This window comes from Lissotriton vulgaris, chromosome 8 (assembly GCF_964263255.1).
Source record: "Lissotriton vulgaris chromosome 8, aLisVul1.2, whole genome shotgun sequence".
Lineage (NCBI taxonomy): Eukaryota > Metazoa > Chordata > Amphibia > Caudata > Salamandridae > Lissotriton > Lissotriton vulgaris.
In genome coordinates, this window is record NC_141696.1 from 165609251 (window position 1) to 165681339 (window position 72089).

Sequence of the window (72089 nt, forward strand, 5' to 3'; positions counted from 1 at the left end):
GAGAAACCGAAGGGACCGACTGTGGAGGAAAGCCAGGAGGCCAACGTTTTCACGCTCCGCCGTGTCATACTCCCGAGGGAGGAGTATGGCTTAGCCAGGTACGCCGGCGTTTGGCGGGCTGGTTGGGGAAGGGTCCCCCTGTTGCTAGCGTAAAAGATTCTTAAGTCTGTGCGCGTCCGACCACAACTTTTCCCCCCTTCTTTCCGCTACCCGTACCTGCTACCCTGTTTCCCGTACCCCTGTACCTCACACGTATCCTCCCTCCTCAGAGCACGTTAGTTAGTACGGGTGTCCCTGCACAAACACCGGGTTCCTTTTGGGCAAACGCGATAAGGACAGTAGTAGCTAACGGCGTCCCTCTCTCCTTCTTCTCTTTCCATGACCGGAGTCCTGAGACCTCACGGCGGTGAGAGACGATCCAGGAGGGAGACCAGTAACCCGGGACACTAGAAAGACCAAGAAGACCAACAACACGGATAACTCAGTGTTTGCGAGGGAGAGACTTACGTATAGAACACGTCGTACCATAAAAATAAAACCCAGTTTAAAGAAGTACACTGGTCAGCCTCTTACTGCTGTAACCCCTGTTCCGATACCGGAAACTGCTCCTAGTACCCCTCCCACGCTTACAGTGGTGTCAGAAGTGGGATCTTGCCCCTCAGTCACAGAGGCGGCCATGGAACAGGTGGTGCAGCAGCTTATAGAAGGACAACAGAAATTAGAATGGGCCATCGGTCAACAGATGTCGGCAGCCGATGCTGACCGAGACATGTTTAAAAACACCATAGCAGCCCAAATTGAGGGGCTCCAGAAAGTGGTACAGAACCCCGGAGTGCCTATTCCACTGGAAAGACGGAGTTTCGGTCCACATCCATCAGGAATGCAGCTACAAAAATACGTGACAGGAGAAGACCCTGACGCCTTTCTTCTCAATTTTGAGCGGGCAGCCAGAGCCTGTGGGTGGCCTGAGGAGAAGTGGCCTTTCTTTCTAGCACCCTTGTTGTCTGGTGAGGCGCAAGCAGCCTACCAAGTGGCCAACCATGCGGGGGTAACACCATATGTGACAATTAAGGCGGTGATCTTAGACCATTTAGGACTTGATGCCGAAGCCTACAGACTGAGGTTCAGAAAAGAGAAAGGGATTGCTGGCGAACACCCTAAGACTTTATATCTGCGGCTAAAGATGGCCGCCGATAAGTGGCTAAAGCCCGAGACTAGGAGTAAGGAGGAAGTGATGTCCAGCATATATCTGGAACAATTCATGGAGGCGCTGCCTTATGGTACACAGCGTTGGCTCAGACAACATTCAGGCCTAACTGCTGAACAAGCCATTGAGATGGCTTCAAACTATAACAGAGCTATGCCCCGTACTTTTCCATGGGAAACGGATAAAGGTCTCAAAGGTGTCCCAGGAACAGCAAAACAAGAAAAAAAAACGAAACCCGGATCAGAGACATTGAAGGTCCGCCCTATGAGATTCGAGACCCCACCCACAAGAGGACCTCAGTGTTTTGAGTGTGGGGAATGGGGGCATATAGCCAGAATGTGTCCACGGAAAAGGTCAACAGAAGAACCGATGGAGGTCGGGTACATCCCGAAGGCCGTGATGTACACTGCGGAGATGGGACCGTCGTTTTATGTAAGGGTACAACTGAACAGCAAATGTGTAAAAGCCCTTTTAGATTCTGGCTGTAAACAATCAGTTGTCAAGAAGCAGTTAGTGCGACCTTCCCAGATAGGTCCCAACATGGTAGTACATATTAGATGTGTACACGGCGACGTGAAACCCTACCCTGTAGCACAACTGTCCATAAAACCCCTGGGAGGGAACCCCTGTACTGTAAAGGTGGGAGTAGTGGATACGTTACCTGAAGACCTCATCTTAGGGGTAGATAATCCGGATTTTTTGAGTCTCTTCAAAAAGAAGATAGAACAGACCAGAGGGATATACCTAACTACAGAACCTTGGGAATTAGATCGGGGTTTCAAATTTGCTCAAAGCAATGACCCCACCCTTCTGAATGCATGGGAGGCAGCACACATAGGGGAGACTACCCAGAGACAAGGATACCCCAGGTTCAGAATTATTAACGATCTGTTATACAGAGAAGGAAAAGCAGACGAACCACCTCAACTGGTTGTTCCAAAAGACTTTAGAGAACAGATACTGTTCTATGCCCACACGCATTTAACTGCAGGACATAGTGGAGCTGAGAAAACCCTTCAGAATATCACCAGACTTTTCTTTTGGCCCGGTATTTACAAAGCAGCAGAGGTATATTGCCGACAATGCGAAGTATGCCAAAAGAAAAATATGTACCGACCACCAGCAGTCCCCCTTCAACCCCTTCCCATCATTGGTCACCCTTTTGAGAGGGTAGGGATGGATCTCATAGGCCCCCTCCCTCGTACAACTAGGGGACATACCTATGCTTTGGTTGTTGTGGACTACAATACCAGGTTCCCTGAAGCTTTTGCACTCAGTGCTCCTACAACCAGAAATGTGGCAGATAAATTAATCGAACTGTTTTCAAGAGTAGGATTCCCCAGGGAAATTCTTACAGATCAAGGTACCCCCTTCGTTTCTAAAATGATGGCTGAGGTATGCAAGACCCTAGAGCTCAGACATATACGTACTTCAGCTTACCATCCCCAGACAGATGGGTTAGTTGAAAGGTACAATCGTACACTTAAGACAACCCTCAAAAAAATGTTAACAGCAGAGAATAGGGATTGGGACAAGTTATTGCCTCTGGCTCTCTATGTCCTAAGAGCTCAAGTACAGAGCAGTCTAGGGTATTCCCCATTTGAGTTGTTATACGGGCGTCAGCCAAGATCCCTCCTGGAAATAACAAAGGAAGCCTGGGAGAAGGAGGAGATGGCAGAACAAAGATCTCTGCTGGAGTACACGAACCAGTTGAAATCCAGACTAGGAAAGCTTAGGGACCTAGCTTACTCCAACCTGGAGAAATCCCAAGAGAGTCAGAGGTACCAATATGACAAAGGCAAGAAATGGAGAGTCCTGAACAAGGGTGATTGGGCATTGGTACTTCTTCCATCGTCCACTCAAAAATTCAGGAGTGAGTGGAAAGGGCCATATGAAGTGGTAGAGACTATAGGAAAAACAACATACCGCCTACAGGTTTCACCAGGAAGACAACAAACTTTTCATATCAATATCCTGAAGAAATGGATAGGGTCTCCCCCCAAATCAGCAAACCTAACGTTGCCAATAGCAGATAAAAGCAGTACTCTGGAGATGCTCCCCATTAATCCCGAATTATCATCAGGTGAAAAAAAAGAGCTATTACTTAAACTACAAAAGTTCTCCCCCATGTTTTCGGATGTACCAGGCCGAACACATCTCGCAGAACACTGCATAGACACTGAACCAGGCAAGATAGTCAAACAGAGGGCCTACCGTATACCGGCGGCACGTAGAATTGATGTGAAAAAAGAAGTCAGGGATATGCTTCAACTAGGAGTCATTAGACCTTCAAGAAGTCACTGGAGCTCCCCCATAGTGATGGTACCAAAACCGGATGGGTCCACCCGGTTTTGTATGGACTTCCGCGCGCTAAACGCTATATCCTCTTTTGATGCGTTTCCTATTCCCAGGGTGGATGAGTTGATAGAGAGGATAGGAGAAGCAAAGTACATCACTACGCTAGATTTAACCAAGGGTTATTGGCAGGTTCCACTAAGAGAAAAGGATAGACACAAAACTGCCTTTGCCACCGACGATGGGTTATTCGAGTTCACAGTACTACCCTTTGGACTCCATGGAGCCCCAGCAACTTTTCAGAGACTAATGAACAAGGTGTTGGCTCCACACACTGAGTACAGTTCGGTGTATCTAGATGATATTGTCATCTTCAGCAAGACCTGGGAGGATCACCTAAAACACTTAGAACGCATACTACTGGACTTACAAACCGCCGGGTTACATGTTAACTCAAAGAAATCTAGGGCGGCTTTCCCCAAGGTCAAATACCTGGGGTTTATGTTGGGAGAAGGGGTCATCGCACCTCAGGAGGAAAAAATAAGAGCTATCACGAGTACACCTTTTCCATCCTCGAAGAAGGAACTTCGGGCTTTTCTTGGGCTGATCGGATACTACCGGCGGTTCATCATGAATTTTGCTGTGATCGCTGCCCCCTTGACCGATCTCCTAAAAAACAATGCCAAGAACAGCATAGGGAAGTGTCCATCCCAGGAAGCCAAAGCAGCCTTTGAAGTGTTAAAGAAGGCCATTACCTCAAGCCCTGTGCTGATTCCACCAAACTTTGAGAACACTTTCTCCCTATCTACAGACGCCTCCGATGTAGGCATAGGGGCAGTTCTATCCCAGAAGGGCGAGGATGGATTGGAACATCCCATCCTCTTCATAAGCCGGAAACTCCACCCCAGGGAATGCAAGTACCCAACAGTCGAGAAAGAGTGTCTGGCTATCCGCTGGGCGGTGGACAAGTTGAGATATTACTTGGAGGGTAGACCATTCACTCTATTCTCAGATCACGCGCCCTTGCAGTGGATGCAGAGAAACATGACTCAGAATTCCAGGGTGTTAAGATGGTTTTTGTTCCTCCAACCCTTTTCATTCAGGATTGTGCACAGAAAAGGAGTTGACAATGGAAACGCTGACTATTTGTCAAGGACACCCATTCTCCCCGATCGGGAGAATCCAGGGGGGGAGGAGTGTAACAAGGTCGGGAAGGGTGGCCGGGAGGACTGGTGGACACCTGATGGTATTTCCCCTTCTACTCTACAGACTGGAAGAACGAGGGATGCGTGGGAGCTTCAGGAGGAGGAGAGCGAAGAAGCGTCCTCGGGCTCCTTTAAGTGGGCGTATTGCAACGAAGAGGAATCCCCGCCTCCTGATGACGTCTCCTCTCCCGGATGGATGAATTCGGGGGAAGTCCTCTACACGGCGTGTGACGACACCGGGACAGGAAGGACCGGCGCAGGCGAGGCGAGGAGAACGTAGACGCGAGCTGAGGACAGAGAAACCGAAGGGACCGACTGTGGAGGAAAGCCAGGAGGCCAACGTTTTCACGCTCCGCCGTGCCATACTCCCGAGGGAGGAGTATGGCTTAGCCAGGTACGCCGGCGTTTGGCGGGCTGGTTGGGGAAGGGTCCCCCTGTTGCTAGCGTAAAAGATTCTTAAGTCTGTGCGCGTCCGACCACAACTTTTCCCCCCTTCTTTCCGCTACCCGTACCTGCTACCCTGTTTCCCGTACCCCTGTACCTCACACGTATCCTCCCTCCTCAGAGCACGTTAGTTAGTACGGGTGTCCCTGCACAAACACCGGGTTCCTTTTGGGCAAACGCGATAAGGACAGTAGTAGCTAACGGCGTCCCTCTCTCCTTCTTCTCTTTCCATGACCGGAGTCCTGAGACCTCACGGCGGTGAGAGACGATCCAGGAGGGAGACCAGTAACCCGGGACACTAGAAAGACCAAGAAGACCAACAACACGGATAACTCAGTGTTTGCGAGGGAGAGACTTACGTATAGAACACGTCGTACCATAAAAATAAAACCCAGTTTAAAGAAGTACACTGGTCAGCCTCTTACTGCTGTAACCCCTGTTCCGATACCGGAAACTGCTCCTAGTACCCCTCCCACGCTTACACTTTTCTACAGATGCTAGTACATCTATGCCACCGGACGCTACTCATTTGTCTCTAATGGACAGTATTGATCAGACCATAGAGTCGGTCCTACAGCAGTTGAGGACTCCCTTAGCACAGAGGGATAGGAACTCTTCCCGGCCATCTGGGTTTTCTGAACACTCTGCCACTCCGGACAATATGGGAGCTGACATGCAGGAAACGGGACAGGCTGTCCTGCTTACAGAGCCTGCAGGCAGTGGAATGGTACAACCCCCAAAAAGGAAAAAGGCCCAGGAAACTCAAGAAGGCAAAAAGGGCCAAAGTTGATATTATAGAGCATAACCAGGATGTCAGTACAGACATTTCGGCCTCCCCTGACCTTATCTTGTCAGGGTCTAGGTCAGATCACCTGGCCTCTCCAGCACCTGAGGCCCCATCTTTAACCTCGGGCCCATTTATCTTTGGTGGGGTAACTCCAAATAGTACTGATATAATAATCAACTCACTTATAGTAACTATTAAGGAATTGCTAACCCCTATTTCAGCCAAATTGGACGCCATAGAGAGTAGACTTAAGTCCTTGGAAAACCTCCAAACAAGGAAGAGCCCTGGGTCAGCTACTAATGTACCTGTGGCTGTCCAGGTCTGTTCTGGGAATAGACCGCTGCCCTCTGTATTGTCCGAGATCCCTAAGACGGTACTGCAGAACACAAATGGTGCATCTGGTTCTCAGATGCACACAGTGCCACCTCCAGTGCCTAGGCCCCCTGTCCCGGCCCCTAGGAGATCTAAGCAACCTCCCGCGCCACTACCAGGGGTGGCAGTGAATTCCGTTAATGGCCCCATTGATGGTACCACTCCCCTCCCTGATAGGCGCAGGGTGGTCAATTTGCCCCCAGAAGCAGTCCCATACACAGCAATCATGGTGGGAGTACCTGAGTTAACTGGAGATACTAGGGAGCCTCAAGACTCCTTACGAAATAAAGTCATAAGCTGGCTTAGTATTAATAGGCCGCTCCCACCAAACCTGAAAGGTGAGGTCTTGATGGTTAGGAGGATCCCTTGGATTGGCCTTACCCCAAAGAACAGGGCAGGGGATTGCATTATCGTGAGTTTCAAAAGCCCACATGTTGCCAACTACATCTGCAATTGGCTTGTAAGGCCTGACAAGTCCAATATTGAGTTAGTACCCCTATCACACTTTTACCCTAATGTTGGTAGCACTGAGGGAGGGTGTGAGAAGGGGTGGACTAGAGTAGGCTTTGCTATAGATGGCTCACGTTACAGACCAAGGCATCACTTACCACCTGGACAGGCCAATTTTATTCATCATAACAGATTCTCTTGCCTAGATCAGGTCGACTGACCACAAACCGGGGAGATCTCCTGCAGCCCCGGGAAAATGGTGGACGAGGTGCAAAGTTGGCGGGGATCGAGAATAGCCCCAGGAACTGAATCTGACCCACAGGATATTGCTAAAGATCGAATGGCGAACATGGATGATAGTCTGGGTCAACAGGGGCCCCCATCAAACACCCGGTCTGGCCACATCTTGCAACCAGGGGTCGTGGAATTGGCTGGGCCATCGTCCTCTGAGGTGTGCAATATTGCTTCCCTAGACACCTACCCACCCCTAGCCGCTGTGCAAATTCCTACCATAGATCAAGGTACTATACCATCAGACCCGGGGCTGAGAATTCTCTCCTGGAATGTGGCAGGAATTGCAAACAAGGAGGGCTCACCGGAGTGGGATCTGCTAGTGGGTAGCAGTGATATCCTCCTTTTGCAGGAAACATGGGCGAGGGGTAGCCATATCAGGAGAGGGTTTGAAATATTCGAAATCCCTGCTAAATGGAGTGGGAAGGGGAGACCGTCAGGTGGCTTGGCAATCTGGATTGCGAGTCACACTGGATGTCAGGCAGAACAGGTCCCTACGTTCTCGCAGGACATCCAGTGTGTTCGGCTCACGTGGCCTGGCAAACCTCCGTGGGCTATTGTCAATGTCTACTCGCGACCAGTTGCCGCGCCTAATGAATCACCGACCCTACACGATCTATCCTCCTTTTTGGGTCAACTTCCGGGAGAATTCAAGGTGGTGCTTGGAGGAGACTTCAACTGCCACTTTGAACCCCTGGAGGGTCTTCTGGAGGGTGCCCTCACGACCGAGGACGATTACTGGGGGGTTCCACCCTCGTCCTCCCCTCACCCCAAAGCCTGGTCCCCCCTAGCAATACAACTCATGTCCCTTACCCTGAACTACGCACTGAGGGCTTGTAATGGTCGCACCCCTTCCGATACCCCCTCAGTGTGTACTTTTAACAGGAGGGGCCATGAGTCGAGGCTTGATTATATTATGCTAGATATTACGCTCTGGCCAAAAGTCCTCGACTTTAGGGTAATAAAGAGGTCTGATAGTGACCACAATGCCCTCTGTTTAAACATCCAGTGGCCCTTGCCCCCAGCGGGCATATCCGTAGATAGCGGAGGGGAAGATACGGGGGATTTGCTCCTTACAACAAACAGGCGTCGGGTTAAGTGGGGGAAGCTTGTGAGTTCAGAAGAGGCTATTAGCAAGCTATATGAGCTGGCACTCCCCAGGTTTATGGAGGTGGAAGCACTCCTAAATGAATCATGTACCCCGGAATATAATGAGAAACTGGGGAACATACATCTGGATTTAGTGAGGGACCTGGCCGAGTTATTTCATCCAGAGGTGCCAATCAGAAAGAAAAGGACCCACGCCCCCACTTGGTATACCTCCTCCTGTAGGGCAGCAAAATCTGAACTCATTGCTGCAATAAAAGAGGGGTCCAACAAGGACAAGGTACGTGACCTTAGGAAGCACTATAAATCTGTGATGGCGACTGCCAGGACCGAGTGGGACTGGAACCACTGGCAGGACCTTTACGATGCCCTAAAAGTCAGGGACTCTAGGAAATTTTGGGCCCTTGTAAATAATGGGATAGGGCAACTAAAAGAAGCAACTGAACCCAATATTGCCCCTGTGGTGTGGGAGGCCCACTTTGGGGCTCTTTACCAAGATACTAATTCCTGTCCTGTCACAGCTGTGTTGGCTCCCCTAGGCTCCCATGACTCTCGCATGGAATTTTCCCTGGGGGAAGTGAAGGTGGCCCTGGAGCATCTAACGCTGGGGAAGGCACCAGGTCTGGATAGGTTACCCGGGGATCTTTTTAGGCACCACCCGGACATCTGGGGCCCTTACCTCCTCATCCTTTTTAATGCCATTCTAGGAGGTATGGCAATCCCCGGGTCTTGGCTGGGGGCAGAGATTGTCCCGATCCACAAGAAAGGTTCCACTCTGCTCCCCGCCAACTACAGGCCTATTAGCCTAATAGATGTACCCCAAAAGCTTTTTGCGCGCCTCATCCTTAACCACCTCCTGGACTGGGCGGAGGACAATGACATCTTGAGCCCCCTTCAGGCTGGCTTCAGAAAGAACACGTCGACCATGGACCAGATCTTCCGACTCCTTCTCCTATATTGGAAGACGGTTACGCTAGAGGGAGGAAGGCTGTACATGGTCTTCGTGGATCTGAGGTCAGCCTTTGACCTAGTTCCAAGAGGGAAACTATGGGAGGTCTTGCAAAAGCTAGGAGTACCCCCCCCACCTCCTTAGTATTATCATCAGGTTGCACGAGAACAACTATGCACAAGTGAGGTGTGGGAGGGATGGCAAGCTCTCGGGTAAATTCCCGGTCCGTCGAGGAGTCAGACAGGGCTGTGTACTGGCGCCGACCCTGTTCTGTCTTTTCATTAACAGTGTCATCCAACATCTTGACACTGTTAAGGACAACGATGCTCCGCTCTTGGCAGGCAGGAGGGTTCCGGCAATAATGTTTGCTGACGATACCCTCCTGCTTTCCAAATCCCCCATGGGTATTCAGAGGATTGTGGATGGTTTTGGCCTTTTCTGTCACCAACATGGGCTGGAGGTGAATACGGAAAAAAATAAGTTTATGATTTTTAACCCTCCCGCCAAGGCCAGACCAAACCCTAAACTGGGGGATGTTACTCTTGAGAGGGTTTCAACTTTTATATATCTAGGGGTCACACTCCAAGAAAATTTGTCCTGGGACTGCCAAATAGCGAGATCCAGGCTGAAACTCTCCCAGCTATCGGGTGCACTTCTGAAGGTGGCTAATAAGTCCACCTTTAAGCCCGTAAGCCCGGCCTTGGAAACATACAGGTCACAGGCAAAGGCAGCAGCCACATCAGAAACATCGGAATCCAAGGAAAGGCACTGGAATGGATCACCTCGTTCCTCACCGGAAGAACCCAGAGAGTCCGCCTCCCACCATTCAAGTCCGAGGCCTCTGAAATCATCTGCGGCGTACCACAAGGATCCTCACTCAGTCCCACCCTCTTCAACGTATACATGAGCCCCCTCGCGGCCATCGCCCGCCAACACAACCTCAACATCATCTCTTACGCGGATGACACTCAACTGATCCTATCTCTCACCAAGGACCCCAGCACCGCTAAAACTAACCTACACGAAGGAATGAAAGAAGTCGCCGAATGGATGAAACAAAGCCGTCTGAAACTGAACTCAGACAAAACAGAAGTCCCCATCTTAGGCAAATCCCCCTCTGCATGGGACGACTCCTGGTGGCCGGAAGCCCTCGGAAATGCACCCATCCCGACAGACCACGCACGGAACCTTGGCGTCATCCTTGATTCTTCACTCTCAATGAACAGACAAGTCAGCGCCGTATCCTCATCCTGCTTCAACATTCTCCGCATGCTCAGAAAAACATTTCGCTGGATCCCCTCCGAAACAAGGAAAACAGTCACCCACGCTCTAGTCACGAGCCGACTGGACTACGGAAACACCCTCTACGCAGGTACCACCGCCAAACTCCAGAAGAAACTACAACGAATCCAAAACGCCTCAGCCAGGCTCATATTAGACATCCCACGCAACGAACACATCTCTGGTCACCTTAAAGACCTCCACTGGCTACCCGTCAATAAGAGGATCACTTTCCGACTGCTTACCCACGCACACAAATCACTCTATGACATCGGACCAGATTGCCTCAACTCTCGACTGTCCTTCTACACCCCCTCCCGCCAACTTCGCTCTTCCAGCCAAGCCTTCGCCACTGTTCCTCGCATCAACAAGACCACCATGGGAGGCAGATCCTTCTCATACCTGGCTGCCAAAACATGGAACTCACTCCCCGCTTACCTTCGCCTCACCCAGAACCACCTAGCGTTCAGAAAGCAGCTTAAAACGTGGATTTTTGACAAATAATCCACCTCCCCTTCCTAAGCGCCTTGAAACCCTCTGGGTATGTAGTGCGCTATATAAATGTTTTGACTTGACTTGACTTGACATGTATGGTAGTGAGTTGTGGGGTCACAAAGCAGGGAAGGCTCTGGCAGGGGTGGAAAATAGTTTTCTGAGACGCTTACTTGCTCTCCCGCAAGGAACACCACTCCTCCCCCTAAGACTTGACCTGGGCCTTCCCTCTATTGCCGAAGACCTCCTGTCAAAACCTGTGAAGTTTTGGCACCGGATATGGAGCACCAAGGAACTGCACCACTACAGACAAGATCTTATGCATGTAATGAGGCTGAATGCTAACAGCAAAATTCCCTGGCTGGCTTTTATTAAGGCGGAACTCTTTAGCCTGAATCTGTCAGATTATGGGATGACCCAGTCCAGGGCTGCCAAAGGATCACGCGTAAATCTCTTGTACAGCTGTATAAAAACAAAAACCTCGTGGACATGGACAATGCTCATAATAGCGGCACCTTGACGGGACGTTTTTTAGAATACAAAAATTCTTATGCTTTTGAACCCTTTATGGATTTTATTTTTCCTCTGTTGGCAAGGAAATTGTTCCTTCAGTGGAGGTTTGGTACACTCCCCACCAAAGTATTTACCAGCAAATGGTCCTCAGGGGGCGACAAACTTTGCCCATGCTGTAAAGCCCAGGATGAAGACGACCTACACATAATGTTTGTCTGCCACGCTTATCAGAGTCCTAGGAAGCGTTGGATAGCACCGTTGTGTCGGAACCTGGGCTTCAGGAAATACCTGCAGGCCTACAGGGTGATGAAAACTAACACTCTGGGCCACATTGTCTTTGCTGTGTCAAAATACCTAATGGCAGCATGGACAATAAGGAGGAAAATGTCCCCATGAATTGGAACTACCTTGCATTTAGTCCTTGTGGGTTCAGCAGAAAGCTTTTTTACATGTATATATTGTTTTTTAAATGTATGTATTGTATTTTATTGCATCTTTTATGGCCTATGTGGCCGAAATAAAGAATTTTTGGAATTGGAATTGGATTTCTCAAGACAGATATGTATATATCTGAAAGATAGCATTAACTACTGAATATGGTCCTTACAATTACGTCCCTTTTGGCGCGAGATAATTCAGCTCGGGAAATACGGATAAAAGCGCTGATACTAACACATGCACTTTTAACCCAGGAATTCACGGGAAAACTTTTTTTCTCTGGATAAGTGCACTTCTAATTTTAACTGTCCAATGTATTACATACACACTGGGTTCTGGAGTGACAGACCCCTATACTAAGGACGGCAGTATCCCAAGATTAAGACTTAAGTCTACACGGGGTTTGATTCAATAGATGGTCCAGCTTCTTTCATGTATTAATTTCTTCAAGCATGCACACTATGTCCTTGGGAGTATACTTTATTGCTCTTTGGGACTATCTCGGCCCCCTACATTAATGGAAACTCACCATGTTTCTTTACAGATACATTCTTCATATGTTTTTCTTGCGGAATAATATCAAAACACCCAGCCACATTTAGGCTGGGACGGATTTATAACCAGCCAGAAGGTACGTTCTAGACTCTTTGACGACCACAGTTAGGATTAGAAAACCTAATGGTATTTATGGTTAACTGAACGTTTTTTTATATTTTTTAATTCGCGCTTATAGTATCCGTTAAGATTTTGACAGGTAGGCCTGGGGATTGCCCCAGTATTTGCAAGTTATTAATGTGTGCATGGACTGCCACATGATTTGAGATATAATAAATTTGCACGTCCTTTTCTCCTTTTCCCCAAAACGTAACACTGCCCACCACCTCCCGGATTGTAGGGTGATAGTCAGTACTGATTGGCACACTCACTCACCCTCACCCTCTCTCCCCCTCTACCCTCACTCACCCTCAATACCTCACCCTCACCCTCACTCACCCTCACCCTCACTCACCCTCACTCACCCTCACTCACCCTCACCCTCACTCACTCTCACCCTCACTCACCCTCACTCTCACCCTCACTCACCCTCACTCTCACTCACCCTCAACCCTTCACCCTCACTCACCTTCAACCCCTCACTCACCCTCACTCACCCTCACCCACCCTCACCCTCACTCACCCTCACTCACCCTCAACCCCTCACCCTCACACAGTGCAATAGGTCTCGGAGCATTTGAGTTAGAGCTTTTAGAAATGTTTATGGCTTTTTTTTTAAATTCTTTAGCATTGGCTACAGGAAACAAAAATGCTAAATATTTACAAAAAACCCCATAAACAATTCTAAAAGCACTAACTCTAATGCTGCGAGACCTATTGCATTTCCAATGCTTGTTAAAGATATGGCTCTCTCCACCCCTTTCCCTTGCGCCAGTGCTGATTTCAGCTGCCGTGCACCATGCACACACCTTAGCGCCGCAGCCCTAGGGTGTGTGCATGAGTCCAGCATAGGTTTTGTACAGAAAGGCTACCCTTCCTGTCCAAACAGTATGCTAGGCACAATGCAACGCTTTTCCCACTTTGCATACGTGCTGCACAGTGCAGAACGCATGCAAAGTCGGAAAAGGAAGGAGAAATGAAAGCATTTCTCCTTCCTTGCGCCTAGTTGAAAAGGGCGCAGTTTTCTAAAGCTAAACTCAATCTACTGTTTTAGTAAATTGGGTTTAGCGCGAGAACCCCTGGGTGGTTGCATGGGAACACCCATGCACCACCCTTGGCACGCCCCCACGGTGCAAAGTAATGCGAAGCAGCGCAATGCTCTTCTTCGCATTGCTTTTACGATATTTCCAGAGCTAAGCAAGTTTAGCGCTGGAAAGTTAATTAGTGAAAAAGTATTTTGCGCCGGTTTGCGTCACTTTTGTGACACAAACACGACACAAAATCTTAGTAAATCTCCCCCTTTGTGTTCATTTGGGTGGCTTAGTCGAGCTAGCTATACTCTGCTTTACATATTCCTCTTTTTACAAAACCTGGCTTGAATAAACCATTGGCTTTTGCCGGTCATAAGATGACATGAGTTAAACACAAGCCACCGATATTGGCTGTGATGAGCAACTCCCCCCTTTCTTCATCTCACAGTAACAACTTGCGATATTCTGCATTCTTGTGGCACATCGTTGTGCTACTTGATGTGAGCCATAACTCATCTGTGAATGCAAATCTACTGGCATACAACGTGTAATGAATGAATGGTAAGTGCATGTGTGCAAACATACAAATGCTGTACACTGATTGCACTTATGCATGTTCAGCCCTGCTTCGGGGGTTTGTTTCTATTTATAATTAAATATTACCTTGACAACCAACGCCGCGTTATTTGCCTATGAAAGGTGAGTGTCTATGCTGAGCTTAAATATTCCCGAAAGATCCGTGCATAAACATTGGAGGCAAAAAGTTTCACATTCTGCAGTAAACAGACTAGTAATTGGGCACCACAATATCGATAGCAATAGAAAATAACAAGAGAGATTGCAGGCGAAACCTAATCCGATAGGGGAGGAAACCATTGCACACCTACACACGGCCATCTGTAGGGGAGTGAGCACACGGCCATCGCAACACAAGCATTGGCAAACTGCCACCTGTGAATATGGCCAGGGCTCAACATCGGGGGATTCTCAGAAAATCACTTAGGGGCAGATTTACAAGCCGCCTACGCCTCCGTTGCGTCACTTTTGTGACGCAACGGCAGCACAAAACCAGCACCATGCTGCAGGGTGTTTACAACGTGACGCATCTGGGAAATGAGTCCCGTTGTAAAGCCCTGCGCCAGAAGTAGGAGCCTGCGCAGGGAGGCGTTCTGCGCCGGAACGCCTCCTAAAAGTGGCTGAGTGAAATCTACAAGATTTCACTCAGTCACTTTTGAGCCCATGCTGCGTCAAAAACCTGCGCCTGCTTGAAGCAGCCGTAAGGATTGGCGCAGCATTGTAAAGATAGGACACCCCAGAGCCTTGCTGGAGCTGCGTCACGCTTGCGACGCAACTCCAGCAATGCACCGCCTTTACGGCACAGATGCGTCACGCATCTGTCATTTTTTGCCCCATTGTAAATGCGGCGCATCCATGGTGGCGGAGCCGTGACCCACAATAACTGGCGCATCCCTGCTGATATGCAGGGATGCGTCAGTTATTGTAAAACTGCCCCTATATGCCCCCCCAAAAAAATAAAAAATCACCCTTCTTGTGTAATGTAACTAGAGCAAATGTAAAGCACTCAAATACCTTCGGGATGTTTTTGCACTATATAAACCTTTGGGGGAAAAGCGACAAGAAGAAGAAGAGTGGAAAACAAAAGCGGTGGGGAAGAGGATCAAAAACAGCACTGGAGGGCAGCTTACAAAAATGGAAGGAGGGAGTGGGTTTTTAAAAAAAAACACAGGGAGGGGGCCAGTGAGTTTCAAAAGAACAACAGCAAGTGGGGGAGGATGTACAAATAATGGAGATGGGGAGGGCGTTGACGCTGAAGCACAGGGTTTGAGTCTCGGCAGGAGGCTCAACATCCTGTGATTGGTGCAGGGGAGGAGGAAGAGAGCTGAACAGGCAATGAAGAGGATGAGAAAGGATATGGCATAATGGTAAGAGCAGCCAACTTTGAAGCTGGGGAACTGGGTTCGAGTGTCAACAAGGGGTCGCAAAATCCTGTGGTTCTGGGCAAATGACTAAATCTCTTCTCTTTGAGCCTCAAAATCAATGCATCCATGTGTAATGCAGCTCGCTCATGTGCAGCGCTCCATTACCTCTGGAGTGTGAGGACAAAAGTAAAAAAACATGCAGTCGCCAAACATGCTTGATCAAAAAGTAGTGCCATAAAAGGAGGAGGAAAGGTTCAAAGGGAGTACTTGGTTTTATCTCCACTGATCAGAAAACACATGCAGAGAAAACCAAACACAACAGGAAATAGCATGCTGCAACCAACGGCAAGCAAGGAAAACAGAGTGACAAGCATAAGAACAAATGTAAAGAAAGGGTAAGCACCTTTTAAGATTTTTTTTTAATTCAAAAGACTTCACGAGCTCAGCGCAAGCACTGCACACGCAAAATCTAAAAAAGGCTTAATATGAGTTGGTCTGCCAATGTATAACCTATCGTATTTTTGATGATTGAAACCCGTTTTGCATAAAATCCTTGTGTTATTTTAAAATACAGAAAAGTTGCATCATTTTACTCATTAATAAGCTAATAGTAAATATAATGTTCAGTAACCATTTGTGCTCATATGTATTCTGAAAAAACTGTTAAGAAATTTTGTTTATATGCGCTGTGAAATTTGTATGGATTTTTATGGATATTTTCAAACTTCTGAAATAAATTCTAATAACTGACTCACTCTCAGTATGTGAGCATTCCATGAGATCTAGAGCCTGATATGTGAAAGTATTTTGTGGCTACAAAAATATTTTTTTTCAGTTTAAGAAATTTTTATTTGGTTTTATGATAACACAATACAAAGCCTTACATCAGTACAAGTGAAAAAACATAACAATATAACTCATAAGGAAAATGTGTAAGGAGAAGCGAAATAAAGAGAGGGTAAAAGGAAAGAAAAGATAGGAAGAAGAAAAGAGGGAGGAAGGAAAAGAGAGAAGGAAGGGGCAAACAGGAGATAAAGATAAAAGGGGATCCATGTTAGAAATAAAAGAAAAGGAAAGAAGTGAGAGAAACGTTAATGAGGAAAGCAAGTGGGTGACGTAGAGGAAAGATAAGAAGTAAAGGGAAGCCAAAAAAGATCAGATTTGATTTTGAGGGATACAGAGGAAGAGAAAGCAATAGCAATCCTGTGTTCGTCACATATGAAGTTCCACCAGGAAATAACAGTGAGCTTTGAATTATCTTTCCAACAAGATAAAATAACTTTAAAAGCAAGAGCAATAAAAAGATCAAGCAATCGAGCATCAGGCAGTACAATATCAATATCAGTTGAAACAGAGCCTAGAAATATGTTCAAAAATGATAAAGGAGAAGAGTAATGAAAAATGTTCATGCAAATACTCCAAACAGAGTTCCAAAAGGAGAAAACAGAAGAACATTCATATAAAAGATGTTTAAGTGTACCTGTTTCTAAAGAACACGACCAGCATAGTGAGGAGGATGATGAGGAAAACCTAGAAATACTAACAGGCGTAATAACAGCTCTATGGTAGATAAAGAACAAAGATTGAGTGATGCGTGCAGAAACTGAGACCTTAAATAACTTGGACCATAAACGATCCCATACATCAACAGATAAAGAAACAGAGAAATCAGTTTCCCAGACATTCTCAACAGGTGATTTAGACCTAACAGAAGCATGTGATAACAACATTTTATAAGCAAGGGCAGCTTTAGGTTGTTGCAAGGAAAATAAAGGGTATAGGGGAGTAGAGGGAGTAAAGGACGGTAAAGTGTCAGGGGTAGAGAGAGTAGATAAGTAAGATAGTAAAGCGGCAGTGATATTTGTGTATTCTGAAAGACAAGTTAAGGGTAAATGATACAAAGCTTGCATATCATGAAAGGGGATAAGGGAGTTGTTGGAAAAAAATTGATGGACAAAGAAAACGTCCTTCTCTTTCTAATGTTTGTAATAGAAGGATTTACCCTTATATTTGAGGAATTTGTTATACCACACAATGGAGGACATGAAACATTGGAGGGGTGAAAGGTCTTGAGAGAAAGTGTTATGAAGCAAAGTTTGGGAGTACTTCAGTATTGGGTGCTTGGAGAGGAAGGAACAATTTGACATAAAAACAATGTGTTGGAATGAGAAATCCTTTAATAATGAGCGTTCAAATGCGACCCAGCGGGGTAATGGGGCATCTACAAAGTCATAAGCTAGGGAGAACGATTGTTTAATTAAGAAAGCAGAATGGTAGGTTTTAAAATTAGGAAAACGGACACCACCTTCGTTCTTAGGACGAACAAGTTTATGCAAAGCAATGCGAGGGTGTTTGTTATTCCACAGAAATTTAGAGCAGATCGAGTTAATGCGAGTGAAGTATAAGTTGGGTATTTTAATAGGGAGCATAGAGACAGTATAAAGAACATGAGGAGTAATCATCATTTTAATAGTATCAAGTCTACCCCACCACGAGAGGAATAATGGGGACCATAGAGTAAGGAGGGATTGAAGTTTCTGTGTAAGGGAGGCAAAGGTAAATTTAAGTGTATCAGACAGCGAGGAAGAAAACCAGATACCGAGGTATTTGAGTTTGGAGGGACACCACGTGAAATCTGTAGAATTGAACATGTTCTGATAGCAGACAGAATTTAATGGGAGGACTTCTGTTTTGGATAAATTGAGTTTGTAACCAGAAATGGAAGACTACAAACAAGCTTCATCTAAAAAGGGAGGGAGAGATGAGACAGGGTTAGCCATGTAAACCAAAATATCATCAGCATAAGCAGTGATTTTTGTTTCGGTTGAAGAAAGTGTAAAAACATGAATGTTAGGATTGGTTCGAATTCGTTCCAAAATGGTTCAAGACAAAGGATAAACAGCAATGGGGAAAGGGGACAACCTTGTCTAGTACCACGAGATAAGTGAAAAAATCTAGAAAATTGGTTATTAACAAAAATACTAGCCCTAGGGGAGGAGTATAGAAGTTTAACCAAAGAAATAAAAGTGGGGCCAAATCCAAACCAGGCAAGTGTACGGAACATAAATTGCCAAATAATACGGTCAGAGGCCTTCTCAGCATCTAGGGATAGGGCTGCTAAGGGGTCCTTGAAATTTTTACTGTGGGAGATTATATTACAAAACATGCGGGCATTATCAGCTGCAAGTCTACCCTTCACAAAACCAACCTGATCAGTTTTAATCAAAAGCGGAATGAGAGAATCTAGACGAGAGGCAAGTATTTTAGCAAAAATGTTACAATCATAATTAATCAGGGAGATAGGGCGATAGTTTTTACATTGAGAGTGGTCCTTGTCAGGTTTGGTAATAATAACAATGAGAGCATCCATGAAGGAGCCAGAGGCCTTAGCATCAGCAATAAAGGAATTAAAAAGCTGCAATAGTTTGGGAACAAATAGGGCATGAAATGAGGAGTAGAACTCAACGGGCAAGCCATCCGGACCTGGGGCTTTTGATTTTTTGAGAGAAGTAATTGCTTGAAGAATTTCTTGAGATGTTATATCTTTTTCCAACTGGGCAAATTCGTCAGGAAGGAATGGAGGTGAGGGTAAGCCATCATAAAATGAAGATAAATTAGGGGTAGAAGGACAAGTATCATCAGTATAAAGAGCTTGGTAATAGTTATGAAAAACTTCAGCAATGTCCTCGTCGGATGAAAATAGTTTGTTGGTAGAGTCATTAAGAATAGGGCCAACACTTTTGCGTTCAGATTTTATCTTCAAATAATTTGCTAACATTTTACCAGCTTTGTTTTGGCCTCCATGGTATTTAGACTTAATTTTAGGTAAAGTATTGCAAGCATCCACTGTAGCAATTTTATTCAAATCGGTCTTGGCTTTTATCAGGTTATGAAGGGCATTTGGAGATTTAGAGGAAAAGTAGATATGTTCAAGATGTTTGATATTCTTGAGTTGGTTTTCATATTTAGTGAAATTAAGTTTCTTCTTGTGGGATACATAGGATATAACAAATGCACGTAGTGCCGCTTTAAAAGCATCCCAAGTATTGTGGATAGAAGTGTCTGATGGGTTATTGATTCAGAAAAGGGGGTGGTGATGGTGGTGCTCACTGCACCATCAGGATTCAAGCAAGCCGGGCCGAAGACGGCTGTAATGCCGGAAACCGGTCCCCGGAAGCTTGTTTCCTTTCCAGTAAAAGAATTGGCTTGGTAGTTTGGTCTGCCCTGTTCCCATGATGCACTGGGCCAGGGACAGACTAATTTGCATGTAGCCAGGTTCTGAACTGGGATGGTGCAGTGAGCTAAAAAACGGTGATGGATCAAGCCCTGATCTGTTGACTGGGTAGGAGTGTTCTGCTTAATTCAGAGACTCTGTCCATCACCACCCCCTTTTCTGAATCGTTTTGTCCACCATAAGCGTGGAAGGGTATGCTCAGATGTGAGTCCCTTGCTCACTGCACCATCAGGATTCAAGCAAGCCAGGCCGAAGACGGCTGTAATGCCAGAAACCGGTCCCCGGAAGCTTGTTTCCTTTCCAGTAAAAGAATTGGCTTGGTAGTTTGGTCTGCCCTGTTCCCATGATGCACTGGGCCAGGGACAGACTAATTTGCATGTAGCCAGGTTCTGAACTGGGATGGTGCAGTGAGCTAAAAAACGGTGATGGATCAAGCCCTGATCTGTTGACTGGGTAGGAGTGTTCTGCTTAATTCAGAGACTCTGTCCATCACCACCTCCTTTTCTGAATCGTTTTGTCCACCATAAGCGTGGAAGGGTATGCTCAGATGTGAGTCCCTTGCTCAATGCACCATCAGGATTCAAGCAGGCTGGGCCGAAGACGGCTGAAATGCCAGAAACCGGTCCCCGGAAGCTTGTTTCCTTTCCAATAAAAGAATTGGCTTGGTAGTTTGGTCTGCCCTGTTCCCATGATGCACTGGGCCAGGGACAGACTAATTTGCATGTAGCCAGGTTCTGAACTGGGATGGTGCAGTGAGCTAAAAAACGGTGATGGATCAAGCCCTGATCTGTTGACTGGGTAGGAGTGTTCTGCTTAATTCAGAGACTCTGTCCATCACCACCCCCTTTTCTGAATCGTTTTGTCCACCATAAGCGTGGAAGGGTATGCTCAGATGTGAGTCCCTTGCTCACTGCACCATCAGGATTCCAGCAAGCCGGGCCGAAGACGGCTGTAATGCCAGAAACCGGTCCCCGGAAGCTTGTTTCCTTAACAGTAAAAGAATTGGCTTGGTAATTTGGTCTGCCCTGTTCCCATGATGCACTGGGCCAGGGACTGACTAATTTGCATGTAGCCAGGTTCTGAACTGGGATGGTGCAGTGAGCTAAAAAACGGTGATGGATCAAGCCCTGATCTGTTGACTGGGTAGGAGTGTTCTGCTTAATTCAGAGACTCTGTCCATCACCACCCCCTTTTCTGAATTGATGGGTTATTGAGCAGAAAAAATTCATTAATAAAGGCAGTAACTTTGGATACAAATATATAATCAGACAAAAGAAAAGTGTTGAATTTCCAACGACTAAATTTGGAGGAGGTGTGGGTAAGGTCAAGGACTGCATGGACAGGGGCGTGATCAGAAATGAAAATAGAACCGATTTCGGATGTCTGAATAGTAGGGAGTAAGGATTTGCTAACCATAAGATAATCAATTCTGGAACGGGTTTGATGAACATTCGCAAAAAATGTATATTCCAAGGAGTCAGGATTACATGTTTTCCATACATCATAGAGGGGACGAGAGGTAATGGCAGATTGAAAACATTTATGAATTTTGTCAGGATGGAATTTGGTGGAGGAGAGTCTGTCAGAAAAAGGGTCTAACCATTGATTAAAATCACCAGCAAGGACAATATTAGGGCAGTCTATTGAGGAAATAAGAATTTTGATATTATTCCAAAAATGGGGGTCAGGGCGAACAGGGCCATAAATGTTGAGCAAAACCAATGTCTTGTTTTGCATGATAATCTTAGCCATTACCCAACGACCCTCATCATCATGTTGAGAAGAGACAATTTGAACAGATAAACCTTTGTGAAATAAAATTGCAACACCCCCTTTTTGTTAACAGCAGGAGAAAACACAACTTGACCCACCCATTGTCGTTTTAGCTTAGCTGATTCCACATCAGAACAATGAGTCTCTTGAAGAAAAACAACCTGTGAGGAAAGTTTGGCTAAGTGAGACAATACCTTTTGACGCTTGACAGGGTGTCCAAGACCACAAACGTTCCACGTGACAAACTTACACATGACGGAAGGTAGGGAGGGGGGGCACACTCGAAGTGGATACACTGCAGGAGAATGTCTACAAAGAAAAGAGAAACAATAATCAATAACTTGAAATATGAAGAAAACACCCAACACATTCAGGAGGACTATATATGAAGCACCAAAATACGAAGTACGCAATAACAAGGGATATAAAGATAAGAGAAGAAAAGAGAGAGAATGTACGAGAAAGGGGTAGTAAGAAAGTAAATAGGTCAAGAGCAGAACATGGAAAGGAAAAAAGGAAGACCGGGAGAGAAGAGAAAGGAGGGAAATAAGAAGAAAGAGAGGAATAAACAGATCAAGGCCAAAGTGCCTGATCTGAGAAAAAAGTAGAAAACAAAACATCAGGAGCGAAGAGACACCAAAGGGGATACGGACACGAGCAAGCAACAGGCGAGCAAAAAAGGGAGGAAAAAAGAAGACGATTGATTGAGGAAAAGAAAGAACCTCAAAGAAATACAAACATATAAGGAGATATTAAAGCGGAGCAAGAACAGATGAAGTCCTCAGCCTAAGGAAACTTAGGAAGAGGAAAAGTATCAGACGTTGGTATCCATTGTAGACGTAGAAACACTTTGAAGATATGCATGGAGCTTCTGAGGATCATCAAAAGACCGCGTACGTCCATTATGGGTGATTTTGCAGAATCAGGGATGAAGGATGCCATATTGGATATTTAACTGTCACATCTGAGGACGGAGATTCAAAAATTCCTTATGTCGCGCATTGGTGGCATTAGAGAGGTCTTGTGAGATAAAAATGTTATGTCCAGAACATAGTAGACGTCGTTTGAGTCGAGCAGCTTTGAGAACTTGCATTAGTTCAGTGAATTCAAGAAAGAGAAGGATAATGCCACGAGGTTTCGATGCATTGGATGTAAGACGACCCAAACGGTGAGCCCTCTGGATGTTGAGAGGGTGTGACGCAGGTTGAAGATCTAGAAGTTCATGAAGGAATTTCCGTATGAGGGACACCATGTCGGACCCCTCCAAATTCTCTGGAACACCATAAATACGTAGGTTATTTCTACGATTTCTATTTTCAAGGTCCTCGGTGTGAAGCTTCAATTGGTGAATTTCTTTCTCCAATAAAGGTATTTTAGATGAGGCATCCTGAATGTCACTGACACGTTGCTCCAAATTTAAGACCTTGGTTTCCAAAACGACCCACTTTTCTTCAATTTGCTTGAGTTTTTCGTTAGTGGCAGACATAAAAGGTTGAAGGCCCTTCACTTCCTCCAAGATGGAGTCCAAGATTGGATTAGAGGAGGTATGAATAGGACTAGGTGGGTCATTTTTAAGACGTTTGGGTTTCGTGCCAGTGATAGAAGATTTGACGACATGGGCATCATGAGCCATCTTGGCACTGTCAGGATACGCCTATAATGATGAAAGAGCGATAGCACAAAAAGGTGCAAAAGCACTCACAGTCCAGAAAAGGCAGGTGCAGGCAAGGCTGAACAAGGCTAAAAAGTACGTCTAGAAAAGTGTCCACAAAGAGGTTCTCCAAAGAAGATACAGTAGAGGTTACAAAAAGTGCCAGCAGGAGATGAAGAGCATCGACCAATTCCTCAGAGGACAGTGTGGGCACTATAAAAGATAAGAATGCTTGCAGTTCAAATATAAACAATGAAGGAAAAAGAGGGCGAACAGGCAGGCCAGCAAGACATTGGTTGCGCCATCAGTGAAAGGGCAGAACACTGAGGAAAAACAATTGATGGCTGAGAGAATGTAGAGCTAAGCGCTAAAATGGCAGCTGGAGATTGAAAGGAAACATGCCGGGTTAAATTTGCAGATAACTCGCGAATTACACCATACCTGAGGAAAGAGTGGAAGGAGGCAGGCAACGGGAGTGAAAAAACCGCATTCCGGTGAAGTAATGCTCTGCGTTCGTGAGGTGAGAGACGCGGGCGCGGCGGCACAAAATGGCGGCCGCCCGCGTCCCGTAGCAGCCGAGAAACACCGGAGGTTAATTAACCCTGAAAAACAGCAGAAAACGGAGAGACGCTGCCATCAGCGTTTGCAGGGCATGTTCCGGTTGCTGAAAATGCGCATTGCAGGCTCCACAAGGCACAGGACGAGGTCCGTAGGTCAACGGGATTCCCTCAGCTCGCCGGAGCTCACGGGTGAGCCGCCATTCCCCTTCGGCGCGTAAGCCACGCCCCTCGTGGCTACAAAAATATGGGGGCATATTACCAAGCAATAGCGATAATTATCGCTATTGCTTGGTTAGAGACAAAAATTTACCGCTAAGCTGCGGCGATTTTTATCGCAAATAAACCTTGGTATTACCAAGGTTTAACGCAAATGCGATAAAAATCGGCCGCAATGCATGAATATCGCTGAAAAGTCAGCGATATTCATGCATTACCGAGCTAATTCACTTAGCCATGTTATCCACCTCCCATTGGATAACATGGCTAAGAACTGCTCAGGGCAGGTGTTAGCTTTTGGAGATATTCGCGCTTAGCGCGAATATCTCCAAAAGTTGGTAATAGGAGATAGCGATGTTACCGACTGTTTCCAGTCGCTAACATCTTGGCACGCCCACTTTGCATGTCATTAGTGATAAATATCACTGACATGCAAAGTGGGGCCCAAGATGGTCGCTATCTCCTACTAGCTGTCGGTAACTGGTGTTAGCAACAGCTAGGTAATAGGGAGATCATTTTATCTCCGCTTTCTTGGCTTTTAAAGCCAAAAAAGCGGAGATAAACCCCCTTGATAATATGCCCCATGATTCTCAAAATTTCAGCTTTGCAACTACAGAACAGTGTGGTGTAAGAAGTTATTAAAGACGCATTGTGAGGCTGAAAAGTGCTATTTGAGATGCTTGCTAACTTGCAAAGGAACGTGGGTGTGTATTTGGCCTACCCTCTCCTTTTCAAGTTGGTATGCAATGATTCAAAAGTTTGCTATCACACTTGCTGGGAAATGTCAATCTGTTGCGATCACACAGCGTGGACCGGGAAGAAAGGCAGGTAACGCACCTACTCACAGAGTTTCCTCCCCTGTGTGCATGATGCCTTGTTTATTTGGATTAGGCGCCCAGTGTATTACACATCCCGGAAACCCTTGGGACACATAGGAGGAACACGGATCAGGCGACTTCAAGGAATCCGCCCCTATAAAGCCCCTCCTCTTCCGGGAGGCGGTGCTTGACAATCTTGCCTGTTGCTGATTTTCAGAGGGAGCGGATGTGCATTCCCCGCTGGAGTTCCTGATTCCTTTGGTGTTGGTTCCGCTGCTATTGGACTGAACCTGAAGAGAGACTGCCTTGCCAGAGCACGGCGTTGCTCTTAGAAAACCACACTCAAGTCCATTTACTCCCGAATTCTGACGCTGGGAGTCTCCAGGTACCGTAGTCCCAGACGGGAGAGAAGCGCCGGAGTGCACCTCCCACAATCGCAACATTGTTTGTTTCACTGCGCTGGTTCAGACCGTGCCTACGTACTGCAAGCACTCACGATGTAATATTGAACAGCGGTCGGGTGAGCTTGCAGTTGAAAACCAACGTTTGCCTAGACACCTGCAAGTACTCTCGCTGTGATATTGAACAGCGGTGGGGTGCACTTGCACTTGAAAAACTACTGGTGCCATTACTCTCGAATGCACTCACGCTGTGAATGTCAACAGCGGTCCGGGGCACTGTGCTATTGGTGTTTATACTTGCCCACGAAGTTCTGGCACTGTGACGTGTCTACTTTTCAGTACCAGATGCAAGTGACGAGTAGTTCTTATTGCCTTTGATTTTGTTCACGGAGCACGTATGATCCTGGTTTTCTTTGATGACTCTCTGAAGTTATGGTCTCTCCAGGATTGGTGTTCGCTGCCTGCTAATGCTTATTGCTGTATGGTACATCGTGAGTGCATGAACGGTTACATATTCTGTTGCTTGAGTCTGAATTATACTTCCTGTGCTGCCTCTCATACCTCTCTCTCTTCTTTTGTTTGCAGCATTCTTATGTGGGGTGATCTTTGAAGACGTCCAGAGCCCTAGACCAGACATAGGGATAATAGAGCCATCCCAGCAGCAGTGCTTGTTATTTTATCCATTTCCCTTTTCCCCAGAGTGCTTCCTTGCAAAGCGGTGTTCATTACTTTGTGGGAGGTTGCACCCAGGGAAGTAGGGGGGCTCCTCAACAAGCTGTCGTCCCAACTGGCCGATATCAGAGGTTAGTGGCATTACTTATCTTGCGCTGCTGACACATCCTGACAGATTGTTAAACCCAAGACTGTAACCCAGCCTGGACGATGGATACCAATGCGGTGTTAACCTCACTCTTGGAGAGCCTTTCGTCTCTTCAGCAGGAGGTACAAACCTCTTGATTAGAAAGCCAAGAGTTAAGAAAGGAGATGGGTACGTTAAGGTGGGAAGTAGCTGGCCTATCCAGAAAAGGCAAACCCAATAGAATAGGGATTGGTTCCTACATTAGGGACTGGACTCTTCCCCACCAGTACATGCCATGCATACACCCTCTCCTGAAAAGACGCAGGGGACAGGGTTCTTTTGAGCTACACCGGCACCCCCTCATTCTACTGACTCCACTCCCACCGTCCATGCGATACAAAACACTGGGATCCCATTGCCACCCCCTGAACATTTCTTTGGGGATCCGAAGAAGTTCGAAACATTCTTGAATCAATGCAGACTACATTTCTTGTGTAACCTGCAGTCTTCCAAAATGAAGCGGCCAAAACAGCCTTTATGATGTCATACATGGACGGGAACGCAGCTAGTTGGACCATACCGTTGATGGAACGAAAGAACCCCATTTTGCACAAATTCACAGACTTTTGTTTGGAAATGAGGAAGCTGTTTGACCGGAAATCCCATATGTTGACTCTGGATCGAGAGTTGATAACCCTCAGACAAGGATCTCAGGATTTAATGCCATATATATAACCACGTTCAACCATAGTGGAAACCGACTGGCCCCAGGAGAAACGCACCACTCTGTTTTACCAGGGATTACGCAGAGAACTAAGGGATGTCCTGTCGCAGGTGGTGCAGCTACCACAGACCTGTGAAGAAATGACCAGTCGCACTGTACTACTGGACCACCGACTACAGGAAAGAAAAGGATACAGAAGCCGGGGGGGGGAAACCATTTTATGTTCCCCAGACCCAAACCTGTAACCAAAGATCATATTAAATCCACAGAAGGACCCGAACACATCCAGATTGGGGGTATCCGGGGTCCCCTTACCACGGAAGAAAGAGAAAAGAGATGAAAGCTGAAGCTATGTCTTTATTGCGTAAAAAGTGACCACTTCATCAGGGAGTGCTGCGCCCGGGCTAAACTCCCAGAAAGACCCAACACTCAACGGATGCAGGCAGCGTTATCTCAGCGAGAGGTCAGGATGGAGATGACAGAAAACTGAAGAGCCTGAGTCAGGACGAGATCACTGGTTCGGGTAGCAGACAAGAAAAGATCTCTTCAGCAATAGCCAACACCATACAAACAGCAGCGGCACATTTGAATGTATGTGTCACCCTTTGGATTACCAAGGACAACCCCCCAGAAATGCATGGGGAAAATGCATTTTGGGACCCCCCTTTTTTATCGGCCCCCGCTTGAAGAATCACCCCAAAACTTTCAAGACAGGTGCTGACCGGACGCCCCACTCGTTTTGAAAATTTCATGAAGATTCGTCAAACGGTGCCTAAGTTATTGGCAAATCAAAAAACGCTTTTCCTATGGAAACTAGGTCCTAACTATAACTACCTACTGACAATCGCCAGTAGGTAATAAATATAAATATATATATATATAACCAAAAATCCTCAGACTTCCACACAAGCGGCGCGGCGAAAGAAGAAGACAGACCCCACGGCTTCAGGCAAGATGTTGCTTTTATTAAAAACCTTTCTGGCGACGCGTTTCGAGTAACTGGTACTCTTGTTCACACACCATTCAATAAGTCAGCCTGTTATTTTTAAATGCTAGTTTCCCTTGACCCCTCCTATGGGCCACACCTCCTGAAGTGCATCACATGATTTGTTTGAACATAGGCATGGAAGAGTTGCATGTGTCATAACGGAAAAAACAGACTGCTATGAACTTTTCTTATTGAAAAAAAGTTAACATTTTGCCTGAAACACTGCTGTATAAACAATAAAATTCATTTATACATATTGTATTAATTTTTCATAAATTTATAATGCTAAAATATAGCAATATAAAAACATTAATGGCTTCCGTTAAACTATTGCACATATCCAATGTTTGTAAAACATTATTATCCTTACTGCATGAATGCATAAAAACGCCCCACGGCTGATAAAGTGACTAATGCTATATATATATATATACAGTCATAAGCGTGGGTCTCTGGAGCTTGTCTACTGTAATATGAATGAATTAATATACTTTCTTAAATAGCACCCACGTGAACTCAGTCTTTTCTAGGCACTTCCAAACTTTTCTCATACAAGTTAATTGGGAAATAGAAATATACAAAGATGTGCCCAGGATTACACAAGTTGAGCCAATGGAATTGAGAAGCCAGGATTAAAATCAAGGTCTCCTAGTTTCAAAGTTTACAACTAGAGCCCTTAAACCATCCCTGTAAATGGCCCAAAATTGTTGATGGGGCTGGTACCTCGAGTTATAGGCCTTTTACGGAATAGCAAGAAATTTAGTAAGAATTCATGATTTACGGGGAGGATCTTCGCGCACAACCAAGATGGCCGCATGAGCACAGGGCTCCCGAGACCCTCATAACCTCCCAAATATATCCTGTCATTTATCCTGTTTGATGTCGACATCTTCGTGCAGATGAACCACAGGAGAAGTGAAAACTGAAATCTGTATCCTGTTCGGACCCCGGAGGCCGGAGTTGTGGTGCTGGAAAGTTTGCGGCCTTCGTCTCTTGGATGCCCGGGGCTTGGGTTGGCATGGTGCCCCGGGTGTAATTGAACAACATCGGCCTAAGATCGTGGAGGCGGCCGGTCCAGCTTCACTTTCACTTTTGTTTTTGGCACTTGGTTTGGATCCCGGGCCTGGGGATGCCTCATTGAAGCGAAAGCTCGTACCCCTGTTGATGCTTGAGCATACTGAACAACACACGAGGTCTCGGACTTTGGCCTAGAGCGTGAGCCGTCTTTTTTGGCTAATTCTAGTGCTTTGCCTGAGGGCCATTTTGCACTTTCGCTTTTTGGACTCTGAGCGGATAAGTCACACTGGTCGACTTCCCTAGCAGTTAGGTCTTGTCTACTGCTTGCTGGACTGGACACTTGTTTCCCCCCCCCCCCCCGCTCTTGATTTGGACAGCAACTGGGGATTTTACTGAATGGCGAGCGACCCGGAGGGGGACAAGCAGAAGTCGAAAGCCACCAGACGGGGTGGATATACTCAAACCAATGTCATGGACCGATATGCCCAGGTTAAGGGGTCGCCCAGTGGACCGGGTAGGTCACTGGTGGAGGCGAAGGACTCGTCGGCTACGGTAACTGAACCAACTTTACAGGACGTGATGGCCATCATCGATGGTATCAGGTCTTCCCTCGGGAAGCAAATGGAGGCCCTTCCCCATAAATTGGATACAGTGGCGATCAATGTGAATTTGATTCGCACGGACCTTACAACGACTAATGAAAGGGTCAAATCGTTGGATATAAAGACATCGAGTTTAACGGATGACGTCGTTGATCTGCAGGCTGAGGTCCGTAACCTGAAGGCCTCGAATGACATTGTTGTCCGTCGCCTGGAGGATTTTGAAGGGAGGGCCCGGCGGAATAATGTTCGTTTAATTGGAGTTCCGTAAAAGGCGGAAGATCAAGCGGCTGACCTCTTTGTTGAGGACCTTATCGTCAACAAGCTAGCGCCCAAGGGACTGAGCAAGTTCTTTACTGTGGAGCGAGCACACAGGGTCCCAGGCGGCAGACCGAAAGTGGGTGCGTCGCCGAGGCCTATGATAGAGAGGATATTCAACTTTCGGGACAGGGACGCTATCCTCCAGGCCTCTCGAGCGGGTGGGCCCTTGAAATTCAAGAACTCATCAATCAGTTTCTATCCGTATTTCACACAGACGGTCCAAAAACAGAGGCTAAGTTTTCTGGGGGTGAAGAGGAGACTTTGTGATATGGGTCTCAAATACGCAATGCTTTTCCCGGCCAAGTTGAGGATCGAGTATGAAGAACGGGTCTACTTCTTTGATAAGCCCGAGGTGGTGGCCGACTGGTAGGACACTCTGCCGGCCCAACAAGAACCAGAGAGACAATCTGGCGGAGCGGAGGGAGGAACTATGGAGCAGGAATGAGCACCATCTGTCTGGTTTCTGGGGACACTAGGGGGTTTACTATTGTGGTGGTTTGAGTTTTGATGTATGGTTAATTACAGATGGAACTGGAGGTTGAGGTGCTATCGGAGGGTTTCTCTCCTCCTCAGCTTTACTTCTTGTAGCTTAGTTTAGATGTGGGGGCGAGTATGGGTGGCTCTATAGTCGTAAGCAGGGGTGCAGGGTGGGGGGTACTGCAACGGGTTGTTTGGGGTGGTGTTGGTTTTCAGGTTACTGTTTTCGCAAGGCGCTATATTGCAAGGCATTTTCATTGACGTGCTGGACTCAGATGGGGGTTGGGTCTTCTTTCTCTTTCATGATGGGGGTAGGGGGTTGAGGTTGATGAGCTGGAATGTTAACGGGTTGGGGGACAAGATTAAACGTGGGGTGGTATTGCAACTTTTAAAACGACATTCCCCTGATGTTGTTCTACTTCAGGAGACCCACTTGGTAGGAAATACATGTCATGCCATGAACAGGAAGGGATATCGTTTTGTGGCACACGCTGGGTTCTCTTCCGGGTCCCGGGGGGTTGGAATCCTTATTAAGAACTCTCTCCCGCTTGAGGTGGACTCTACGGTCCTTGATGAAAGGGGGCTCTATGTGGCTGTGTCGGGACGGTGGGCGGTCCGCACGCTTTCCCTGGTGTCTATTTATGTTCCTCCTGGCCTGCAGTCTACAACCTTCGCTGACCTGGGACGGGTTCTACTCGATCTCCCTGGGGGGTTTTTGATTTTAGGTAGTGATTTTAATGCGGTGTTTACGGTATGCTCGATAGACACCCACCTAGGGATCTCAGGGGGATCATGGCTGGCTGCCTGACTTCATTGACACAATAGGCCTGGTGGACTGCTGGAGACTGCTTCACTCTACTCAGCGGCAGTATTCATTTCATTCGGGCGCCCATGGTAGTCTCTCCAGAATTGATTATGTTTTGGTGCCGGCTGCACAAGCGTTCTATGTTGCGGAGGTCAGGCAAATGGCTCGGAGTATCTCTGATCACTCCCCACTGTGGCTTCGGTTTGAATTGGCGCCGGGCTCCGAGGGAAGGATAGCCCCTATTAACCCTTGGTATCTTCGAAATCCTAAGACTCGCAGTGAGCTTGTAAAGGCTGTGGATTATTACTTCCGGGAGAATGAGGGTTTAGTTTCTTCCCCGATATCGCTGTGGGAGGCTTTCAAGACTGTCCTTAGGGGCCAAGCTCTCTCGTTAATTGCTGGAGCTAAGAAGCAGAAGGAGGAAGATGTGGTAAGGATAGAGACGGAGATAGCTGATTTGGAACTGGAACTAGAACAAGAGGTGACCCACTCTAGACTGCATGTCCTGCAATTGAAACAGCTGGAATATATAGGTAACGGATGGTGCGAAGGCCCTTAGTCGGGAACAGCAGGGGCGTCTCTATGATGTTGGGGACAAGGCGGGCAAATTGATTGCATGGTTAGATAGGAAAGATAGAGCTAATCGTGTGGTGCCTGAAATTGAGATGGAGAATACGGTTCTGATCACTGACCCGCAAGGGAGAGTGTCATGTTTCGCCTATCATTTTCACACTGTGTACTCTTCCGTGTCGGATAGGCCGGAGAAGGACTCTTGCTTGCTGTTGCGAGATATTGCACTCCCGAGCCTTTCTGAGGCGGGCCAAGACTGTAAAATCACTGCGGATAAGGTAGCGTTAGCTATGCGTTCCCTACACTCGGGTAAAGCGATGGGTCCCAACGGTCTCCCGATTGAGCTTTACAAGCTTCGTCCGGACAAGATCGCTCTGTATTTAAGAGACATGTTCCTGGAGTCCCGAGATCGTGGTCTCCTCCCCCGTGATCAGCGGTTGGCATCGATAGTGGTAATACATAAGGAAGGGAAACCTAGGAATAAGTGTGCTTCGTATCAACCGATTTCACTGTTAAATGCCGAACCTAAAATTCTGGCCAAGCTGCTGGCTAATAGACTGATCAAGGTCGTTAGTGAACTGGTCCATCCGGATCAGTCTGGTTTTATCCTGCACAGGAATATGGCGTTGAACCTTAGGCGTCTGCACAGGGCTCTCGCGAGGGCCGCGACGCTGCATGAGCCAGCCATTTTGGGGTCGTTGGATGCCACTATGGCGTTCGATACGGTGGAATGGCCGTATTTGTGGGCGGTGTTGGCTAAATTTGGCTTTGGGTTGGATTTCATTAGCTGGGTGCGGCTTCTCTATGCGGACCCTCACGCCCAGATAGTGGTTAATGGACGCATCTCGTGCTATTTTGTCTTGGGCGGGGTATTTGCCAGGGTTGCCCGCTGTCTCCTCTTTTGTTCGCTTTGACCCTAGAGCCCCTCGCAGCTTGGATCCGTTGGGAGCCCTCAATGAGGGGTATTCAATGGTCTCCGCAGTTCGAAGATCGCATCTCATTATATGCGGATGACATCTTGCTTTACTTGACTTCTCCCAGAAAATCTTTGATAGTACTATGTGATGTTTTGGCTTCCTTCGGTAGAAACTCTGGCTTGGTTATCAACTGGGCGAAATCCTATCTTTATGTTCTTTGTGGTGATGCTCCGATCCTACCGCGTAACTGTCCCATCCAAATATCTCGGGATCTATGTTTCGATGGACCCCGTGGTTCGATATGAAAAGAACCTTCTCCCTCCTTTGAGTCGGTTGAAGCGAGATGTTGCGGGCTGGCTGAAGCTCCCACTGTCACTGCTCGGACGCGCGGCTCTTTTCAAGATGATGTCTCTCCCTCGTTTTCTATATACCCTTCAGAACACACTTGATATTGTTCCAGCTTGTTACTTTTGTGTAGTTGAGGGTCTGCAAAGGAAATTGTTGTGGAATGGCAGACCTCGTGTTGCGCTGGCCAAGTTAACGCTTCCGTGGTATGATGGGAGCATTGCTCTCCCCGACATTAAAAGATATTATTGGGCGTCGCAGTTAGGAGCCATCAACCACGGTATGGATGGCCTTGAGTTAAATTCCGGTTTCGCCATGGATAGGTGGCTACTTCCCGGCGGCAATTATTACAGTGCGTTATATTCTAAATCTGTGGTAAAGACTCTGACGGGGCCGACGAGAACGGTTGTACGGATCTGGAAAGATGCTACTAGTTCGTTAGGGTGGAGGGATCGTTTGACCTTGGCGACCCCACTTTTTGGCTCTGATAGGTTTGGTGAATTGTGGAACACTAAGGGGTTCGACAAGTGGGATCTCATTGGTATCTCCAAGGTGGGAGACCTCTGGGTTAAGGGACAAGTGAAATCGTTCGCAGCCTTGCAGACTGAGTTTGAACTGGGAGGGACGGAGTACTTCCGTTATACTCAGGTCCGTCATGCCCTAATGTCAGTCTTCCCGGAAGGGGAGGAAATACCGGAATGTACCCCGTTGGAGGACCGTGTGTTGGATGGCCATATCCCAGATAGTACCATCTCCCTGGTGTATAAAAAACTGATTAACCACAGGGCGGGCCTTCTGTCGCAATTACGAAATCAATGGACCCGTGACGGCCTTGAGCTTGATGATGAAGACTGGCAATCGGCGATCTCCTCACCGAAGGAGGTCACGATTCCGGCACGACTCAGATTAGTTCAGCTCAAGATATTGCATAGGGTCTATGTCACGGGTTCCCTTCTGGTCCGGATGGGTTTTTGCCGAGGAGGGTCTGTGTCAACGGGGTTGTGTACAGCTGGGGACGTTCCTTCACATCATCTGGGAGTGTTGGGAAGTCACTGATTACTGGAGTACGATACCAGAGGCCAGGCGCTGCCTGTTGAATGTTTGGGAGCCCACGGATCATAATGTAGCTGTGAAGGGGCGGACCTTACCTCCCGGGCGCAACACTCCCGTAGGACCGCCCATACGGGCGATAACACTAACCCACAGCCAAAACCGGCTACACCTCTTTCTGTCTCCCTGCAGGCGCCTTCAGCAACGCCGGAGCACAGCGGACCGGAAGCGGCCTGGAGTAACCCCGGAAGTACAACGGCCACTAAAGGACCGGAAGTGACCCCATCTGACCCCGGAAGTCTTTCCTCAGGAACCCGAGCGGATGATAGAAAAGCCGGCGACTCAGAGGTGGAGAGGTTCCCAGCGGTGGACTCGTGGCAGGAGTTGGCGAGACGCGAAGGACCGGCAGCGACGACTGTAGGAGAGAGGACGAGGCGAGAGAGGGAAGAAGAGGAAGACGTTTGGTGCGAGGATTGGTGGCATCCTCAGGAGGTGGCTGGAAAGCGGCCGTAACTCGGATGAGAGTTACGGCGGGGCACTGAGTAAACTGTTACCATTCTCCGTGTTTCCCCCTCCCTGTGTATTAGTATAAATAGTGTAAATCTTGTACAGAAGTCACGCGCACCCCACTGTATATTATAAGCACCCCTGCACTGTATAATACCATCCACCCAACCCCCCCCCCTCACTATTGGCACTCTGTACCTACACCCCGTCTTTTCTTTCCCCTCTTCCCCGACCTTACCGTCCTCCCTCACGATCTATTTCCATCCTTACACTCCCGGTGTCGGTGTCAGACTATTGAGTTCCGTGACCATTGGAACTAACTGCCCCGTGTCTCTTTCCTTTATCTCCGAGGGACACCCCAACTCCCGCAACCAGGAAGGAGAACACCAGCCGTGCAGTAGAAGACCTACCTGTGTTCTCCGCTTCGGAACCCCTCACGAGGAAGCCCAACCCGAACATCGAGGATTGTACCTACCCAGCGTGCCCAAAGACTTGACTTTTCTGTATATAAATAAAACCCTTGCTAATCATAGCACACTATATCCGGCCTCCACGCCTGTTATTCCGGCCCGCCCACCCCCACACTCCACAAGTGGTGTCAGAAGTGGGATCGCCAGGAAGCATGGAGGCCGCCGTCAAACAGCTGGCAGAAGGCAAGGAGCTTCTCGGCAAGCTGATGGAGCGGTTCCTCAAGACCGCAGAAGACGACAGGGGACAGTTGCACGACGTCCTGAAGGGGCAGGGCACGGCCCAGGACCAAGCTCTGGAAAAATTAACGACCGTCATGGGGCAGCAAAGACCCATGACATCGCTGCCCTCGGTAGTCCTGCAAAAGTATGTGGCTGGTGAAGACCCCGATTTTTTCTTCACCAATTTTGAACGCCTCGCTCAGGCCGCGGCCTGGCCCGCTGATCGTTGGGGTCATTACCTCGGTCCTCTTCTGACAGGAGAATTGCAAGCAGCCTATCAGCAAGCAAACATACAAGGACAAACCCATTATGCGGATATCAAGAAGTGCATATTGGAACGTCTGGGGATAGACGATGAAACATACAGGGTTAGGCTCCGCCAGGCCAAGGAGGGGCCACAAGAAAATCCCCGGGCATTGTCCTACCGCATACAAGACTTGGCCGACCGATGGCTAAAACCTGAGACCTCCAGCAAGGCAGAAATAATGGCCAAGATATACCTGGAGCAATATTTAGCTTCTCTACATCCCGCCACGCAGAAGTGGGTCCGCCAGCATGCCCGATTGACTCTCGACAGTGCTGTCGAAATAGCCAGCGCCTACAATCGAGCCCAAGAATCCCAGCGGGCGAAGGAAGAACACCCCGCCCACGTAGCTCGTGGCAGCCATCCCCGCCCATCGAGACCACCTCTGGTAGTCCGAAAACCAGAACTAGCCCCCTTGATGCCTTATCCGGTCATGCCAAGACCACCTCAACCAGGTCCTCAATGTTATCATTGTGGTGGGTTCGGGCACATAGCCCGCATATGCCCCCAGAAGGAGGAACCCATGGAGATAGGGTTGACCAGGAACTATGTGTGTCTTACCACAGAAACAACCCCTCCGCCCTTCCGTTGCCCCGTACAGATCGACGGACACAGCATGATGGCGCTTGCAGATACCGGATGCCGCCATAGCGTTCTGCGTCCCCAAGAACTACCTCACGCAGTGGGGCCCGTGACCGGGTCAGTGGCCATCAAATGCGTCCACGGAGACACAAAATGCTACCCAACAGCACAAGTACGTGTGCAACACCCTACCGACAAAGGAAGCTTATTGACAGTTGGTTTGGAGCCCAATCTACCTGAACAGGCAATTCTGGGGAGCGACTATAGCGGTCTTCCCCATCTCCTTCAAGACACCACAGACTCCCTAAAGAAATGGTGGGCGGAGGCTCCATTCTCCCGTGAAACCCCTGCTTCGGTGGAGAGTCCCAAACCCTTGAAGACCAAGGCCCAAAGAAAAAAAGAAAAGAGGGGGTCCGCCCTGGCCTGTCCCGCACAGGTGGACAATCATCCGTGGGAAACCGATCGGGAGTTCCGTGCCGCTCAACAGGAGGATCCAGTGCTGCAGGATGCCTGGGGTCGTGCGCTTCCCGATGAAGACCCCTTACACGTAGGTCCCTACTTCTTCATACGAAACGGACTCTTGTATCGGAAAGGAGGAGCCCAGGCTAATACTCAGTTGATTATCCCAGGGCTGTTTCGTGATAAGGTATTGTTTCTGGCTCACAGCCATCTGTTAGGTGGACATTTCAGTGATGAAAAGACTGGAGAGGCGATTTTGGAGAAGTTCTACTGGCCAGGCGTGTATGCTCAAATTAAACGCTACTGTCGGGAATGCCCAGTGTGCCAAAAAACCAGCCGATACCGGCCACCAAGAGCTCCCCTACAGCCCCTCCCTCTGATCGATATCCCCTTCACTAGGGTAGGGATGGACATTATAGGCCCCATGTTACCCTCCAAGAGCGGCTGTAGGTATGCCTTAGTGGTCGTGGACTATGCCACACGGTTCCCTGAAGCTGTGCCTCTCCGTCAACCAACCACCCAGAACATATCCAAAGCGCTCATCTCCATCTTTTCCAGGGTGGGGTTTCCACGTGAGATTTTGACCGATCAAGGTACACCCTTTGTCTCCTCCCTTATGCGCCAAGTCTGTTCCAGTCTGGGGATTAAACATATACGGACTTCCGCCTACCACCCCCAGACGGACGGCTTGGTGGAACGCTATAATGCCACGCTAAAGACCACCTTAAAAAAACTTTTGGGTCTCAAGAGCAAAAGGTGGGAGGAGTTGCTTCCTTTGGCCCTCTTTGCCATCAGGTGCAAAGCCCAAAGCAGCAGGGGTTATTCGCCCTACGAACTGCTGTATGGTCGGGCTCCCCGGACTCTTTTGGACATGGCCCGTGAGGCCTGGGAAGCCGAGCCCGATCGGACCCGTCCTCTCCCCGAATACGTCAACAATCTGAAAGCACATTTAGGAGAGATCAGAGAGATTGTGAGACAGAACCTGCTGGCCGCCCAAACGTCTCAAAAACAACAATACGACAAGGGAACCAAACCCCGGTCTTTTGTTACCGGGGACTTAGTACTGTTGCTCCTTCCCTCCTCGGACCATAAATTGCTAGGACAATGGCAGGGTCCATTCACTGTAATAAGACAAGTGACTCCGGTCACTTATGAAGTCCAAACAGACGCCACCAGGGGGTCCGTCCAGATATACCATATCAACCTCCTAAAGAAATGGGAGGGCCCTCGTCCCGTCTTGTCTGGTGTTAGCCCCCTCCCATTTGAGTGCTGCTTTGATGTCGAGCTATCAGATAGTAAGAAACAGGACCTGTGCCGGACCTTGTCATCAGTACGAACGGTGTTTTCCTCCCTGCCGGGACACACTACAGTAGTGGAACATGCCATCCACACAGAACCCGGGAAAATAGTCAGACAGCGACCATACCGTGTCCCGGAAGCCCGAAGAGCTGTCATAAAAGAGGAAACCAATCAAATGTTAAAAATGGGCATCATTGAACCTTCCTGCAGTAACTGGAATTCGCCCATCGTCTTAGTACCAAAACCCGATGGCTCCACCAGATTTTGTATTGATTTCAGGGAGGTGAACAAGATCTCAGCCTTCGACTCATACCCTCTTCCTCGTGTAGACGAGATGGTCGAACGCATCGGCAGGGCTAAATATATAAGTACCCTTGACCTCTGCAAGGGATACTGGCAGATCCCCTTGAGAGCAGAGGACTAACACAAGACCGCCTTTTCCACTCCAGAAGGCCTGTTCCAATTTAAAGTTATGCCCTTCGGCCTTCATGGAGCCCCAGCGACCTTCCAAAGGGCCATGAATCAGGTCCTACAACCCCACTCCCAATACTCGGGAGCTTACCTCGATGACATCGTCATCTATAGTGACACCTGGGAACAGCATCTGTCTCACGTACGGTCAATTGTCACCTCCCTAGGCGCCTCCGGCTTCACCATTAACCCCTCTAAGACAACATTAGCCGCCCAGAGCGTGAAGTATTTAGGGTACCTGCTGGGGGAGGGACATATCCGTCCACAAGACAGTAAGGTCAGGACCATCCAAGCCATTCCTTTTCCCCAAACCCGTAAAGATCTCCGTGCTTTCCTGGGTATGTTGGGGTACTACAGGAGATTTATACCCAACTTCTCCCATACTGCAGCCCCCCTGACAGATCTCCTGAAGAAGACAACGAAAACGGAAGAGATCCTCAAACACCCAACCCCCTTGTTGTTACAGGCCTTTCATCTCCTCAAACAGTCCCTAACATCAGAGCCGGTACTGATGAGTCCTGACTATACCCAGCCCTTTATATTGCAGACCGACGCGTCTGACCAGGGTTTGGGGGCGGTCCTGTCCCAAAAAAATGCAGAGGGGGCTGAAAAACCTGTCCTATATCTAAGCAGGAAATTGTTTCCCCGGGAAACCAATTATTCAGTGGTTGAGAAAGAGGCACTCGCCATTAAATGGGCGATAGAAAGTCTCCGGTATTACCTGGAGGGGCGGGAATTCATTCTGTACACGGATCACGCGCCTCTGGAATGGATGGCACGTAATCGTGGTAACAATGATCGAGTACTCAGGTGGTTTCTCTCACTCCAACCCTTTCGCTTTCGAACTCTACATCGAAAAGGGCTAGAGCAGGGTAATGCAGACTACCTCTCCCGGTATCCACCTTCCCCAAACCCTACAAGAAACAATCCTAGGGAAAGGGGATGTGAAGGGGCGGACCTTACCTCCCGGGCGCAACGCTCCCGTAGGACGGCCCATACGGGCGATAACACTAACCCACAGCCAAAACCAGCTACACCTCTTTCTGTCTCCCTGCAGGCGCCGACAGCAACGCCGGAGCACAGCGGACCGGAAGCGGCCTGGACTAACCACGGAAGTACAACGGCCACTAAAGGACCGGAAGTGACCCCATCTGACCCCGGAAGTCTTTCCTCAGGAACCCGAGCGGATGATAGAAAAGCCGGCGACTCAGAGGTGGAGAGGTTCCCAGCGGTGGACTCGTGGCAGGAGTTGGCGAGACGCGAAGGACCGGCAGCGACGACTGTAGGAGAGAGGACGAGGCGAGAGAGGGAAGAAGAGGAAGACGTTTGGTGCGAGGATTGGTGGCATCCTCAGGAGGTGGCTGGAAAGCGGCCGTAACTCGGATGAGAGTTACGGCGGGGCACGTGAGTAAACTGTTACCATTCTCCGTGTTTCCCCCTCCCTGTGTATTAGTATAAATAGTGTAAATCTTGTACAGAAGTCACGCGCACCCCACTGTATATTATAAGCACCCCTGCACTGTATAATACCATCCACCCAACCCCCCCCTCACTATTGGCACTCTGTACCTACACCCCGTCTTTTCTTTCCCCTCTTCTCCGACCTTACCGTCCTCCCTCACGATCTATTTCCATCCTTACACTCCCGGTGTCGGTGTCAGACTATTGAGTTCCGTGACCATTGGAACTAACTGCCCTGTGTCTCTTTCCTTTATCTCCGAGGGACACCCCAACTCCCGCAACCAGGAAGGAGAACACCAGCCGTGCAGTAGAAGACCTACCTGTGTTCTCCGCTTCGGGACCCCTCACGAGGAAGCCCAACCCGAACATCGAGGATTGTACCTACCCAGCGTGCCCAAAGACTTGACTTTTCTGTATATAAATAAAACCCTTGCTAATCATAGCACACTATATCCGGCCTCCACGCCTGTTATTCCGGCCCGCCCACCCCCACACTCCACAGTAGCACAGACCCAGTGGGTGACTCTAGGGGCCATGATTGCTAAACGGAACATTGCACAGTTGTGGGGGTCCCAAAGGCCTCCTACTCATGAGGTGTGGATGGAAAACATGGATTGGTGCATGTTCAGGGAAAAAACTGTATATTTGGCTCGGGGTCGCCCCCGAAAATGGCAAAAGGTTTGGGGTCCCTGGAATCGATATAGAGGGGACATATGTGTACCACCAGCGACTATAGTCCTTGATGACCCGCTTTCCCCCTGACCCCTTATTGTTCTTGATTGCTTTCATGTTAGTGCTGCACCCTCTTTTCCTCCCCCCTTCCCCCATCAGTGTGTTGCTTATTGTAATGTCTACTGAAATGTTGCACTGCCCTCATACAGTCTATGCACTTTTGTATTTTGTCGATGCCTTGCTTTGTTTTTTTTTCTTTCTTTAATAAAAAGAATTTAATTTTTTTTTTTTTTTTAAATTCATGATTTACGAAAGACAAATCCTCTAGGTGGTTTGTATGTCAAAATATAAAAAATTTCAAGTATTGAATCCTGAATATTGACTACCACTTTCCTGTCATGTTAGGTATATATAGACAAGTATAGATTTATTATTCTTAAATCCCCATCAGGATAACTTGACAATATATTGAATACAGAATATGATCACCAACAAACACTGCATGACTTTTTTTTTTTTTTTTTTTTTGTATGTTCTTTTATAGCGCTCGACTACCCGGAGGCATCTCGGCGCTTGCCTTGGGAACCCGTCCTGGCTTTTCCCTGTGAGATAGCCCCTAACAGGCATCCCCAAGGTGAAAGCCAGGCATCCCGCCGCGGGGGGCCGTTGTGGAGATTAAGCAAGCTTAATGCCCAGAGTTGCAGAGTGTGAACCCATGATTAGGTCAGGCACCGAAGCGAGAATTATCGAGTCCGTGGACATTTGAGCTCAAGACCCTGCCGCGTCGGGAATTGAACCCTGGTCCCGGGTCTGACCCCTGCTTCAGGGTCTGCCTGCTCTAACCAGTGAGCCACACTTCTCCACTCACACCAAGGACATGTGATTGCAGGAGCCAAAAATGGATTTGTGATCTGGTTCCATGCCTTAAAATAGCACTTCCCAAGCTCACTTTATGTGATCCGGCCCTGTGATCTCTCTGTCGGCTTTGTGCTCCTCTCTGCAGTGCAACGCCTCAAGGGAGCGCGAGGTATGGAACAATTAGTAAACCCACCACGTCCACCCCATGACACACCCCGTGATGCAGTGGTAAATGCAGCATTTCAAACACATACCCAAGTTGAGACTTCTCTTTGTGCTTGAGAAGAACTTGAGGGAGGCAGCCCGAGTCACACTTCTGAACATTGGCTTCCCTACGCACAATTCTAGGGTCTCATGATTTTAGACACCACGGGGCAGATTTACAAGCCCCCTGCGTCACTTTTCACATGGGAAAAGTAACACAAAAGTGGGTCAAGGGGCTTATAAATCTGCCCCCACAAACTTAGTGAGCTTGTTACTATTTATGTCAACAGCTTTCGCAATTTCCTCTTTCTAAAAGAGCTCCTTCCACATGATTCTGCCTATAGGCTCTGTAAAGTCATACTGTGCAACCACTGGGACAAACCTCAATGAATGACAACAAACTTGAAGACCCATACTTATACACAGGATATCTTGGTTTTAACACGCAAAAAACTGCAAAGTAGCAGCTCTTCAATGCTCTAAAGAGGAGATGGTAGCTGGAAGGAAAAATGTGAAGGCATTTTTATTTTCTCATCAGAATAAAAGGTTTTGAAGTATCAGTTACACTGTTGAACTGCTTTGTATGATGAAATTGTATCGGGTAGGAAGGATGGGGCTCCAAGCAGCCAGCGAACTGATTGGCCACAATATCTTCTAATATAACCAAAATAGCTGCCAAGGTGCCATTAAATTACTGTGTGTGCATCCTGTGTTAAAGATTGCAGGAATCTGTTAGCATGAGCTGAAAGCCATGGTGTACTTGGCAGCCATCTTAGTTAGCCATGTGCTTGCCATGTGCTTTCTCCCTCTTCCAGAGCCTTGCACATGCTCAGAAAGGTCTAGCTATTAGAATGCACCTGCTCCTAGTTTAGAACTGTCAGGCTATTCTTGCTGATGTAAGGAGAAATGTCTCTCCTCCCACTTTATTGAGCAAGCACATTTTGTATAGTCATTTTGCATGCTGGTATGTGCCAGGACCTTCCCTTGGCTTTATGCTGCCTAATGTAACCTATGCATATATAAGGCCCCTGTTCTCTGTACTCCTTAGACTGCCTCCTACAGTGGACTGAGGATACCGTATGACTCAGTCTCCCTCATGTGAGGTTATTAAAAAATGTTATTTTTATATTACAGCTTCCATGCCAATTTCTTCTTTGTTGGTTAAAAGAACCAGGTGTATCAGTGAAACCCTTAGGAGGTTTATATTTCTTCACCTGTACCGACCGCTAGCATATACCGCCAACTTTAATAGGGTCTGTTGTGCTGTTCTCCCCCTGCCCTGCATTTCTTTGTTAGCATACAGGCATTGTTTAATTTGTGGTTGTAGGTGGTGGGCAGGGGCACTCATGTTTGAGGGGGAAATATCCTTTACAACGCAACTTTTACAACGCACTATCATTACGACGCAACTTTTACAACGCAAGTCATTACAACGAATTGCGCTGGAGGGCGCTCTAGGATAGGGAATAGTTTAATTACTATCCAACACCTTCCCTACTATCCACGGGGACTGGAGTTGGAATAGTAAATTAAACTATTCACTATCCAGCGCCCCCCAACGCAAGTCGTTGTAACTGGCTGCGTTGTAAAAGTTGCGTCGTAATGGCATGCGTTGTAATGACATACATCCGTTTGAGGACCAAGACATATTTTTCCTCATCCGACTTTGACTCAGAGAAAGAGAGAGAGGCTGAAAATGGAGAAAGAAGAACAATACGAAAATAGTAAGAAACACACATCTATGTACATTGGCAATATATGTTCTCAAGGTTTGGAGATGTGCATTTAAGAGTGGCAAATCCATGCTCACCTGTATTCACTCTGAGGATAGACCCCAGGCCCTCATTTTGAGTTGCCCAGTACATGGGCAGAATTTTACCTACTCCTGGAGTTCCTGGAGCTACTGGTAATTCCAGGTGTGAAGTAAAATTTGACCCATTACAAATCGGACTCTCATGGTTCACTAAGAAATGAGGAAGTACTGGGGAAATCTGTTAGGCTATGTTTGATTGGCCTGTAAATCCTCTTTTTGCTGGTACTTTCACAGTGAGATGTGAGCTGTTTTCAGCAGCCAGAGGTTTTGTGTGAAAGTAAATAGGGGCATATTATCAAGGGGCCGCGATAAAATTATCGCCGCTTTAGCGTCTGTTTTCGGGCGAAAAGCGGCGATAATTTTATCGCTATATTAACAAGGACACGCTAGCGCGTGCTTCCTTGCCTTAGAGCCCGGTTTCTTTCTGCCTCACCTCGCATCGCTAATGAGATGCAAGGTAGGCGTGCCTTGTAAAATCTCATTGTGAAATATCGCTAATGGGGCTTTGCGATATTTACAACGAGGCCCCGTCCGGTGTAGCGCTGATCTTCTTTGCGCTAACTCTGCCTTAACGCAGGAATTGACTAAGGCATACCTAACATGGGAGGTGGATTGTGGGGCTAAGGCTATCATCAAGCATATCGCCGTTTTCCATGGAACATCACTGGAAAACCATTGTTGTTCCTTTGAAAACTGCGATATCCCCGCTATCGATGGAATGTTTATCGCCTCAGTGATACGTGTTGTTAATAACACGCTAACCGGGTGATAAAATCCAGCGGTAGACAGCGATAAATTAAAAAGCGCTAAGTGCTGTCTGTATTTGATTGCAAATGTTAAATAAAGGTTTTCAACAAAAAAAAAAACAAAAAAAAGCGCTAAGTGCGCTTTGCGATATTTATCGCCGTCTATTGATAATATGCCCCATAGACTGATGGAGTTCCACCAGATCGCTAATCCTGATTAACCCAGTAACTGCTTATACCAGCCCCATCGGAAATGAGAGTCCACTCATCATGAGGACCTGATGGTATCGATATTCTGGATTTGATATTTTTGAAGGTCAATATAAAAAACTAGATCATGTGACAGAAGACCTGTGCCATCTCGGTGATCGGCTTGGACCACATTGCCCTTGGTTGTTTGTTTTTTCTGTGTCTGTTTAAAGGGGCGTTAAAGGGATGTGAGTTTAGTTTTTTCTTTGGCAACTCTTCCAATTTCTTGTCCTTTACTAATCGTTTGGGGATTTTGGCTCACCTATTAGTACATAGGTGATTAGCCATAGTAAAGTTGGACTGGTGAGGTGAAACCAAGGAAGATAGACAATGCGATCTAATCAAAACATCTCACTATGTGCCCAGAGTTCACCTCATTTCAAAACAGTTGTTCAATAATGCCCTTTTCTGATAATGAGTCTGTAACAAGCCTTAAGTGTGTTAAATCATTCACATTAAATATTTAATGTGTGTGGGTCTTGATTTGCTGCCTCTCTTCAGGCTCAGGGGTCTTTGAACCCCAGGCTGTGCTTGCCACTGCCAAGGCAGTCAAATTGATTCTCTCTAGGGTAAAGCTGGAAAATCCCCCATTATTATACTTATCAAGATCTTTTTAAGTTTTCAACGGATGTGCCTCAATCTTTGGTTGTACCCCTCACTAAATCCTCAGTGGAAAAGATATAAGGGGTTCCTACCCTGTACTGAAGATGTGTCAAGCCCCGAGACGACTCACCCTAGAAATTGATGCTTAAGGGCTTACTTTGTGAAATAAATAAATAAAAGAATTGAAGGGACCAAAGTATGTTCATTTGAGCCCTCCACTGGTTCTGCCAAATGCCAAGTTTGTGGAATACCAAGCTAAGGCGACTAGTTTTGACTCAACATCACCCCTTTAATTCTCGAAGGTGCAGACAGTGAGTAACCAAGGTGAGTAGGAAGTGACCTGACCTTTAACAATTGTTCATAAGGACTAACTTGGGCTCAGGGTTCACACTGTAATAATGATTTTAATCATAAGGGCAGATTCTCTCACCTACTTGTGATTCTAGATCATTTATACAAAAGTCGAATAACTGATGTGGTTTGCCCTATCACCCCCTAGTCTCTTCATCTTGTAGCCATGGTTTGATCTGTGAGGTACAACTTTTGAAACTTTCACGTAGGGTTTCAACAGTGATTACCCCTGGACTGGCTCTGAGACCACTACTACCATTCGTAAAAGTATTGAGTAACAGAAGTTTTTAGCTATGAAGTGAGTCGGTAACGGGGAAAGGATTGAAAATGCTGAGACAATTTGTAAATACACCTAGGCAGTATGGTGATAATTTCTTTCTATTATTTAATATGTATAGCGTGCCAAACCTGTCAAAGCTCTTTCAATTTTACTGCAGCATATACATTAGCTATATACCTCTTGCTATGTTGTGCTGGAGGGAGCTGGCTGGCTCCATGCAAAGAAAATAGTCAGATTTCAATGGAACTGATTTACAGACTACACTTTGTAGTACTACAAAGGGTAACTTTTGCCTGTGCTTAAATGTGAGTTTTCCGCCCCGACTGCGGCGTCTCTGCTGGGGGTGGGCGGAATTTGCATAATCGCGATACGCAAAAATCCGTGGAACGGTAAAAAATCTCCGCGAACAAGCAGAAATTCCGCAAACACGCGGAATTGCTTGTTCACAATGCTTTTTTTTACTGTTCCCAATTGCTGTTTGCATGCTCGGAGGGAAATATCTTGCAAACACGCATTTTGAGTACGCGAACAAGCAAAAATTTCACTAAGTTGCGGAACGCAGAATTTTGGGCAATTTTGCGTTCTCCGCGGAACGCGAAATTACCCAAATTCCGCGAGCGGAACGGGATTTATCGCCCAGGCCTAGTCTCTGCACATGTCAGTATAGGTTTTGGTCGTAAATGTAGGAGGGACACAGGGGAGAGGGTGGTCAAAGGGGCAGATTTACTGCTAAAGGAGACTGGATTAGGGAGGAGCAAGAGGGGTTTAGGAATGATCACTGAGGGGTTTTAGGTAAGGACAACACCTGCCCACACAAGAGTAACCAAATTGCTTTACTCTGGGAATAGAGACAAGTAACATACACTTTTGTATTACGTTTCCACTCTGCGTTTATGAATACCGAAAGTAATAAACTTACTACAAAGTGAAAATTTACAGAAAAGTGTAACTTAGATTTGTGAACCAGGCCGAAAATGTGCATTATTAAAGGCACCATTATACAAAGGTTAAAATACTTATCTTAAAAGCCTGAGATATACCATAATTGACCCTTTTAATTAGAGTGTTCTGCACCTGTAACATTAGAGGTAGAGGGAGGGTGAAAATGTAACAATGTAGCTTAAGACAGCAAGGCCAAATACAGAGAGCTGCCACGAAGAATACATTTGGTGCACCTGGGCTTCCATAGCTAATTCATTCATTGAAAACAGCGTGGGCTCCCGGCAGGTGGGGAATCCTGAGAACATCAGCACATATTGTTTCAATTGCATTGCTTTTACTGCGCCTCTGAACACCATTGAACATTATAAGGAAGCGGAAATGAATTGAAATAAAAGGAATGCATAAGGCTCAAGGCTTTCTTACTCACGACTGCTTGTGATAGATGACAAGAAGAAATGTTTTTCAAGTGCATCTCACAAGAAATGTTTTTTAAGTGCATCTCAATTTCAATTTCCCAAAAAACTTTATTCGGTTTAATAACAAAAACCATAAAAGTTATACAGCACCATTAAAAATATAAAAACATACAATTCATGGTATAAATTGTAATAGACACTCCAATGAAATACACAAAAATATAAGCATCTCACAATAGAAAAGATCCAGTGCAAAAAATGTGTTGCCTCAATGCACATACCTTACACATCACGCTGCTTGCTGCTGGTGTCTCATTAGACACACTGCTTAAGGCAAGGTGCTTTTCAAGGGGCACCTTTGCACATAGTCATTTGACCTTGCATCATGCAAGAGGAGCTTTAAGATCATTTCCGTGAGTGCAAAGTCTTTCTTTGACCTGGATGAACCAGTCTTGGAATTGGGACCATGCAGCAGAGCCTGCAGAGAGATAGTGTCTGATGGCTCAATTACACTCCCTTGGTGGCATGGTGGCTTGTCCAACATCTCTCGCTAGAGGCTAGTCAAAGGACCGATCTGGTACCCACTCCTGTGTCCCCAAATGATGGATGAGGGTTTGGTACGTAAAATGATGAACCTGCTCAAGGCCACTGTCCAATTTAGATATCCAATGGGGGGTTTTGTAGCTCATGCACAACCAGGTGAAATAGCCTTACCATTCTGTGTCTTCTTGAGCCAGATGATAACTTCAAAATCATAGGAGGCAAAGAATATTTGCCAAGGAACCTGACGGACGTCGACTCGTCTGCTTGTTTTGAGAGCGAAAAAGTTCCAAAGGTTGGTAACAAGCATCAACATGAGTGTAGGAATGTAGATAGTCTAATGCTGATTGGGTGGTCAATACTTCCTTCTCTGTGATGGTATTCCTTCTCTGTGAAGGTATAATTACCCTAAGAAGGTCAAGGTATTTTAAGTAACTATTGGAGTTGAGTTGTGACGTCTACAGTTACCTGTAATAATGAAATAACATACAGTAATTATCACAGTTGAATTGTGACATCACAATGCCTGCTGCCTGAGCCAGCAGTCAAGGTGAAAGGTAGCTGCAGTTTAAACAGTGAAAATGACAACTGGCCTATTCTTTTTCTGATCAGTTTTTCTAAAAGGAACATTGATCAAAAGAAACGAGATATTTATGGCAGCTTAATTATTTTTTGCACGCTATATATCATTACAGCAAAGACAGAATCTCTCTGCTTGTTTCAGCACATCTTGAGCCAGCGTATGTTTTTTAATCTGACTTACACTAAACTGCAACTAATATAGTTTTTGCAGCAAATTCTTAAATGCTTCTGATGTGTTTCATTTTGAACTGCAGATACTGTTTTTATTCTTCGTGTCTGCAACCATGATATTTCCCTCATATATGAAAGAGCAAGATGCCAAGGATTTAAGTGGTTTGCGGGAAGGGTTATGGTGTTATAATGAATGAAATATCCTCTACATTAAAAGGATACTGCAAGTCACTTCTTTTTCCCCTTGTTTGAATGAAGGGTAGGTATTTGCACATTGCCGTCTGCGGCGGTCTCAATAAGGAAATAGGGAGTAGAGAATGAAATTATCACCCTTTCAACTTGGCTACTGCACTTCTCATACTCTGTCAGCATGGATTCTGGGGTGGGTAGGGTGCTTTAAATATTAGGACAAAATGAATACTGGTGCTTCCTGTACTGGGCAATATTGGATACACAGTGTTTTACATACTGAGGCTATTCTAATTATAGTGCTTCACTAAATTCAGTAATTGAAAATGGGACCTGTAATGGTGCCTGATACATGGGTACAGCGCGTATACCTGCCTGATAACTGCACTTTACATATAGAGACAACATGGAAACTGACCCAATCATGGCGCTTCAGACACTTGTGCAATGTGCATACTGACCTTGCAATTGCATGTTACACATTGGGGCTTTTTAGAAACTTGCCCGGTTACAGTGCTTTACATTTTTAGGCACTGTGGGCAATGGCATAATGACACTAATGGTAACATTATAAATAATGCAACTGTCTGATGTCTGAATCAGAAAGATCAGTAATCAATGGATGGATGGATGAATGAATGAATTAATGCATGAATGAATGAGTTACTTATAAATCATGATAGAGCGCTTACAGCACTCTAAATTGTATGGGTGCACCATATTCATGGTTTAAACGCACTAACATGTATTTTTATCATTTGCAGTGTTTCGCGATTATTAAGATGCATTTATTCCAAGTTATATTCGCCTCGAAATGTAGAGTGCATATTTAAGTGGGACTGTATATGTATTAACCCCTTGCATGCATGTGACGGAACCGTTCCGTCACAAGCCTCGGGTGTGCTGTGCTTGTGACGGAACGGTTCCGTCACGGCCTGCTCGCCGCGCCTGCTCGGCGCGAATTCCGTACCTGCGCTGAGCGTTTTATTGGGCGGGCGGGGCGCGTGACGGAACCGTTCCATCACAAGCACAGCGCGCCCGAGGCTCGTGACGGAGCGGTTCCGTCACGAGCACGGGAGCGCCGTGCGGCCGCCCCGCCCCTTAGCACTGCGGCGGATTAGCCGCCGCAGTGAAGGGGTTAAAGAAACCTATAATTCCTGCATGTATAACTTGCAGGATCAAATATTATTTGTGCAATGGAATTCGTGTTAATTTTAAATTGTAGGCCTAAACTGCAAATTGTTTTGAGTTTCGTTTCTCCTTGGATTGCTCAAGAACTATAATTAAATGAATCCTTTTTGTGTTTGAAGACAGTATGTTCTCATCCTACTGCAGGTGCAGGAATTCGACCTTGTTATTTTTAGATTTAAGGAGATAACCGGAATGTCTTTGAAGAAGGCGAAAAAAGGAGGACGCCTTTTGTGTCTGGCCTATCTGAAACCCAAGGCCACTGAACATTGAACAAAATTCAATTGGAGCTTCTGTGGAAACCTACTAAAATGTTTCAATGGAATATTTTATCTTATGACGTATTGTGGGTTGAACATTGCCTTTTTGTATGATACGCAGGGACAGATTTGGGGGACTTCTGCTTATTTTTGGAGGAGAAAGAGCATCCTATAACGAGCTCCATAGCTTTAAGCTATCGGACCCATTTGACGTGAGTAATTCTTAGGAAGTCAACACTTGCTGACACCTTTGGGATAGACTCAGGCAAATAGGTAGGATTTCCATGTAGAGCAGTGTAGGAAAAGATACTTTCTTTTATTCTCTAATGAAAAGAGAATTGGACTCAGCTTCTATTCTTTGTTGCATTTTGATTTTGGAGTTCATCATATTATGCCTTTTGTGCTGAATGAATTATATGCATAGATTCAGCTCAGTATTGATTTTTTTATATCTGTATACTCTGATATATATTGAGGTGTTTTTATATTCAATTATTTTTGGCCTTATAATAAATCCACAAAACTGAAATTCAGAGTCTGTGGTCCTTTAAACCATGATTAAATTGAAAGTATAACCTTGAATTGTTTTGCTCCCCTCAAACACTTTTAGCGGATATAAAAAGACCATTTGATTTGACTTTAGGAAGGAAGACAAGGAATATAATTTAGCGTAATCAATCACATATAGATGACCTAGGACACCATGGCGCTCAAACTGCTAGCAAGGAATAGTGACCTCAGCAACCCCTAAAAGAAAATGTGAGTCTTCAAAGATTGGCTGACTAATTCAAAATCTTTCTGCAGACAAAAAGAGTTTGGCAGAGCATTCCACAGAGTGTGCACAACTGCTGAGTACGCCTGACCAACCGCTGTAGTCTTGGCGAAATGAGGCACCATCATAACTGGCAAATTGCTTTACCGAAGAGGATAAAGACCTGAATATCAGGGATAATTCTGTGGAAGAAGAGAAAACCACAGACATACAATGCTTTATGACAGAAGCAAAGGGCTTTGATCCGGTTTTTAACTGGAAGCCTGTGAAGACTTCACTGGGCCGCAGAGATACTGTCAAATGTCAATCGGTTGAAAACTAGCCTGACCACCAACTAACCTGCACCATCCTGGTCTACTGCGCTGGAACTCTGAGCACCAATTTGGATCAGTTCACATCTCTAATGGTCCCAACACCCTGGTCGAAATGACCTGTACTCTGAAAAGCAACATGACTCAGGTAACAGCCCTAATGGTCCCAAAATAAGCTGTGACCTCTCTGATGGCCAGTCATCTCTCCAGCTAAAGGGTTGGTGAAGAAATATGAGTAATCCTTCATCTGAGGAAGAAAATGCGGCCAAGATGAAACAGTGATGATTCTCCCATTTGCTCCATGAATATCACCCACCTTTCATGCAGCCAGCTCGTGACATAAACTTTACCCATTTTTGGGCAAAACAGAGCTCTAGCACTCTGAGATTATGGAGCCAGGAATGTGTAGTATTCTGTGTGTCTCAAAAGAAAAAGGTATGCTGCTCCTAAAGGGGACAAAGGACAAAGGGAAGTAGGTCAGAGAAAAGGAGCCACTACAAGGGGAGTAGTTCCTTTTTTGAAATGGGGTCCTCACTCATCCTTGCGGATGTCATACTTCATCATCGGGCTTGCTCCTTGTTCGGCCGGCACTGAAATGCCTGACGGGCACCCTCAAGGGGCTCTTTATCGGAGATCTTTTTCCAAAGCCGTGATGTGAAGTGCAAGTTAAGGGTTGAGGATACATAGGTTTTTACAGTGGTCATCCATTGGAGAACTTCACCAAAGACCTACACCTTCACATGTGCCTCGGGAGACACATGAGAAGGGGTAGGTCATTGGTGAAGTTCTCCAATGGATGATCACGGTAAACATTTTAGCGTTTATCTAATTTCTCTCGAGGAGGTGATCACCCTCATTGGGTCAGTGATTTTACATTCTGCAGGTACACTTATACGGTACTTAGTGTTTGAACACTACTTATTGCATCCGTGATCCTTGGTCCCAGACACTGTGTAGATTAGTTATAAACTTTACGGTCCTGAGGGATTTCCCTAAATCACATCTTGACTAATTGACGGCAGGAAACATTTTGACCTTATAGGTCACCAGGGATGATTGTCCCCAATGATGACATCACGTTTTTGATAAGTCAGGCATATTCATGGATTAAAAATTGATTTGAGACTTGCCTAGCCTTTTTTAAGTCACTAATCACTACATCGACACCTACGTTTCCTCAATCTACACAAAGGGCCCTTAACTTGCACTTCACATCACAGCTTTGGAAAAAGATCTCCGACAAAGAGCCCCCTTGAGAGTGCACGTCAGGCATTTCAGCGCCCAACCTATGAGGAGCAAGCCCGATGATGAAGCATGACACCCGCAAGGGGTGTACAACTGTTACCACGGATTTTTTACAACGGATTCCATGACCACGGATTTTTTACAACGCAGGTCATGTTACAACGGATCCTTTTACAACGCTATTCACAACAACGCAGGTACTATTACAACGCAATACCATTACATCGTAAGTATAATTATAGGTAAGTTTATCTTTTTTGGGGTTTTTGGGTACAGGGGTATTTTTAGGTTTAAGGGCTGGGTTTGGGTTTTGGGGTACAGGGGTATTTTTAGGTTTAAGGGCTGGGTTTGGGTTTTGGGGTACAGGGGTATTTTTAGGTTTTAGGGCTGGGTTTGGGTTTTGGGGTACAGGGGTATTTTTAGGTTTTAGGGCTGGGTTTGGGTTTTGGGGTACAGGTTTTTTTTTAGGTTTTAGGGCTGGGTTTGGGTTTTGGGGTACAGGGGTATTTTTAGGTTTTAGGGCTGGGTTTGGGTTTTGGGGTACAGGGGTATTTTTAGGTTTTAGGGCTGGGTTTGGGTTTTGGGGTACAGGGGTATTTTTAGGTTTTAGGGCTGGGTTTGGGTTTTGGGGTACAGGGGTATTTTTAGGTTTTAGAGCTGGGTTTGGGTTTTGGGGTACAGGGGTATTTTTAGGTTTTAGGGCTGGGTTTGGGTTTTGGCGTACAGGGGTATTTTTAGGTTTTAGGGCTGGGTTTGGGTTTTGGGGTACAGGGGTATTTTTAGGTTTTAGGGCTGGGTTTGGGTTTTGGGGTACAGGGGTATTTTTAGGTTTTAGGGCTGGGTTTGGGTTTTGGGGTACAGGGTTATTTTTTAATATATATTTACAATTTAAAAAATTAAAATGAATTGTATTAATATATGTTTTATTTTTTTAATAATAAATAATTTAAATTAATAATACATTAATAATTATTTACTTTAAATATTAATTTTATTTACTTACCTGTAATTATACTTACGATGTAATGGTATTGCGTTGTAATAGTACCTGCGTTGTAGTGAATTGCGTTGTAAAGGGATCCGTTGTAACATGACCTGCGTTGTAATGGATCCGTGGTCATGGTATGCGTTGTAAAAGGACGCGTTGTAACATCATATATCCCCGCAAGGGTGTGTGAGGGCCCCATTTTCACAAAGGAACTACTTTGTGTGAACTGCAGCGTTCCCGAGAACAGCCTTGAATCGTATGGACAATTTTCTTCACGTTTCCGGATTTAAAGACTTCATTTCAATCCAGTCCAGGTGACTCATCTGCACTTGAACTCCAGGACTGTCGTACCTGTTACATCTGTCTTGAGAAAGACCCGCTGCAACCTCATTCATCTTGGCACGCGGAGGGTCGAAACGTCAACATTTTTTCAGTTGGCCCTAATATTCCAGAAACCCAATAGAATTGACAAGCAACAAATGGGATTCTGTAAATTTGTATTAATGGACGGCCTCTTTTGAAAGTCAAATTTGTATATATCTGTATAAATTGTCTATATTGGAAATCACTATTGTATAGATGGTATATGTCACGTGAGCACTATTCACTATTGCCACATGTTGTACTTTTTACTATGATATTGACAGTCATTTATGAATCACTTTGAACGCATCTTGAAAAAATATAAAGATGTAAATAGTTCTATACAGGCTTTTCTCTTCATTTATTGTAAGAACCTGTTGTGAATTCCTGTCAGAGGGAGGAAGTAATACCATATGCAAATAGAATTTACAAATTAGTTGGTTCACTACCCGACAGAACCAATTTTTCTTTTAATCACATCCTAGAGCAAGCGTTGTACCAGTTCCTCCGAGAGTATCGCCTCACGCCCCACTGCACCACCAGTATCTCTCCGAGCCGCCTGTGTTTTGGTCGAGTGGTGACCGATCCCATCCCGCACCATCCATCGTGGGCAGAAGCTCCGAATCCCCCAAACCAATCACTGGCATGGAGGACAAAGACCAACCAGGAAGCATCCCAGAGGAGGCATGCAACGGAAAGCCCAATCAGTATTGGTGACTGAGTGCTTATGTGGGACCGCCACCCCGGCAGAAAGTTCAGGATGCCGTTCAAACTGGACCCTTGGACTGTAACCCACATCAAAGGCACTATGGTGACAGCATCCTGTGGGTCAGAGAAAGTAACCCGCAATGTCTTGTTCTTCAGAAAGATCCCTGATGACGATGCGGAGGAGTTTCCATTACCCGACGAACCAGCGATGGGAGAGCCGAGCAACCATCACCGGCCCGGAAGGAGTGATGATGGCCCCTGAGCCATCAATGGGAGGGCTGGCCAAAATGCTCCCGCTCCTGATCAAGCCCAAGAGCAGGACCTGCAGAGTAGTCAGCCAACACGAGATAACATCGAGCAAGCCGAAGCAGGCCCGTCATCTCCAGTCAATACAGCCTGCGGCCTCACCCGAAGTCGTCTCAGAAGTACCAAAACTTTGTTGCCTGATATCGACCTCCCGACGGAAGACGCAGGGGTACCTGCAGATCATGTAAGACTGTTCCACGAACACTTAGTTTTGTCATGGACTCATGTTGGCAATTGATGTGTTGTTTCTCAATGTCATGTGTTGATTTTTGTTCTTTGGGTAAAGGAGGAATGTAATGTTTTCAGGCCCGGACTGGCCGTTGCGGGCACCAGGCGTTTCCCCGGTGCGCCGCGAGGGTTGGGGCCGGTTTTGGCCCCCTTGGAGGCCGATTTTGTTACAGGGACTTTTTTGCAGCATAGCTGCAATATCGGCCCTGTAACAAAATCAGCTGAAACCAGCCATGGCAAAGAGCTCTGCCGTCCCCCACAACTCCTCCGGAAGGGGGTGGGGGGGTGGCGAGCACTTTGCAAGGGCCGGTTTTGGTTCCCAGTCCGGCCTTGAATGGTTTCCCCGTTGGACTGGCCCATTTCACCCCAGTGAAAGGGGTGCCGTCCCCTCTGACCTGGCTACGTAATACTAGTAGGCTGGCCCAGCATACGTTCCACTAGCACGTGTATAACTTAATAAATAGCCTGGGGTCCCTGGGCGTGTTGCGAGTTGTGTGCCTCCATGTGTTTGCTGCGCCAGCCTACTAGTATGCACCTCATCTATTATACTTGTTTGGGAAATACCTGCTAACCTGTAACATAATACGTGTAGTTTTTCTAAGGTCTTTAGGGGGCGCTGTCTACACAATTAACAGGCTGAAAGATATTTAAAAATTAAATATAGCTAAAGTGACTTAGTATAAAGAAATATGGCCTCCAGCCATATTTACTAAAATATGTGTGCACCACTTCTGCATTCAAATCTGCAGCACTGCGTGACGCGCAGAATTAGAAACGGTGCAGTCCATTATTAGAAAGAGTCAGGTGCCGATCAGCCATGCTTTTCCAAAAAAAGCCTTTTTAGAGAGATGCCAGCGCAGCCTTGTGTGAGATTTGCAATCGAGCTACTACCTGCATCACATATTTCAAACAGGGACAACCATCCAAGAGTAAGCTTCATAAAAGGTGTATTTTTTCGTAAATGACACTTTTTACAAGTAGAAAAATCAATCGAATTATAATTGTACCTTTTTTGCGTCTGGCTTTATCTGGCGTTAGGTTTTCACGCAAATTCAAATCATCTTCTTTTAGTCGCTCTGGCTTTGGGTGAAAACCTATGGGTGTTTGTGCTGGCCTTGTCTCCTTGACATGTTACACTATCTTTGCAAAGACAAAGGGGGCTGCTGAGCACCACACTAACCTATTTTGGCACACAAAATTATTGTAAAGTACAAACGTTGGTCGGTACAACATTTTGTGCCATGCTGCGCCATCTTGCTTTGCACGAGTGCCTGGGCTAATGTACAGTCTGAGTCTGTAATGTTCGCGGCCGCAGGTTAGAGGTCTAGTTGGCCGCGCACCGAAGGATGCGCACACGCGAGCGTGTGACGTCACGCGCTCGCATATATAAAAAGGGGCTGTGGCCGGCGGAATCAGTCCGGACCACGCGGTAAACCAAACTGTGTGTCCATAGTCTTATTGCCGCCGCAGCGCTACTGCCACCATGCGCTTGCGGCCTAACGACTCTACACTGGCGACGAGGGTCTAAGAACCCATGCAGTGCCCCAGACGACTGTGCTTTCTGACGTGCTCTGAAATGTGGGAGCACTCGGCGGGCCACTGCCTATGGTGATCGGCAAGCCTGGCGCGAGTAGCCCGTTCCGCGCCGTGCACCTGCAGAGGGCAGCGACCACGTACGCCTGTCCCCATGAGTGTGCAGGGGGGATCCCTACCCAACATACGGCGTCGCCGATTAGCATTGTGTGGCCCCAAGCGTCAGGGCTTATACCCAGGCCCAAGAAGAAGTTGTGTGCGTGCAGCGCACTCCAGCGACGCTACAGGCCAATGCGACAGGACCGTGCGCCGAGGAGAAAGGAGGTCAGTGCTAGCGTGTGGGGACCCAATCAATTCAGTCCAGCGGCACACGTGCAGCACATGCCGCCCATTCACGCGATACAACCCATGCAAAGCCGTATCCGGCCAGAACCGGAGTGCCACGATCAAGGGTGATCCGGGCCGTGCGCTAGGCCCCTCCACGTGCCAATATGGCGTCAATTCCCGCCATTGAACCATTTGTGGTGGACGGTGCCCCAGCATCCCTAGCGCCTCGCTGGAAAGACTGGACAGACCGCTTACAAATCATTCATTTCATAAATCTTTATTTCGGTAATTTTATCACCATAAAAGATGCACAAGAAACAATTCATAATTATTAAAATGATGAAACATTTAAAAACATCACAATCCATCCGGATGCATAAAAGTTTTACAATATACAACATTTCAAGTTTTATGGTACAGTCAGAGAGTAATCAGTGACCAGCCTTAAGGCACTGTATCCTCAGGGACCACATTGCACCTAAATATTTGGCCACAGCAAAGACAATGTGATCAGTCATGTCTGTTTTCAGTACTCTGAATGCGGCCAAGCAATCCGCAAACCCCAGGCTCCTACATATGGGCACAATCCATTTCTTGCGGGGAGCTTTATAGGCCGGCCAGAAAAAGATCATGTGGAGCTCTGATTCATTGGCCACTCTACAAGCCGGGCATAAACTGATTGTTGAATCACTCCACTTACTAGTTAGAGCTCGTAGTGAAAGGGTCCCATGCCTCCATTGCAAGTAGAGTTTTCTGAGTAGAATGGGATATATTTTTTCCAGGGCTGGTTCAAAACTGTAATAGTCCTTAATACATAAAAATGATTCCGTAAGTGTCCCCAGAGTTGCCTGACGACAGAGTGCCGCTAGTTTACTGTCGCGGTAGACCTTTGCCAGCCTTTTTTTGGAAATTAATGGGCATGCGGTCGAGTGATCAGACCAGAGTGTCGATAGGCCTAGGCCCTCTAGCTCAGTTTTGATGAATTTTAGCCATTTAATTTTCCCAGCATTAGGCATGGCTAGGACCTCTTGTAGACCCTGCCTATAGCTGATCAGTTCCGGGACTGCCCACAGCCTCCGCCAATAGACCAAGGGACGCAGTGCCAGTTCTTCGCTTAGAGGTCGCAGCCCTAGATCTAGCCTTAGTGGGACAAGGGGCGTACTGGGCGGAAGTCGGGCCACCTGCCTAATGAACTTGTTCTCCTCTCTCACCAGGTCTGGGGAAGCTATGTGACCCCATAACTCACAGCCATACATAGCGGCCCCCCTTGCCTGTGCCCTATAAATCTGGAGTGGTGGGCCAACGGATTTGATAGATGACCTGTTATTTCCTATTAGCCTCAAAACGCCTCCCGAGTACTGGTCAATTTAAGTAGTGCTTTCTGTTGGTGTGTACACCAAGTCATTTTCTCATTTAACATGACCCCAAGGTACTCAAAGGTGTGTACCCTTTAAAGTCTGCTCTGGCCAATGGTGGGGGTATATCGTAATTTAGGTGGGGAATTAAAGACCATAAATTTGGTCTTTAAGGTATTGATTTCTAAGCCGTGTTCCCCACAAAAATCCACAAACCATTTAGGACACGCTGTATCCCCATTGGGGACTTTGAGAGCAGCAGGGTGTCGTCGGCGAACATAATCGCTGGCACCCTGCTGCCTGCCAGCTTGGGAGCGTCTAAGTTGGCAACCCCATCGAGGTGGGCGATTACCACGTTGACGTAGAGGCAGAACAGGGTCGGTGCAAGCACACAACCCTGCCTTACCCCCCTGTCAACGGGGAATCGATTTGACAACGCCCCCTCCTTACCGCGCCTCACCTGAGCAAAGTTGGCAGTATGGAGACGAATGATCATCTTCAACAAGCCCCTCGGACCCCCAGTTTGGCCAGCACCTCCCAGAGTTTTCTGCGGGGGACCAGGTCGAAGGCCGCCCTCAGGTCCACGAATACAGTGTAGAGGCTGCCACCTTCCAGCTGTACCGTTTTCCAAAAGATGAGGGCGAGCCGGAAGACCTGGTCTGTGGTGGAGATCTTCCTTCTGAATCCCGCCTGGAGTTGACTCAGAATATCATGATCCAAAATCCATTCCGACAGACGATCCAGAAGTAGCCTGGTGAAGAGTTTCTGGGAAACATCTATCAGGCTTATTGGCCTATAGTTGGCTGGGAGCAGAGGCAAACCCTTCTTAAATATAGGTACTATCTCTGCCCCCAGCCAAGTTGGGGGGATCATCATGCCGTTCAGGATTGCGTTGAACAGCACCCTCAAGTACGGGGCCCAGATCTTAACTTTGTGCCTATAAAGATCACCTGGAAGCTTGTCCAGGCCTGGCGCCTTTTCAGCCGCGAGGCCCAAAATTGCCATATTAAGTTGTCCCAGGGTAAACCCATCCATCTGGGGTAGGCTTTCAGGGGTTCGGTCCATTACAGGTTCAGGTGGGTTCCCTAATTGGCCCTGGTCGGGCGCACTATACTAGGATTTAAAGTGGTCCTCCCACACAGTGGCAGAAATATTTGTATTTACTGCCACTATTGGTTCAGCTGAACCGTGCTTGACGATCTGCCAGAATTTACGGGCATCATGGACTGCTAGGGTAGCCATCATTTCCGACCAGTTGTCCTGGTCCCATTCTATTTTGGCATTGCAGATGGTAGACTTATAGGCCATCCGTTTAACCCTGATCTTGCTAGGAGTTTCCCGTATTTTAAGAGACTCCAAGAGGGCATCCTTTGCTCTTCTGCAAGCAGCATTGAACCATGAGGCTCTTCTCCCCTTGGCCTTTTTAGTCCTGGCCTCCGGGTTCAATACTTCTGCTAGATTGGTACAGAGCTCGGAATGAATATCCCCAAGCGCACTGAACTTATCGGGAGTGGGTGACTGAGGAAAGGGATCCCTAACCTTTTCAAGGGCAGGGACCACTGCCTCATATAGCCTCTGAATGGTTTGTGGGTTCTGCACTAGCGTTGGCCATCTGATTCTGCGTCTGTTGCTGGTTGCAACTAGACCCTCCGGGAATGCTGAATTTTTATCTGTGTTTGCTATTGGGATACCCTGGACAACAAATCTCAGTGACAATGCATTATGGTCACTGTCGGTCCTTCTGACTATTGTAAAGTCCCTCACTTTAGCCCAATCCTTTATCGGCACCAGGATATAATCTATCCGTGATTCGTGCCCTGGTCTGTTGAAGGTGGGCTGGGGTAGGATATCTCCCTTAACCCGCCCATTGCAAGCCCTCAACGAGTGGGATAAGGTAAAAGATAGTATTTGAGTGGCTAGAGGTGACCATGATTTTACAGGTGGGCCCTACATGGTGGGTATCTCCCAGAGATCATCCTCTTCATTGGTTACCCCTTCCAGGTGATCCGGGAGGGGCTCATACTGAATGTTAAAGTCCCCCCCAATTACGAGTGATGGACAGAGGGTAGTGCAATCGATAAACGCAGATAAGTCCTCAATAGTTCCCGAAGTGCCCGTAATGCCAACTGGTCTGGAGTATACATTTATTAATGCTACTCTCACACCGGATGCCCACTCTAGGACAACACACTGCAAGTCCGGTGAGTTGGTTTCAAGGTTTCTTGCCCTGCATCCAAGATGGGAACCTACCCAGATCGACAGACCACCAGACGGTCGGCCCTTCCCACCCCATTTTGCCACAGTCTCAAAGGTTGCGTACCCTGTACGGGAGTGTTGTTCTCTAGTAGCCCACGTTTCCTGGAACAGACATATGTCATATTCCTCAATGAATTCCACCCACTCTGCAGAATCCAATTTATTAGCCAACCTGGCCACATTCCAAGAAAGTATCGAAAGTGTACTCGGTGCCCCCCGCTCCTCGGTAGAATTGAAAGAGAGTGGACGCCTACTTATCCTAGACTGGCTGTAGTTAGAAGAGGACAAAACCTCTGGTACCGGTGAGCAGGTTGCGTTGAGCACCTCAGGGAGGGCTTTATCCTTGTTGGTATGACCAGCTAGGCATGTGTTGGTGATATCATCTTCATCTTTTATATGCTCAGTGGGTGTGCCCCCCTCGGAATAGTCAACGGCCTGCTCCTCCATATACTTAATATCGCCCGTGATTTGTTTACAGTCTCCAGGGAGATACGGTGCTGGTGGTGTGGCCAAGCATGGCGGGGAACAGTGTGAGTATGCCAGTGTGTCGATAATCCTATGTGGTGTTGGTGAAACAGAGACAGAACAAGGTGAGGGGTAAGACAGAGAGCTGTGTAAATCTACCGGGGACAAAATATCAGTTGCCCTATGTTGAAGTCAGTCCACGTCCTCAAGGCATCCAAATCTATTGTGGGTGGGAGCCCCATTCCACCCTCCATATGTGTCTTGTCAGTAGTTGGATAGCCCACCCTGCATGCAGTTTCGTGCCGGCATCGTGTTCCAATTCCAGTTTCCCCTCATTTGAGATTGGAGGCGCTGGGGATAGAAATAAGTTAATGGTCTAGTTGCGATAGGTGAATTAGCTCTGTGATTACTCCATGAATGGATAAAGTGTGCAGTATTGGGATCTTCAAATGAGACGATAACACAATCACCTGAGATAGATTTGTGCGAGGTGCCTATCCAAGGGACCCGTCGCACCATGAGAATTTTACTTCTCAGGTGATTGGGTAATGGTCTATTCACATTGAGCCAATGGATGACCTTATTTTTTAAAGACCCAAAGTCCTCCTGCTGTTGGTATTGAATTTCTGGCACCCCCGTGAGGACTACTACGTATGGTCTTACATCTGGGGGAAGGTCAACATAACCCCTATGGTGGTTTTTAAAAGATTTTTGTCTCTGTAAGTGAGTATCGCGGTCTTTAGCCCTCGGGCAGCCAGTACTTTCGGAGCTGGTACAGATGGAGCCGGCAACTCGTTTGCACTTCCCGCTACTCTGTTGATGTTGGTGGTTACAGGGACCTTGTGCCGGGGTTTTGGAACAGGTTTAATAGCCGGAGGTACTGGTGGAGTGACAACCGCTAGTGGAGGAATATTGGTCGCAGCTGGTTGGCTAGTTGGTTTATTACCAGGCATAGTCAGGGTGGCAAGATTTAGAATGCTTTTTTCAGTCTCGAGGAGCTGGGTTTCTATTCGGGAAAGTCTGACTTCTAAAGGGGTGAGCATTTTTTTTAACGTTTCCCACACAATCGTTAAAAATTCCACAGCCTTCCCTTCAATCATACAAAGTGGTACCCCACCATTCTCACTTTCAATTACCAGGTTCTCGTATTCCCCCATCGACTTCACTGGACTAGATTCAGGAACTGGGGGGCAACTATTCACCACGGGAAGGAGTAGGTGGGATGGCTGGGCTAGTACCTGAGAGGGTAACTGGGCCTTTGCAACCTTAGCCTTTTTCCTGGAATAGGCAGTAGCGGTGTTGCGCTTTCGTTTTTGGTTGGAGCCCTTTGGGGGGTTAGGGGTGATTCTCGCACTCATGGCCTTACAATTGGCAATTGATGGTGTTTCCAAGGGGGGCCCGTCTACCCCTCCCACCCTGGGCAGTGATGTGGGGGCTTCATGTGGAGACCCGACCTTCTCTACTAAGGCTGAAGGAAGTGAAACTGGTGGGTGGTGGATAACTGCCTGTGTTAGATTTGATGCTGGACCTATTATGCAGTCCGGTGTTTTAGCAAAAGCAAAGTGACCCAAAGAGGATTTCTTGGCATTGGCCATCTCCTGGGATAGCCTTCTAGCTGCATCAAGTTCAATTGAGACCCTATGCTTTATCTTAGTGATCTCCATATCTATTGCAGTGTTGGTTCTAGTGATAAAGTCATCAAGTGTTCCATTTTGCAACTTCCCCTTAGCTGCCCTGCTTCTGTACTCACGTGTGGACATTGCGCTTAGTCCTCTGCGTGCGCCACTAGCAAATGTAATGTCAGCAACAATAGAAGTAAGGCCAGGGAGTATAGCCCGGACCGGACTCTCCCGTACTCGAACGGCCTCAAACGGCCCGCTCTTTGCCCGGTCTTCGCCCCGAGCTCCGTCCCACGCGCGTCCCGTGTCGCGGTGGAGAGTGCGCCTGTAAAGTAGGTGGAGGCTGGGGGCGTGGCCGCGGGGGGAAGAGACACCAGCTGTGCAGAGTGGAGGATGCTGGTCCTCACAGTCCCCCGGTAGGCTCCACACGCAGTATTCTACCCAAAGTCCTCTACCTGGGCTGTGAGTTGCTAGGAGCGAGTGTGGAATCCGCCGACTGCGGAGCCGCTCACACCAGCTGTGAGAGCCTCAGGGAGCAGGTAAAATCAGCCGAGCAAACAAAGTCCTCGTGGCAGCAGTGTTGGTCAGATTGGGACAATGAGCGGCACCCGTGAAGCGGGTGTCGCGAAAAGTTGTTGGAGCTGGAACAGCCTCACGGTGCAGGCAAGAATCAGGCAATCCGGAACAATCCTCGTGGCCAGAGAGAGATTGGCTCAGTGAGCGGCACCCGCGGAGCGGGTGTCGCGAAAAGTAATGAAGGAGGCTGGAGGCTGGGGGCGTGGCCCCCGGGGGAAGAGGCACCAGCTGTGCAGAGTGGAGGATGCTGGATCTCGCAGTCCCCCGGTAGGCTCCACGCGCAGTATTCTACCCAAAGTCCTCTACCTGGGCTGTGAGTTGCTGGGAGCTAGTGTGGAATCCGCCGACTGCGGAGCCGCTCACACTAGCTGTGAGAGCCTCAGGGAGCGGGTAAAATCAGCTGAGCAAACAAAGTCCTCGTGGCAGCAGTGTTGGTCAGATTGGGACAATGAGCGGCACCCGCGAAGCGGGTGTCGAGAAAAGTTGTTGGAGCTGGAACAGCCTCAAGGTGCAGGCAAGAATCAGGCAATCCGAAACAATCCTTGTGGCCAGAGAGAGATTTGCTCAGTGATCGGCACCTGGGCTAATGTACAGTCTGAGTCTGTAATGTTCGCGGCCGCAGGTTAGCGGTCTAGTTGGCCGCGCACCGAAGGATGCGCACACGCGAGCGTGTGACGCCACGCGCTCGCATATATAATAAAGGGGCCGTGGCCGGCGGAATCAGTCCGGACCACGCGGTAAACCAAACTGTGTGTCCCGAGTCTTATTGCCGCCGCAGCGCTACTGCCACCATGCGCTTGCGGCCTAATGACTCTACACTGGTGACGAGGGTCTAAGAACCCATGCAGTGCCCCAGACGACTGTGCTTTCTGCCGTGCTTTGAAATGTGGGAGCACTCGGCGGGCCACTGCCTATGGTGATCGGCAAGCCTGGCGCGAGTAGGCAGTTCCGCGCCGTGCACCTGCAGAGGGCAGCGACCACGTACGCCTGTCCCCATGAGTGTGCAGGGGGCATCCCTACCCAACATACGGCGTCGCCGATTGGCATTGTGTTGCCCCGAGCGTCAGGGCTGATACCCAGGCCCAAGAAGAGGGTGTGTGCGTGCAGCGCACTCCAGCGACGCTACAGGCCAATGCGACAGGACCGTGCGCCGAGGAGAAAGGAGGTCAGTGCTAGCGTGTGGGGACCCAATCAATTCAGTCCAGCGGCACACGTGCAGCACACGCCGCCCATTCACGCGATACAACCCAGGCAAAGCCGTATCCGGCCAGAACCGGAGTGCCACGATCAAGGGTGATCCGGGCCGTGCGCTAGGCCCCCTCCACGTGCCAATATGGCGTCAATTCCCGCCATTGAACCATTTGTGGTGGACGGTGCCCCAGCATCCCTAGCGCCTCGCTGGAAAGACTGGACAGACCGCTTACAAATCTATTTTGAGGGTGCAGGCACGGCGAGGGAACGCCGCAGGGCGCTGCTCCTTTACCTAGGTGGGAAAGACATCCACAGGATTTACAAGACCCTAGTGGAAGCCACACCCAAGACTTACATCACACTCCTCAATGCTCTCAATGCGCATTTCGAACCCATGGCTACCAAAGACTATGAGTGGTTCATTTTCCGTCAAGCTAAACAGGAAGCTGAAGAATCGCTGGACGCATTCCATGGCAGGCTGAAAGAACTGGCCAGCACCTGTGGTGTCCGCGACGAGCAAGAGGAAATACGAGGTCAAATAATACAGGGGTGCTATTCCTCGAATCTGAGAGTAAAGATTTTGCAAGAAGACGGGAAGCCGCTGGCAGGCATCTTGAAGCTAGGGCGCTCCAAAGAACTGTCGCAAGCAAGAGCGTCACACATGAAAGCCGCTCTCCACCGGCCGGTCAAGGCGGAGCAGGTCAACACGGCTGAGCAAATCAATATCGTCCGACCGAAAACACGCCAATACGGAGGGAAGAAGCCGCAAGACAGGCGCAGAGAATGCGGATACTGTGGAGGCCAGCCCCACCGCGCTCAAGACTGCTCAGCGCGAGGGAAAAGATGCAGCTCATGTGGACGAATGAACCACTTTGCGGCAGTATGCAGAACAACTAAGTCCAAGAATGAGGCTGCCCACGCCATAAGGGAAAGTCGGGACAGTGAAGGCATGGACGATAACTCCAACGACTACCCCTTCCATTATGTGTTCGCTATTGACCAACCGCAGTGAAAGAAGAGGCGTCTCCCGAAGTGTCGCATAAAGATACACCAACAGGAAGTGAGGGCCACAATTGACAATGGAGCCTATATTGAGCTCATGGCGGCGAATGTGTATAATCAGCTAAGGAACAAACCGACTCTGTAGGCAGCAAGAATCAGAGTGTTCGCGTATGGGCAGAAGACACCTATTCCACTGATAGGTTGCTTGCAGACTGAACTGCAGCATCAGGACTTGAAAGTCCCGACAACCGTCTATGTCACCAAAGAGGGCAGCGGCATGCTCATCAGCGGGCAGGCGGCAGAAGAACTCAGATTGATATCGTTCGCAATGGTCGTGCTGACAGAAGAGCTAGACACGATACTGGAGGAGTTTGAGGACACGTTCCGAGGTATTGGGTGCCTAAAAGGAAAGGAGGTATCACTCCACATTGATCAATCGATCCAACCTGTCGCACTCAGACACAGGAGAATAGCCTTCCACCTCAGAAAGAAGGTCGAGAAAGAACTAGAAGCCCTCGAACGACAGGGTATCTTTGAAAAGGTCAGTGGGCCTACCCCGTGGGTGTCTCCAATCGTGGTGGCGTGCAAGCCAAAGCAACCTGGTCAGGTCCGCATATGTGTGGACATGCGCCTACCCAATGCAGCAGTCAAAAGAGAAAGGCACCTGACTCCCACAATCAATGACATTTTAGGGGAACTAAACGGAGCAAGGTGGTTCTCTAAGATGGATCTCCGGTCGGGCTATCACCAACTGCCCCTCCATCCGGACTCCCATCACATAACCACATTCTCCACCCACGTAGGCCTCAGACGCTACCGGCGTCTCAATTTCGGCATCTCCAGTGCCGCGGAGGTCTTCCAGAATACCATCCGGGAGGTCCTGAGTGGACACCCGGGAGTCCTGAATGTCAGCGACGATCTGCTGATATATGCCAACTCGATCGAAGAACATCACCAAAGGTTGAGAGGCGTGCTACAGAGAATCAAGGACTCAGGCCTGACCCTGCACTGTGAGAAGTGCCAATTTCTTCAGAATAAGATCAGTTTCTTCGGCTATACCTTCTCAGATCAAGGGATAGCCCCAGACCCAGATAAAGTTAAAGACGTACAGGATGCGCCTGCCACCTCCAACATATCGGAAGTGAGGAGCTTCCTGGGCATGGTGAATTTCTGTGGAAGATTCATCCCGGATTTGTCAAACCTCACCCGGCCTCTCCGAGAACTCACCAAATCAACCACCCCCTGGCAGTGGGGCGAAGAACAGGAGATGGCATTCCGGGACACTAAAGCAGCGTTATCTGCAGACAAGACTCTATCGTACTTTGACCCGGCGAAGCCTACGAACATAGCAGTAGATGCCAGCCCTTACGGCCTGGGAGCCGTGCTGACCCAACGCCAATGCAAGGATGAATGGGTCCCCATCGCCTACGCCAGTCGGTCTTTAACAGAAACGGAGCAGAGATACTCCCAAATAGAGCGAGAGGCAATTGCAATTCACTGGCCTGCAGACATTTCCATGTCTATGTGTACGGACACCCTTTTACAGTGTCAACGGATCACAAGCCTCTGATCCCACTCTTCCGAGGGTCAGTATCCAAGCCACCACCCAGGATCGAAAAGTGGATCCTCCAACTGCAAGAGTACGACTACCAAGTAGAGTACAAACCGGGAGCGACGAACCCAGCAGACTATCCTTCCAGGCATCCCCGAGCGGCCACCAAAGTGGAAAAAGAAGACGCGGAGGAGACCGAAGAATACGTGAAAGTTGTGCTGGAAAGATCAAGACCCCTACCCATGAGTCTAGAGATGATCATTGAGGCCACTCGCGACGACGAAGTACTCCAGCTGGTGGTGAGTGCCCTGCAAGCCAACGATTGGAGAGCCGTTCAAGCCTCACTGAACAAGAGGACCCACAAGCCAAGACTTCCCTGGAAACATTCCTAAGAGTGAAAGAAGAACTGTCGGTCGACAACCAGGGGTGCATACTAAGAGGACCCCGGATAGTGATGCCTGAAAGTCTGTCCCGGCAAGCGATCGAGTTAGCCCACCGAGGACACCAGGGCATGGTAAAGACCAAGAGCAGGCTCCGAGCCAAGGTGTGGTTCCCGGAAATGGACGCCATGGTGGAACAAACGGTCAGGGAGTGCCAATGGTGCCAGGCCACGGGGCAACTCGAACGTCCACCCCCCAGTCCTCACAGAAGATAATCCGCAGAAGCCGTGGGAGTGCGTCCTTCAGGCACCTCCCAGATGGAAGATATGTATTCGTCATCATAGACGATTTCACCAAATACCCTGAGGTTGAGGTCGTAGCAACTCTCACTGCCAAGGAGGTCATCGCAAAATTTGAGAAAACCGTAGCCACGCATGGCATCTTTGAGAGCGTCAAGACCGACAATGGGCCACCTTTTCAAGGACAAGAGTTCGCGGAATACCTCAAGAACTGGGGAATCCATCACCGGAAAGTGACCCCCCGCTGGCTTCAAGCCAACGGGGAGGTAGAGAACTTCATGCGCACACTAAATAAAGTCATCAAAATCGCCCATGCAGAAGAGGCTCCCCTGGAAAGAGCAACCTACAGTTTCCTGAGAGAGTACCGACTAACACCACATCGTACCACGGAAGCGGCGCCAGGTCCCTCTGCCATTGGACGAGTAGTCAGAGACACCCTCCCAAACCACCCTAACTGGGCCCCGAACCAAGTGGACCCACAAAGGACTCTATCCAACAGGGCCCGGTCCAATAACTATGCAAGCTTTCGGCGAAGGGCCAAAGAATCAAAAATCCAGGAAAGAGACCGTGTCTATGTGAAGGACAGATATCCGGGGAGCAAATTCCGACTCCCATTCGAGCCCAGGGCGTGGACTGTCATGCGCCGCACCGGCACCATGGTGACAGCTCAACGAGGAACGGAAACGGTCACACGCAACGTATCCTTTTTCAAGAAAGCTCACCCAAACGCCACAGACTCCCAGGAGCAAGAACCAGAAGAGGAAGCATCCAGCCAACCTGAAGGGCCAAGCAGTCCAGGAGGAGGTGATCGCAATGCCCAAGGCGAGGATGTAGCGGCGAGTCCCTCGACACCTGGGACCCCCAGAACCAGCACTCCCCGTTCCCCGGACGATCCCTGGGGTGCCCGAGGATCCCCTCAGGTGACCCCACGGAGGGCACCCACCCGGGGAGAAGCAGCAGGATACGGGCTACGGAGGAATCCGGCCCCATCTTCCCAGCTGGCGGATTTTGCTGTGGGCTGATCACGAACTATCCATTCCTCGTACTGGTAACTGGCCGGATGGCCCTGTTTTCCGCTTACTGTGATTCTTAATGACTTTTAAATATATGTTTCTCTTTTGTTCAAATAAAGGTTAGAAGGAATGTAATGTTCGCGGCCGCTGGTTAGCGGTCTAGTTGGCCGCGCACCAAAGGGTGCGCACACGCGAGCGCGTGACGTCACGTGCTCGCATATATAATAAAACGGGCGTGGCCGGCGGAATCACTCCGGACCACGCGGTAAACCAAACTGTGTGTCCCGAGTCTTATTGCCGCCGTAGCGCTACTACCGCCATGCTCTTGCGGCCTAACGACTCTACAGAGTCCTGGTCTCATATTAGTGATAGGGCGCACTATGTTTGTTTGCGCCTTGGCGCATCTTCAAACAGGTGCACAGGGCGCAAACAGGGACAGTCTGCCCAATTACAATGAATGCGATACCCTCAGGGCAGCGTGAAACTTGAGTTGGCCTGGGAGGTAGCGTATTAATTGAAATATGGAGTTCTGCTTCAAAGCCGCTCCGTGTTTCACTGCGTAGGTTGCAACCCGCATGCACTTAAAAGGGGTTAGAGATCCCTCTGCCATGGGTGCAGTGTGACTGCACCCCCTCTGCAGGGCGATGTATGGGGGGGTTTTAGGCACCTCCTCTCAAACCTCCAGAAGCCTGACACACTGACAGTGCGTCACCTTTTACTGTCGGTGCCCCTCCTTAGGACATATTTGCCCCTGCGTCTACGTCCATAATACTATTCGTGTGCGGAGCGAAAATGATTTACTCAATTACATGTGGCCAGGCTCCCATGCAAATGAGGGAGGACCTCTGAAGATAGTGCTGGCGCCACATGTGCTTTAGCGCTACCACCGCTCGTGAAGGGGTGGCACGAGCGTCTGTGAACACTTCTGTAATTCCATAGTGGCCCACGGGTGAAGAAAACACGCGTATGCGCCTGTTGCGCCCTCAGAGCACTAACTGTAAAATGGTTTCTGGACTCCTCTGTCTCAAGAGCGTACCTAATCTCTCAGCATTTCCTGGCTACGCATGTACTGTGCATGGATACTGTGAATTTTTTCTATTCTTTGCACAGATGGTGCCACAGGGGCTGGTTCCTGTGAAGAATGGTCCAGCTGCCCTGTAGCTATCACTGGGAGTCTCACTTGCTGTTGAATGGCCTCTTTACACATGAGGGACATTCAGCTCCCCCTGGCCTTTTAAGTAGCAGTTGTTGCATGCCTGTACTTACATGAACACACTTGTAAATGGAAAGGCTGAACTGCAAGTACCAGAATGCTGAGCGCTATAATGTTAAAAGGCCAGGTCCCGCTGAAGGTGTCACAAACATCATGGGCCACTTGTTCGCGACGTTTTAAATTATTGCCACTGGTGTGCTTGGTGATGAAAAGAGGTATTATGATATAAAGGTCGGTGACGTTGCTCATTGCTAACTCATTCGCTTTGGCGAAGTGATGCTTTAAAACCACTAAGATCAAACAACAGGATTTGTATTACAGGGTGAGGCAGGAATTTACAGTATGCGCCCATATCTTCTTCCTTCACAAAAGAATAGGTTCATTGGTGTGAATCACTCCACAGTGCACACTGGTGTGAGCATGGTGGATTGATGCTGGTTTATCCAAGCTGGTGTTTAACAAGAAATGAAAAGCTGTGCTCTGGCATTCTTGTAGCTCAAACAATCTTTCAGAAGAAAGGCTGACATCAAATGTCATTCATTCAAACTATGAAGTGTGTATACAGACTAGCTACTTAATCTACAATCATGAAAGCATTTTAGGCCTTGCAAAGGGTTTGAAAAGCACTATATAATTACCAATATAATATAAATGCCTACAAGCAAATTCCATTTCTGAATGCACAATTATTCGAGACAAAAACCAAAGCACAACAGCACAGAAGTTCTGCCCATGCTCACAATGTTGTGTATGTTCTTATGAGGGACCTGATCTGTTAAACACCCTGCAATGCCTTTTGTTTGTGTTTGAGGGAGCTTAGCAGTTCTTTAAGTGGGAGGATTTAGATGGGGAATCTCTAGAATAGGTGTGGCCAAAGAAGTGCTGATAGGAATATTTTCCAAGGGGCGTGGCCTACGTGATTAGGGGCATGGTTTAAAACATGTAAACTACAATCATGTGCTTCACACAAGGTGTTACTTGACCCATATGTTGGTGCCCCTGTGAGATGTGTCTTATTGTACGCTGGAGCGCAGTTTTCTTTATTGAGGGCCATGATCCTGTGATCTCTCGATCTCCCTGGTGGGACTGTAGTCCCTGGTACTGCACCAGCTCTTCTCTCCCTGCACCCGGCCCCAGGAGCCATCATCGCATCCCTGGTGAAGGACTACAAAGTCCAGGGTGCACAGCGCAGCTACCTGCTGCCGCTGAGGGGGAGGTGCTAGGTGTCAGCACGTGCAAAAAGCGCTGCCTCTCCCCCCACGGTGCGGGACGCGCCTGGGCAAAGCCCGGGCCCGTCCTTGCCCATCCTAGACAGGTAGAGGCGGGGCTGGGCAACACCTCTTAATTCTACTTTCAAAGGTACTGTGGGGCATATTATCAAGGGGGTTTATCTCCGCTTTTCTGGCTTTAATAGCCAAGAAAGCGGAGATAAAATTATCTCCCTATTACCAAGCTGTCGCTAACTCCAGTTAGTGACAGCTAAAAGGAGATAGCGACCATCTTGGGCCCCGCTTTGCATGTCAGTGATATTTATCACTAATGACATGCAAAGTGGGCGTGCCAAGATGTTAGCGACTGGAAACAGTCCCTAACATCGCTATCTCCTATTACCAACTTTTGGAGATATTCGCGCTAAGCGCGAATATCTCCAAAAGCTAACACCTGCCCTGAGCAGTTCTTAGCCATGTTATCCAATGGGAGGTGGATAACATGGCTAAGAGCATTTGCTCGATAATGCATGAATATCGCTGACTTTTCAGCGATATTCATGCATTGCGGCCGTTTTTTATCGCATTTGCGATAAACCTTGCTAATAGCAAGGTTTATCTGCGATAAAAATCGCCGATGTGCGGCGATAATTTTTGTCTCTAAACAAGCTAGAGACAAAAATTATCGCTAGTTGTTGGTAATATGCCCCTGTGACTTTTGTGACATCATTTACGTTACCAACAAGAAGGAGAACGCTTAACAATCTTTAAAATCTCCGAAGCTATTCCTCTCACTTTTTTCAAGAACAGACCTTCAGAAGTGCACATCTGGCCGTATAATTAAGCGTCTTCAGATAATAGTAATTTAGATATAGCCAACGCTTTATTGGACGTTCCTCATTTGTGGTAGATTGCATTTACCTTGTGTATCTTTTGTAATGGGGAAGAGAGAAGCACTGAGTGCTCAGAAAAAAGGCTACCTAAACCAGGGGAGCACCCACGTCAGACTTTACTTAGTTATTTAACGGGAGCCCTGGACACCCTTGAGCAGCAGAACATAACTGTGGAAGAGTCCTTGAACTCAGGAAACACAGCCTCGGGTGGGGGCACACCATTAGATAATATGCACAGAAGTGCGCAGGAGTACGTTAGGTACCAACGGTTGTATTGTGAATACATCGGACCATATTATCAGGCAGCGAACAGGAGTATGATACCCAAGCAGCAACTAAGAGCGCTAGAAACCCGACCCTCTCCCCGCTACCATAGGGGAAATAGATCCAACGATCAGGGGAACCCCACTTAAAGTACGAAGAAAGGTCCACAAAAAGGATAAGTCTTTAACGTCTCATGAATTAGAGAGTGGGGAAAAATCTATACACGTACACAGAATGAGGTTGTAAAGATAAAATCCAAGCTGGAGGCCCTAGACACTTTTCTCAGAGAAACTTTAAGCAGCTTAATATGTAGAATTGGCATAATGGAAGAAACATTATCTAAATGTTTAAACAAAGTTCAGACTTCTGCTAAGGAGCCAATAACCATACAAGCGAGTAACCAGGATCGCCAAACGAATAGTACACAACGCCATACGACTTACTCTGCCCCTGTCAGTCATAAGG